This window comes from Miscanthus floridulus, chromosome 17 (genome assembly GCF_019320115.1).
Source record: "Miscanthus floridulus cultivar M001 chromosome 17, ASM1932011v1, whole genome shotgun sequence".
Taxonomy (NCBI): Eukaryota; Viridiplantae; Streptophyta; class Magnoliopsida; order Poales; family Poaceae; genus Miscanthus; species Miscanthus floridulus.
The window spans coordinates 62,632,403-62,704,491 of record NC_089596.1 but is presented as its reverse complement, the minus strand read 5'-3'; the positions used below and the strand labels follow the sequence as shown (position 1 = coordinate 62,704,491).

The 72,089-nt window shown below is 42.4% G+C and overlaps 1 protein-coding gene and 1 long non-coding RNA gene across 5 annotated transcripts; both read right to left on the bottom strand.

Annotated features, from left to right (window-relative positions):
- Window positions 1-5,397: 5,397 nt before the first annotated feature.
- Window positions 5,398-6,089, bottom strand: LOC136516937 (uncharacterized). Its single transcript, XR_010774153.1, has 3 exons — window positions 5,995-6,089; window positions 5,820-5,912; window positions 5,398-5,738 (listed from the first exon to the last, which is right to left on the bottom strand). It is a non-coding gene; the product is annotated as an uncharacterized lncRNA (long non-coding RNA).
- A 20,026-nt stretch (window positions 6,090-26,115) lies between these two features.
- LOC136517788 (nucleoside hydrolase 3-like) lies at window positions 26,116-50,029 on the bottom strand. Of its 4 annotated transcripts, XM_066511431.1 has the most exons (13): window positions 49,691-50,029; window positions 37,070-37,249; window positions 36,783-36,893; window positions 35,993-36,037; window positions 35,702-35,890; window positions 34,821-34,997; window positions 34,451-34,738; window positions 33,912-34,034; window positions 27,947-28,144; window positions 27,625-27,860; window positions 27,335-27,539; window positions 26,918-27,223; window positions 26,116-26,554 (listed from the first exon to the last, which is right to left on the bottom strand). In XM_066511431.1, exons 1-13 carry the CDS (start codon window positions 49,880-49,882, stop codon window positions 26,255-26,257), a joined length of 2,550 nt encoding a protein of 849 aa, XP_066367528.1. In that variant the 5' UTR covers window positions 49,883-50,029; the 3' UTR covers window positions 26,116-26,254. The 4 variants fall into 4 exon arrangements, with proteins under 4 accessions (XP_066367528.1, XP_066367526.1, XP_066367527.1 ...); XM_066511429.1 differs by having other exon boundaries at window positions 35,702-36,037; XM_066511430.1 differs by having other exon boundaries at window positions 27,947-28,096; window positions 35,702-36,037.
- Window positions 50,030-72,089: the final 22,060 nt, after the last annotated feature.

Below are 72,089 nucleotides of genomic sequence, written 5' to 3'. Positions count from 1 at the left end.
GCTTTAAGCGCGAGATGGCGGCTCGTTTTCGAATGAGCGATCTTGGGGCACTCTCCTACTACCTCGGCATCGAGGTGAGACAGGGGAAGGAGGAACTCATGCTCAGTCAGAGCATGTATGCCTCGAAGCTGTTGGAGCGGAGTGGCATGGCTGAGTGCATGCCATGCGTAACTCCGATGGAGGAGCGACTGAAGCTGACGAAGGCCAGCACTGCGGCGAAGGTGGATGCAACACTCTACCAGAGCATCATCGGTGGTCTGTGCTACCTAGTCCACATGAGGCTGGACATTGCGTTCGTCGTGGGCTACGTCAGTCGCTTCATGGAGGATCCCAAAGAGGATCACTGGGATGCAGTGAAGCGACTACTACGCTATGTCAAGGGAACGGTGGATCAGGGGATCATCTTCCCCAAGACCAGCGGGAGTAGGCTGCAGCCCACTGTGTTCAGCGATGCAGACATGGCGGGGGATATCGACGGATAACGGAGCACCTCTAGCGTGCTCATCTTCCTCGGGTCGACTCCAATTTCATGGCTGTCGCTGAAATAGAAGGTGGTAGCACTGTCTACGTGCGAGGTAGAGTACTAGCGGCAGCCACAGTGGCGTGCCAAGTTGTGTGGCTGTGCCGGCTGCTGGGCGAGCTGACCGGTACGGAAGCTCACCCACCAGCACTGATGGTGGACAACCAGCCTGCCATTGCCCTCGTGAAGAATCTGGTTCTCCATGACCGGAGCAAGCATATTGACGTGAAGTTTCACTTCCTCAAGGACTGTGTCGATGAAGGGCAGATCATCATCGAGTTCGTCGAAACTGGTCGGCAACTCGCGGACGTCCTCACCAAGCCACTTGGACGTCTTCAACTCACGGAGCTGAAGGAGATAATTGGCATGGAGGGGGTACAAGGGATAGCGGTAGGATTAGGAGAAGAATTGTTAGATAATCTACTGCTTCCTTGTGTGAACACACAGCAAGGAAAGGCAGCGCCGAAAAGGCTTCCTGTTGTGGCACTATAGCCGCTGTAGAAGGCAGGCGCCGAATGGCTCACCTGCCTCACTGTAGCCACAGCAGGGACAGACGCAGAAGTCAGTCCTGCTGTGTTATCTAATCACTGTAGCAGCATGACAGCTGCACAAGGACTAGATGGATAAAGTTGTATAAATAGTTTGCCACTGCAACTCAGTAAAGAGAGTTCAGATTTGTCATCTCCTATACAGAGCTCCAGCCAACGCTGGTGCCTCTGCTGTGTGTGTATGCTCTGTCCTCCCTTCTTCTACCTCTGACCATAGTGTGTGGCCGGACACTGTCTATCGTGGTCGGCCGTGCTCGACAAGACTGGTGAGTGGTCGACTCACCTGGTCGGTGATCTTTGTGGACTAACAAGCTAGAGCTTAAGTAAGGTGACAAAGCATAAATGTCTGACACTAGTTGAAGCTCTAGAGTAACATGGGGTCCATGAGCTTTGAAGAAATCTCTTGTCTTAGGGCAGAATAATCTGGAGAACTGGGGGTCATCAGGATGTGAAGCATTGCTTGCTAGATTAAGTTGTTAGCAAGCTCTTAAATATGTTGTAACTCTTCTTGGTTAACTAGAGGATCATTTTGCAGCGGTCAGGAAGGCCAACCAGCATTCAAATTTGTTGTTGCTACTGCCGATGCCCCTGGAATTGGCTGTGCTCCCAGTCATCATCAACATTAGCTTGTTCAACATCCTGCACATCTTGTAAATCCTCAAAGAATGGCCGGTGCTTGTTGTCATTCTGATGCCTAGGCAATGGATGTGGATTACCATCCCCAGGAATAGGATCCTCATCTGCTGCCAAACCTTCATTATGCTGGGAGTTGAAAACAAAACAAGGGATAAATTGTCATATTATTATCAACTCCTTAACTTATATTATGAATTTCATCGTTATCCTTGGTCAAAAAAATTTGTCATAGTTCTCATAAAATAAAGTATACCTTTTAAATTTTATAAAAAGAGTAAAATATAAGTAAATGTGCAGCATTCTTGTCATCATTTTTCATAAACGTTTGATAGTTATTTTCTCTCCCTGTACAACGTATAGTAAATGTGATTTTCAATAAAAAAAACTTGGATACTTTCATGTTGTTTGCCAACCAGAGAACCGACAATAGTAGCCCCCTTGAGGAGTTGTAGGAGAAAAGCAAGACGAGGTGGGCCGATATGCACGAACCTCGAATCGGCCATGCTTGCAACACTGAGCCACGATGATCAGTGGTGGTCGCCGGAGCAACGTTATCCCTTGCTCATCCAAAGTGGCAGCGCATAGAATGTTGAGCGGCACGATAGTGTTCGACAACCAAACAAAATAAGCAAGTCGCTAGAGAGGAAAAACATTTTTGACTAAAATCAATTTTTAGAGGTACCATATTTTATTTTAGAGGAGTTGAAAAGGCCAAAAGGGCATCCATCTCTGGAAAATAGTTAAGGGGCCAATGGCCAGAGCCCATCGCGGGAGATTGATATCATCATTTGGGTGTTTTAAGAATGTCTATTTAGGTGGTTTCTTTAAGAGATCCGCCACGAGAAATAGTTGATACACAAATGAATTTATAATTTTTATTTAAAATTGGATGAATACAAAATTTACATCGAAATTGTGTAACTTTACAGTGACCAACCATTTGATTTGAGATCATTTACAAGTCCAAATATTCTAAATTCTCATATTTTGAAGACCAAAATTTGAACTTCTAAATGACCATAGTGGAGACATGATCTATACCACAGTTACAGTTTTTTACGTGATCTATAATTTTGTAGCAGACAACTTTATAATTTGAGACTGTTTAGAGCCAAAATATTCATTTTACATTCTTAAATTTTGATTTTTTTTTTCAAACACATCTTGAATAATCTATATCAAAGTTATAGTTCTCGATACAATTTACAACTTTGTGTTTGATAGCTTTTTTTCATTTGAAATTGTTTAAGGGTCCAAATATCATTTGAAATCCTCACATCTATTTTTAAAATGATTTCTGATTTTTTAATTAGTAGAAGTGAGCCTTAAGAGGCCTAACATTTGAAAACCAATCCTGCTGAAACTACTAAAGAAAAGGTTCTCATGTTGTTGCAACCTTTCCTTTTAATTTCAGTCTTTCTTACCACACAGTTCTCCTCTTGTTGCATATAGTGGTATGATAAGGAAGGCTCGTGCAAGTATGAAGATCTTGGGTTTGAATCCTATTTGGTGTGCCACGCGAAAAATTGTGCTATTGTGATTTGCTATGGGAGATCGTGGTGCTTACCTGCTGGGCTAGTTGGCTTATTGAGATTAATTTTTTCAATATATTTTTACAACTGTTTTTTCAACTCAAAAGATTGATTTATAGAGCCAGTCAGATTAGGTCGCCCGCCTCTAGTAATCATCTCTATGGTTCAATACGAAAAGGAAGATGAGATGGAGGGATTGAAATAAACTCTCATATTTGGTTATTGATCTTGATGGCATTTCAGCTTCTCTTCTCCTTTCAGGGTCGATCCGAAATAGAATCATCCATTATCTCTTAGTCCTGAATATTAGAATAGGACCAACAAACGACCTATCCAGATATCTTTGTTTTGGAACAAAACAACTAGCAAGGGCTATATCACATTGAGATGTTGATTCATTTCCGCCCCAAATGTGAGATGTAGAATTAGTCACCTCTGTCCCTTCATCTTTATAAAAGGGAATCGAGGGGCCTAGCTCGCATCGTCATTCTAACAACTGATGGGAGCACCTCAGTATACGATTGTGTGTAGCAACTGGGAGTTCTATTACATCTAAGGCCTTTCATTCACTAAATCCATGTCAACGATTCATTTTTCAAAGACCTTTAAATATATACCGACAAAAAAACACCTTTAAAATCCATTTTGCTCATGTCCTAAAATTCTTTTCTAGTAGTGTCGGATCAGCTTTACACCTAAATTAACTAAAAAGTTCTAAAAATAATCAGCCTGTTCGTTTCGGCTGGATTGACTTATAAGTCATGGCTGAAAGTACTGCTGGCTGGTTTGGTATGAGAGAAAAATATTGTTCGTTGGCTGATAAGCCAAGGCTTATAAGTCAAATACGAGCTGCCGAACAGGCTGAATATCTTTTGAAAAAATCTATACGGTGTGGTGGCAAGAGCAATGCATAAATTTGCTATGCTTTTTATAAATTAAGAAAATGTGTCACTGCAAGTGCCCCAACGACGCAACGCACCTACATGAGGTGGGAGAGACGACGATACCATGCATGGCATTGACGCTGTGGAGATGGAGGTTGTATGAAGATGAATACTGTAGAAACATTTGAGAGGCGACTTGTTTCTTTCTAGCCGTAGTTGGATAAAAGTCAGTCTCTAAAAATAGTTATAAAGATATGAACCGCAAAAAATCAGTTTTTGAGGCTAACCATCTCTAAAAATCATTTTTTAGTTGTGGTTCGTCTCTTGAACTAATTTTAGAGGTCTTATATCCAAACGCGGTTAGAGTTGATCGGAAATATGGCCGGCCTCTAAACGTCAATTTATAAGGACGATTGTATATCTACCCCTAGAAATATTTACAGAGGCCCTTGGATAAAGTTGGTTGAAATAACTATATGGGTCCATTTGGCATAGCTCTGGCTCCAGCCTTGATAGCAACTTCTGTCAAAGGGGCATAAGAGCCGTACCAAACATTTTACGAGGAGTCATTTTCTATCTAGTGAATAGTAGATGAGCCGGAGCCATCTTAGGGCCAGGAACCGGAGCTACAAAAAGTGGCTTCTTCTGAAGTCTTCCGAACCCTACCAAAAATACCAAAACAGGCCCTACCTCTGTAATTCGTAGCAGTGGACGTCGATGTAAGCTGTGTACCGGGCCGTGATCACAACCGCTGTGTAGTCCGTGTCGGACGGGGAGAGTGGCCACCTCCCCTTATGCATGACCACGTGAATGTGGTGCTAGCTATAGCTAGCAACACCCCGGTGCTTCAGCTGGATTTATGATTCACTACTACAAAAAACATTTTTAGGGGCGGCTGGTAACCCTTTGTAGGGGCGGTTTGGCCAGCCGCCCCTACCGAACCGTCTCTACAAATCATGCATTTGTAGGGGCTGTTCCCAGGCCGCCCCTACAAATCGATTTGTAGGGGCGGCTGGTATTACGAACCGCCCCTACAAATCTATTTGTAGGGGCAGCTCAAGAACCAACCGCCCCTACAAATCTATTTGTAGGGGCGGCTGTAGTGCCAGCCGCCTCTATAATACCTGTTTGTAGGGGCGGTTCAATCTAGAACCGCCCCTACAGTACGTTTTCCCGCCAAAAAAAATTCAAATTCGACCAGAACTGTTTGTTTCTGCGTATTCCATCCAGCATCCGCGTTGCCGAACGCCCCGCGACCAACGTTCCGAACCGCGTTCGCGTTGCCGAACGCCACGCGACCAACATTCCGAACGCGACTACAAGCACAATAGTATTATATAAAGTACAATTACAAGTCCAATTCGTAATGATATATATATACAATCCATCATTAAATATACAAATTTCATACACATTGTTATCAACGTCCTAGAGCTAGCCTTTCAGTCTCACGAAGGTGTTGGTACTAAGGATTTGTACCTAAGTCAGACTCTCGATCATGGTAGGCGCCTCTGACGTGTACAATCTGGTCCAATATGAAGTTGCAAAGGTCGCCGACGAGCTCTAAGAGTTGGTCATCCTTGTATGGGTCTCTTTTCATTCCTTTCTCTTCTCTCCACTACAAGAAAACAAGTTTCAGTTTAGTATTTCATACCATTTATGAAGTTTTTATACTACGGGTGAAGAGGTTCAAACTTACCCTTAAGGGGTGTCTCCTGTAGGCACCGGTGTTACTCATCATAGAACATATATAGTATCCACAATGTACACTCCCAGGCCTCTGCTTGGGGCACTATGTGTTTTGCATATGAAAATATTAGGTAATGCTTTTGACAGCCATGTAACGGAGTACTAAAGAAGTAAGTTACACTTACCGCACATAGTGTTTTTATAGCCAGCTTTTCCTTCCTCGCTGGATCATGCCTTCCGTGATGATGAGAGACATAGAACCTAAATGCCCTGTTCGAATTATTTTAGCAAATACAACTTGTTAGTATGCATAAGTGAACGTTACAAGTATGTATACAGACATATAAGCTAATGAGGATTGCCGATATGTATACGTCTTGAGAATCGATATGAAGTCTTTGTATGTCACCGGGTCCTTATCTATTGAATCAAAGACCCATGCCATGCTCTTCCCGACATCGACGGCTATACAAATCCAGTGGTTGCTGCATGGATTTAATCATAGAACTAGATAAGCTCTTTTACATCGAATAAAATATATCGAACATAGCTTTAAGTTATAGTTGAACTTACTCGAAGTTGTATGGTAGCCATATAATAGAGTGTTGTTGGAGATTTTTGAAAGCCAGAGCAATGTATGCCGCAACCTTAAGGGACTCTTCCCTTAGCTTCGCACTACGAATGCGCTCTTTCTCCCGAAGAGTCTTTGCAGCTGCTAGCTCTTTGGCATCCAGTGTCCACCGTTTAGGGTAATTAAAATTTGTTTGGGCTATAGCTTGAGGGTCTACATACCCAGCTTTCACACTTGGCATTTGTTTGACAATGTGCACTTGCATTCTACAAATCACGGCGTGGGTTAGTTACAACAAAATTCAAAGATTACATTCATATCATATCGGGAGGACAAGGACTTACAGGCACCACGTGCGAATTAGATTCATCTCCATTTCTCCCAGGTGAAAGCATGTGTGCATGTCATTGAAGTCAAAGACAATTTTCCCGGCTGGGCTTCCAAATGTGCCGGTGGGAAAGCATGCTTGTATGATATCTATGCTCGTTGGGAGAACACGCAAGTACCAATCATGGAACCTTCTCATTCCAAGTGGTAGGCGCTGGATGTCCCGGTTTGGTAGGAAGGGCTTGCCTCTTTCATATTTTTTCGAGCAATCCTTTGACCATTCGATGGCATCAACATTTGGATACTGCTTTGCAATTTGGTAAAGTTTGCTACTGACGGCCTCCTCAGAACCCCGTGATGGGACTTTTTTAACTTGGTTTTTAGGCTTGAACTGATCATGGGAATACCACTTGGACACCGACGAGACGTCTTTGATCAGAACATAAACTGGCCTTATATGGATTGGAATCTTCTTTCGGAGTTCCCATTCAGGCACGTCCTCATCTTCTTGTGCATCACCTTCTTCAGGAGGCACTTGTTGTTCATGTATCGGTTGTGCTTGTTGAGAAGACTATGGCATCTCATGATGCACTTGCCTGGTACGAGCTGGAGAAGGTTGTGGCATCTCATCAGGCACATGCTCGATAGGAGGCGGGGAAGAATGTGGCATCTCAGGAATGTGGGGGTCACGAGACGGTGAAAATATCTCCCCGGCCTCAATAACTCGCTCCAAATTTGGGAGAGGGGGAGGCGGCGAAGAAGCAGTCAATATAATGTCCTATTTGTGCCAGAGGATGAACTGCCCCATAACGTCTCCGAGTAACACCAGCCCCTCGGGAGTTGCGTAGTCTATCCTCCACTGCATGAACTCGGGCTTCACTGTATGCACCTCGACCCTAGTGTAGTCCGGCGGTATGTTATTATTGTGGTGTAAGCCACCGGGAGGATGTGCAACACCCGTTGCCACCTCCATCACCGTGTTCTGCCGGCCGCTGAGAAACACCAAGGTGCAACTAGTAGGTTCCTGTATGAGATCGACTGAGGTTGTGGCTGCAGTGGAACCTTGGCTGCTAGGAAACATGTCAATATAAAAAAACGAGAAGTAGCAGTGGTAGAGGCCTCAGAAACATGTCAATCATCATCTGATCTTGAACTTGGAGCATCAAGGCATCATAACAGAGAAGAGAGGAGAAGGTAATGTAGGGGCGGCTGCTAATGATGCCAAGTTCCTCACAAGTTCTTGATCATCAGCTCATATTCCATATAATGTATGGACTTGGACAATTTCATCATCGGCAAAACAAAGGAGAGGAGAGGAGAGGGGAGATTTGGAAAAAAAAGCAACTGCTGCTTAACAAACATAGTGCAGCAGCTGATGGAAAAATACAGGACAACAAGTCCTGGGCGAGTCCTGGGAGATTTGGCAAAAAAAGCAACAGCAGCCAACAGTTAGTAGCTAGAAGTAGCAAGTAGTAGTAGTAAGTAGAAAGTAGTAGAGTAGAGTAAGTGTAGCAGTAGAGTGGTAGTAGTAGAGTAAGAGCAGCAGCCACTTAGGAGTAGCAAGTAGTAAGAGGAGTAGTAGGAGTAGTAAGAGGAGTAGTAGTAGTAGTAGTAGTAAGAGGAGGAGTAGGAGTAGTAAGAGGATTAGTAGTAGGAGTAGTGGTAGGAGTAGTAGTAGCAGTAGCAGCAGCAGCCACTACACACCAGCAGTATATAAGCAAAAAAATAGAGGAGTGGTAGTAGTAGAGTAAGAGCAGCAGCCACTTAGGAGTAGCAAGTAGTAGTAGTAAGTAGAAAGTAGTAGAGTAGAGTAAGTGTAGCAGTAGAGTGGTAGTAGTAGAGTAAGAGAAGTAGCCACTTAGGAGTAGTAGTAGGAGCATCAATGAAAGAAGAGCAGCAGTAGGAGTAGCAAGTAGAGGGAGGAGTAGTAAGAGGAGGAGGAGTAGAAGGAGGAGGAGTAGGAGCAGGAGGAGTACTAGTAGGAGTAGTGGTAGGAGTAGTAGTAGTTAAGTAGTAGTAGTAGCAACAACCACTACACACTAGCATAAGCAAAAAAAAAGAGAAGGAGTGGTAGTAGTAAGAGGAGGAGGAGTAAGAGGAGTAGGAGTAGTAGTAGTAGTAGTAGTAGTAGTAGTAGTAGTAGTAGTAGTAGTAGTAGTAGTAGTAGTAGTAGTAGTAGTAGTAGTAGTAGTAGCAGCAGCAGCCGCCACTACACACCAGCAGTATATAAGCAAAAAAAAACAGAGAAGGAGTGGTAGTAGTAGAGTAAGAGCAGCAGCCACTTAGGAGTAGCAAGTAGTAGTAGTAAGTAGAAAGTAGTAGAGTAGAGTAAGTGTAGTAGTAGAGTGGTAGTAGTAGAGTAAGAGCAGCAGCCACTTAGGAGTAGCGAGTAGTAAGAGGAGTAGTAGGAGTAGTAAGAGGAGGAGTAGTAAGAGGAGTAGTAGTAGGAGTAGTAAGAGGAGTAGTAGGAGGAGGACGAGGAGGAGGAGTAGTAGTGGTAGGAGGAGGAGTAGTAGTAGTAATAGTAGTAACAGCAGCAGCCACTACACACCAGCAGTATATAAGCAAAAAAATAGAGAAGGAGTGGTAGTAGTAGAGTAAGAGCAGCAGCCACTTAGGAGTAGCGAGTAGTAAGAGGAGTAGTAGGAGTAGTAAGAGGAGGAGTAGTAGGAGTAGTAAGAGGAGTAGGAGGAGGAGGAGTAGTAGTAGTGGTAGGAGTAGTAGTAGTAGCAGCAGCAGCAGCAGCCACTACACACCAGCAGTATATAAGCAAAAAAATAGAGAAGGAGTGGTAGTAGTAGAGTAAGAGCAGCAACCACTTAGGAGTAGCAAGTAGCAGCAGCCACATGGTCGAATTATACAAAATCTTAGAACTGTACAACACACCAGCAAAGATAGGATAAAATCATGAAATTTTTAGGACAACAAAGATACTTAAATTATCTACAACTTTTATATTATCTAGGTTCACATAAAAGGTCATTTAAAGCATGAAAACATTTTTCTAACCAAAACTATACCAGCAGGAATTTTTTAAGCACACAAATCAAATGTTCTTTTATGCATTTCAGTACTCTTAAAGACAGGTCATTTAAACTGATGAAGCAATAGTTTAAAGGGTGGGGGCTCAATCTTCAGGGGGAACTTAGAAAGCTTAGGAAAGAACTTCAAGAAGAATTGATTACTCTTGAAAATTTAGAGGAAACAAACTCTCTTTCTACAGACCAGTGGCAAAGGAAAACCTGGATTATCAGTGAAAATCTTAGACTACTTAAACAAGAAGAGCTATATTGGTATAACAGATCCCATGAAACATGGTTGTTGAATGGTGACCTAAACACCAAATATTTTCATAGAGTTGCTAGTGGAAGAAAAAGGAAAAACATGGTTGTTGAATGGTGACCTAAACACCAAATGATCATTCAGACCATCAACTACTAGGTACCACCAGCAGAAATGAGCCAATAGCAGCAGCTAGCTCATAGTTACAAGGACAGATTCAACTTTCATTGAACAACAGACATTTTAAGATAGTGGATAGCTGCAGTTTAGGTAACTAAAAATGTTGGCATGCAACATCCCAAGCAATAAAACAATCAATGTTGCCATAACAGCGACAAGCAGTTCTTTGAAAAAAAAACAGTTCCTAGCTAGATGTCAGTAGCAAATGTCCTAATAATATCATGGTTTAGTTTTGTGTATTGCGGAAGAGAAACCTTTAATAGATACATATCTAGCATACACAGCGGCAGAAATTTCTAGCACAACAATAACCCCTTGGAACCTTAACCCTTTTACCAGAACAGAAAGAGTGCAGGTTAAATCATGATGTACAGCATAAAGAGTTAACAACTGGCACAAAATGGAGGAAATGCTCAACAGATGTATGGCAACCTCAAGAACAAGCCAGCCTACTTCAGAATGACATCTAGCAGGCAAAATTACTAAGAACAGATCATGCAAGATCAAATAGCTTCATGGTTTTCACGAATCATTTTCACCATAGCCTTGAGTGAAGTTGCATCAAACCAGATCTAACAGCTTCATGACCGAGCAGTTCTACTAGATTAACACACAAGCTATTGAGTAGACTCGCAAGGCAAAGCTAGCAAGAATCACCAGGCGGAGGCAGGGGCGGAGATCACCTGCGCGGCTTGTGGCAGGCGGGGTTGAGCTCGCCCGTGCGGCGCGTGGGGCCCAAGGGCGGTGCGGGAGGCGGGCGCCAGAGCCGGCGTCGTCGGCGTGCGGGGGCCGGGCGCGGGGCGCCGAGAGCCTGCGTCGTCGGCGTGCGGGGGCAGGACGTCGGGGGCCGGGCGCGGGGCGCCAGGAGCCTGCGTCGTCGGTGCACGGGGGCGGGCGCCAGGGGCTGAGGGCGGGATGCCGAGCGCCGAGGGCTGGTGTGGGCGGGGCGCGGGACCGGCGGCGGGGCCGGCAGCGTGGGCAGCGGTGGAAACCCTAGGCAGCCTGACGGCGTCGAAGGAAGAAGACAGCGCCCAGACGATGACTCCCGTGCGCTACCCTCCAATTTATACTAGGTATCATTTGTAGGGGCGGTTCCTGATCCAGCCGCCCCTACAAATACATTTTTAGGGGCGGTTCCTGATCCAACCGCCCCTACAAATATTTTTTTTAAATTATAAATTCTATATTTTTTATATCATAAAAACACAATTATAAATTCTACATTTTGTTCAAACTTTCTCAAATGAAAAAATGGACTATATAAGTATTGTAGATCTTGATGAGATGAACAACCTTGTTATTCAGAGTTTTTTCATCTGAGGTCATTTAGTGTCTGATTTGAGCAAGTTTGACCAAGTCAAATTTGGTCAAATGAAAAAACAACACTTTGACTCTAGTATTATGAACTCTAAATAACTTCAAATTGAAAAGTTTTGAATACCAAGTTTGATCATCTCATCAAGATCTACAATTGTTGTTTTGGTCAACTTTTCATTTGAGAAAGTTTGGATGGTTCAAATTTGTGATTTTTAAATTTCGACGCCTACAAACTAGTTTTCGGAACCCTAGGTTATCTCAAATTGAAAAGTTTTGAATACCAAGTTTGTTCATCTCATCAAGATCTACAATCCTTATATAGTCCATTTTCTCATTTGAGAAAGTTTGAACAAAATGTAGATCAAATTTCACAAGTGTGTGACATAGTTTCAGAAAGTCTATATGAGATTCAAGAATTTGTGACTAGTGTTTGATAAAACTTTCTTAAATGGGAAAATAAGCTATGTAAGGATTGTAGATCTTGATGAGATGAACAACCTTGTTATTCAGAGTTTTTTCATCTGAGGTCATTTAGTGTCTCATTTGAGCAAGTTTGACCAAGTCAAATTTGGTCAAATAAAAAAACAACACTTTGACTCTAGTATTATGAACTCTAAATAACTTCAAATTGAAAAGTTTTGAATACCAAGTTTGATCATCTCAGCAAGATCTACAATTGTTGTTTTGGTCAACTTTCCATTTGAGAAAGTTTGGACGGTTCAAATTTGTGATTTTTAAATTTTGACGCCTACAAACTAGTTTTCGGAACCCTAGGTTATCTCAAATTGAAAAGTTTTGAATACCAAGTTTGTTCATCTCATCAAGATCTACAATCCTTATATAGTCCATTTTTTCATTTGAGAAAGTTTGAACAAAATGTAGATCAAATTTCACAAGTGTGTGACATAGTTTCAGAAAGTCTATATGAGATTCAAGAATTTGTGACTAGTGTTTGATAAAACTTTCTCAAATGGGAAAATAAGCTATGTAAGGATTGTAGATCTTGATGAGATGAACAACCTTGTTATTCAGAGTTTTTTCATCTGAGGTCATTTAGTGTCTCATTTGAGCAAGTTTGACCAAGTCAAATTTGGTCAAATGAAAAAACAACACTTTGACTCTAGTATTATGAACTCTAAATAACTTCAAATTGAAAAGTTTTGAATACCAAGTTTGATCATCTCAGCAAGATCTACAATTGTTGTTTTGGTCAACTTTCCATTTGAGAAAGTTTGGACGTTTCAAATTTGTGATTTTTAAATTTCGACGCCTACAAACTAGTTTTCGGAACCCTAGGTTATCTCAAATTGAAAAGTTTTGAATACCAAGTTTGTTCATCTCATCAAGATCTACAATCCTTATATAGTCCATTTTTTCATTTGAGAAAGTTTGAACAAAATGTAGATCAAATTTCACAAGTGTGTGACATAGTTTCAGAAAGTCTATATGAGATTCAAGAATTTATGACTAGTGTTTGATAAAACTTTCTCAAATGGGAAAATAAGATATGTAAGGATTGTAGATCTTGATGAGATGAACAACCTTGTTATTCAGAGTTTTTTCATCTGAGGTCATTTAGTGTCTGATTTGAGCAAGTTTGACCAAGTCAAATTTGGTCAAATGAAAAAATAACACTTTGACTTTAGTATTATGAACTCTAAATAACTTCAAATTGAAAAGTTTTGAATACCAAGTTTGATCATCTCAGCAAGATCTACAATTGTTGTTTTGGTCAACTTTCCATTTGAGAAAGTTTGGACGGTTCAAATTTGTGATTTTTAAAGAACTCTGGCTTTATAGCCCTGATTGCAATAGGTAGAAACACTGTCAGCATCACATGGCAATCGTGAGCCTTGCAGTGTGTTATTGACAAGTCCTTCATCGACACTAGCTTCTTCACATTTGCTGAAAACCCAGTCGGGACTTTGATCCCCCTCAGGAAAGTGCATATAGCTCTCTTCTCGTCTGGTGTTAGGTTGAAGCACGCCGCGGGCAGAGTGTATTTTCCATTAGCCTCAGGTACCGGGTGAAGCTGTGGCATCATGTTTAGCTGCACCATGTCTTTCCGTGCTTTCAGACCATCCTTTGACTTGCCTGTGTCCATCAAGGTAGCAATGAGACTCTCAAAGACATTCTTCTATACGTGCATAGCATCAATGGCATGGGGGACCTCCAAGTCTGGCCAATAAGGCAGATACTGAAAGAAGATCGATTGTTTCTTGAAAGGTACGCCTTCGATAGGAGGTGTGCTTCTATCTCTGTTCGTCCCATCTGGATTCTTCTTTCCATAGATGACGCGTATATTTTTCACCATTCTGTACACATGTTCTCCGTTATGACGTCTCTCCGGAGGGGGTTCAATCTCCAGGGCGTTGTCATAAAATCTAAAGAACAATTTGCTGCGGTACTTGTGACTTGTCTTTAAGAAGCGTCGGTTCCTTAGGTAAACTATCTTCTTGGATGCATCCAGGTACACCCATGTAGTACCATCCAAGCAAACCAAGCATCCCGTCTTCCCTTTGATCTGTCCAGACAAAGCAAACAACGCGGGGTAATCATTGGTAGTAACAAATATTATTGCTCTACATATGAAGTCCTCCTTTCGAAACGCATCGTACATCTGCTCCCCATGCCTCCATAGTCTCTCCATTTCTTGCATCAAGGGCTCGAGGAACACGTCTATATCAATGCCTGGTTGTTTAGGGCCAGAAATAAGAATAGTGAGGAGAAGGTACTTTCTCTTCTGACACAACCATGTTGGGATGTTGTACATGGTCAAGATCACTGGCCATGTGCTGTGGTTGCTCATCCTCTCATTGAAGGGATTCATTCCATCGGTGCTCAGGCCAAACCGTACATTCCTTGGGTCATCGCTGAATTCTTTGTGCTTCTCATCAAACCTTTGCCACTGACTACAATCAGCCGGGTGTGCAATCTTATCATCATCCACCTTGCGCTCATCATCCCACCATGTCATGAGTGCGGCTTCTTTAGGGTTTAGGAACATACGTCTCAAGCGGTCGGTCACTGGCAGGTACCACATTACCAGGGCAGGAATTCTTCTCTGCTTTGCATCGTTGCCTAATGGAGTGTCCTCTGGGGGCTGAGATTCTTGTACCACCTTTTTTGTACCCTTCTTATTCCTCTTTTTCCCCGTGGATGGTTCGTCCCCAGCGTAAAGGTCATTGTTCTTGTACCGGCTGGCCCCACACCGGGGACATTTATCCAATGACTTGAACGTTTCACCACGAAAAAGTATACAGTGGTTGGGGCATGCATGTATTTTTTCAACCCCCATTGTCAATGGACTTATGATCTTCTTCGCTTGGTATGTGTTGGCGGGAACTGAGTTTGGTTGTGGCAGCACCCATGACAGGAGATGCAATAGATCATTGAAACTACAGTCTGACCAGCCGTACTTAGCCTTCAGGATGAGCAGCTCAAGCACGAAACGTAGTAATGTCCAATGTGTCGGACAACCCTTTTCAACACCATACACAGTCTCCTTCGATGCTTTTGTCACTCTTTCCAAATTTTCTAGACCTTTCGGGCTATTTAGTAAAATCTCTGGTCCAAGGGTTCGAATCATGTCATCTAAATCATCTTCAACTCTAACACGTGCTCCACCATCATTATTGGCACCACCTTCGTCGTTACCATCCCAACCACCAGCATCACCACCTTGTTCATTGCCAAACTCGAAATCCATTTGTGCATCAAGCTCGGCTGAATATTGGGACAGGGATTCTATGGTTTCATCGTCGTATTCCTCCTCATCCTCGTCGTTAACAATAACCGTTTCACCATGATAAATCCACACTGTGTAGTCCTCAACAAATCCTCGTATAATCAAATGTGATCTGATGATAGTCACATCTGTCCATGCCATACGGTTCTTGCAATCTTTACAGGGGCAAATAATTGTATCCTTATTCTCTTTCAATGTCGTTGCATGCTTCGTTGCGGCTTCAATAAATTTATCCACCTCTTCACGGAAACCTACCTTGAACCTTAACGAACCATACATCCAAGAGTTCCTGTACTCCATCTTTTACAACAACAACAAAATAAATATTAAAGGACTACTTATTCAGATATATATAAAAATTAATCAAAGTAATAATTATTTGAGAATAATTGTATATACCTCAGATATATATGAATATAAATCTAATATAATTACATGAAGCATACAAACACACCATGGTAGAGGAAAATTAATTAATGGCCCATTTATCCATAAATAATTAAAATACATATTTATTGATTATAATAAATAATTTCAAAGACAACAATTAGCAATAATTATACTTTACACAATATCTTTCGTACAAATCCTAGTCCAATTTTATCAAACATAAATTTACAAAAATGAAATTAATAAAAAAACCAAACCCTAGATCTAGATCACATGCACATGAAACATCCATAAAACTAACTAATGGTTCACTAAAATCAAGAAACATGGACCAAATAAGGGTATGATCTTGTTCCCCTCCCTAATTTACCCTAGTACATTTAAAAGTTGGGTCTAATTTGCTCATAAATAGCTCAAGCACCATAGAAGAGAGAGAAAAACAAAACTCTAATTATTCACTAATCAACCATTAAAACTTCAAAAAAATGTGGAATAGCATTTTCTTACCTTCTACGACCTCTCCACCAAACCTTCCCCCTTTAGTAGAGCAATTTTTGGGAGGTGCCCAAGCCCTCCCTAACTTTCTTTCACGGGTTGGAGTGAATGACCCGAGGAGGAAGAAGGTGCTGCTTCAGTTTTATATGGGGGTCATTTGTAGGGGCGGCTGGTGATTGAGCCGCCCCTATAAATAGAAGCTATAAATACAGGCCATTTTTAGGGGCGGCTCAATCATCAGCCGCCTCTACAAATACCATTTCTAGAGGCGGCTGGTGATTGAGCCGCCCCTAAAAATCATACTCCATTTGTAGGGGTGGCTCGTATCACCAGCCGCCTCTGCTGTTCCATTTGTAGGGGCGGCTGGTGTCTGGGCACCCGAGCATGCCACTGTAGGGGCGGCTCCATCACCAGCCGCCCCTACAAAAAAATTGAACCGTTGCTACAAATCGTTTTCTACGTAGTGATTCGATGTTCTTGCCATAATGGTATGCAAATATTAGGTAACTGGTCGCTGATGTAGTACAGCCCCAATTGGCGAATGCATGCGTTAGTCGTGTTCGTATGCTCGTGTGGGACGCAGCGTAGCTGGTCGACAACTGTGTGCCGGACCGGCTACCGCCCACACCCACACTCGTATGGTCCTGCGGAGCCAAGCTGGGAGAGGCAGGGACCATTGGTGGATGGTTCATGGTTGTCCACTTAGTCCACGTACGTGATGGCCTTGGCCTCATCATCCGATGGATCCATCCCATCGGCGGCACACGAGCGCCACCTTTTCCAGGGGCAAGCAGCCCACCCATGTACCGCTGCCCTGCCTATGACTATGGAGCTAGGAATTGAAGCTCGCTATGAACAAGGACACGGTCGAGGAAAATGACCCGGCAGCCGGCGGTGCAAGGCAAGGGGCTTTCCGGCGAGGATAGCTAGGGACCGTGCGTGCTTTGACTCGATGATCCACAGACAAAACTTTGTGGCAAAACGTTGGAGCTGATGTTACAGCTATAGGAACCCATTTAATGGAAATGCGACTATAGATAGTTAGCTTGGGCAGTGGAGTGGCCGCAACGATTGTGATTGCGATCAATCAGTCCTCCGCTGCTTAGCCCCACGATCACACAGTCCACAGTTGATGGACTCAAAACTTTGGCTGTCACCTCTGTCACTTTCAGAGTAATCTAGCTGCCACCACCGTCATTACATATAGGATAGCTGGATGGATGCCACTCTTGGAAAAATGATCTCAGGCTTAAGAGGGGATAGGCTAATGCCCAGACCCGTTGCACGCCAAGTCAAGGGAAGCGCTACATTCTCACCTCATGCCATGTTTGGAAGCACGGGTCTAACAATCAACGGTTGTGGCTCTAGGTTGAACGGCACTGCGGTATACGAAAGATGGACCTCGTTAAGTTATGGGGCATTGTAAGCATGACTCTAAGTCCATTCATCACTTAAACCCTCAGACACCGATCTTAAGAAGTGTTGGATCAACCTGAAGGCCATTGCCTCTTCTTCCTCATCGCTAATAGCAGGCAGTGCCCATGCCCTGAACAAGTGCACTATCAGTGTCAACTCACAGTTCATCACCGATCTACTTCACCGATGGCAGATTACATGACTTCAAGTTATGGTTAGTGATCCTAATCCACATTAGATTAATTAGTGTTCATATAATTAGATTAGAGATCCTATGGTTAAGCGCCTCTGTTTTCTAATATTGTGGCATCATCATGAAGCTGCTAATTTAGTTCATGAACCACTAATGTGTCATGTGTGGAGGAATGTGCCTCTGTATGTGCGTAATTGTGCATGTTTGGGGTTAGGGTTAAACCTTGATCATGCTTAATCACATATTAGTGCTAATCATGCTCAAATTGAGGCTAATTAGTGTTCAGTCGGCTTTGCCACTCCGAAGCCCAACTAGGCCCCTATTACTATTAATCATGACCAATTTTATGTGCACTAAGGGGCTAGGGATTCAGATCAGAGGACATGAATTTGCAAATCACGATCAAACTCAAACTTCCCCATAATCCCGAAACCCTAGTTCGAGAAATAAAATTTTACCCAAACTCTAAAATAAAAACCCTAACCACCAGTGGTTTGGGGCCACGAGATCTTTTCCTTGGTCCGGATGAAAGGTCCTTGTATGGTTTTGGTAATAGAGTGACAACCCTAGGTGGACTAATTGTGTTTATGTGAGATACACAGGTGATTAGTCCACAAGTACATGTGTGTGAGCAACATATGCCGTGAAGGTGAAAATGGTTTGGAGATATTGCAAAGCTCACACATGTGATGATGAAGGAGCTTATTGCACATGAGACATGACATTGAGTCATGTGATCAAGGTGGAGAAGACAAGACTTGGCTTGATGGACCGGTTGCAAGCGTGAAGGGCAAGTCGGAGATTTTGGAGCGATGGACCGCGTGGTGGTGAAGCTTGAGCAAGACTTGGCGCCGATGGATGAAGGCAACAGTGAAAATCAAGTGAAGTCAAGATCGATGAACCAATATGATCATGTGATGATATGAAGTGGATCATATCATTGTTGATCATGTTGGTGCATGTGTTGCATCGACATTAGAGGAGATGGAATGGAATGCGCAAGGCAAAGGTATAACCTAGGGCATTTCATTTCACCGGTCATAGGTGTGTAGAGAAGTTGATGACCGTGTTTAAGATAGATGGCCGTACTATCAAGAGGGGCAAACTTATTTGCATATCGGTCATCTAGTGCCACTCGAGTGATCTAACTTTGCATCATCGCTAGGATTGAGTGGCGTGGCAAGTTGAGTGACTAATCATTTATAAAATGTTTGTGAAAAGCTAACACACATACACATGGTGGTGTTGGCACATTTGCAAAGGAGAAGAAGTTAGAGTTGTTGTGAATCAACTTAGAGAAGAGAAAAAGGTTTTTCGGTGTACTCCGAACTATAGGATGGTCCTTGGATTAGAATAATGTTTTGATCCATTGTGATTTGGATAAAGTATGCATGTGGGGTGTGTAGCCCTCTGAGTAAGCTTTCCAAAATGTCCAAGATCATCGAAATCGGAGTTCGGAGCTAAGAGTTATAGCTGAAAGGTCTATGACCGGACTCTGCGACCTACGCGTCCGGTCAGCACCTGCGAGTCTGGTCACAGCGTCCGATTAGTGTTTTTAGCGTGTTTAGAAGCGATCGGACGCACGGAGAGTCCGGTCAGTGATGACCGGACGCGTCCGGTCGCTGAAAAATGTCTCTAGAACCTCTTTGTAAATGATCGGACACTGGGAGAGTCGAGTCCGGTCGTAGGAGAAAGGCGAGTCCGGTCAGTTGTGCAGAAATGTGTTGGTAACCGGACTTGGCCTTGGCGCGTCCGGTCGTTGGACCTAGGCACGTTCGGTCAAGAGTATGCACATGCGGGAGCTAGCCATTGAAGCCCAACGGTCGGCTTTGAAAGGAGGGGATGCATGGCGTCATCCTAGCGATCAGACTCTGTGACCTACGCGTCCAGTCGTTATGACCTGCGCGTCCGGTCAGTGCGCGTTTTGCCCAGTGAAGGGGTAATGGCTATTTTAGCCCTTGGGGCTATAAAAGGAGTGTGTGGCCGGCCTTGGGTTGGTTGTTGAGCACCCTCACGCCTATGTGGCTTGTGTAGGAGTGCTTGGATGCCCTCTAATTCACTTTGTGCTTGCAAGAGTGCGAATCAATTGCGAGTGAGTGTGATTCTAGTGTGTTGCATTGTGAGATTGCATCGAGTGGCACTAGGTGATTGAGTTGCAAGCCGGTGGTGCTTGTTACTCTTGGAGGTTGCCACCTCCTAGATGGCTTGGTGGTGGTCTTCGTCGAAGCCCGCAAGAAGCTTGTGCGGTGCTCCAGAGAAGAGCTTTGTGAGGGGCATTGTGCTCGCCCCGCGAGAGCCGCGAAGAGCAACTCTAGTACAGCGTGTCATTGAGCTACCCTCACTTTTGGGGTAGGTTCTTACGGTGCTCGACATGCGGGCTTGACAAGTGATGCCAATTAGCCGCCGAACCACCAAGTGAGCGGTTGACACAACGGGGACTAGCGTGTTGGCAAGCACGTGAACCTCGGGAGAAAAATCACCGTGTCAACTTTGTTCTTCCCGTTGGTTTGCATCCTCGTTACACAAGCTTGTAATTACTTTCATATACATTGTGCTTGTGTAGTTGCTCTTGTAATTAGTTTGCTTGTGTAGCTCACTAGTTACCTTCTTGCTTGTGTAGCATAGAAGTAGCTCCCTTACGTGACTATTTTGGTTTGTGTAACCTTGTTAGTCACATTGCTTAGTTTGTGTAACTAAGTATTTGCGCTCTCTAATTTGGCATTGGTTGTCTTGTTATTGAGCATTGCTAGTGAGCTTAGTTGGCTTTGTGCTTTTACATACTAGCATGTGTAGAAGCTCCCCGTTGCGTAAAGTACTAGTGGCATAGGTTTATGTGACCTTGCTTCTAGAATTGGTTAGGTGAGCTCTAGCTAGCCCGGCACCTTTGTTGCTTAATTAGGATCTTTGCAAGGTGCTAGAGAACATAGATAGAGGGGTATAGTCCTGGCTAGACCGATTGTTATAATTCCGCATTTGTTTCGGTTAGCCGACGTGATTAGATTTTAATAACGACTATTCACCCCCCTCTGGTTGCCATCTCGTCCTTACACCGAAGTCATCATTGCCATCAGCTTGGGCACCGTAGATATATATTGTTGTTGCAATGGTGTTTTCTTGACTGTTGTAACACATGATCTCTGTATATCATTTCTACTAAATGTGGACTTATGATATTAGCCTTTTGATTAGGAGAATGTTGGAATAATGATCTCTGAAAGGGAGGGGTGAAAGGACCTAAATGGCTAGAGGGGGTAGGTGGATGAATAACCTATAAAAAGTTCTCTACAAATAACACAAAAACTAGAGCAAGGTGGTTAGAGAAATAACAACTCCTAATTGCCACTACTTGCACTAGATCTATTTTACCCAAGCAAGCCCCTGTACAATTTTAGTAGCAATTAAATTCTAAACTAATTCACTTCAGCACACAAGAGCTACTAGTTAAACTAACTACACTAAACCTAAACAAGAGAGCAACTAAAACTAGTTACTTCTACAACTACAACTACTCTAATGAGCTATACTACAACTACAAGCACAAGACATGAATGTAAAGCAAGTGTGGAGCAAAATACCAAACCAAATAAGACATGAACACAAGATTTGTCCCCGAGGTTCGGTTGCTTACCGGCAACCTACGTCCTTGTTGTGGCAAGTCTTAATGTGATGATTCACACGCTAACTAGTCGCTCAAGTTGGACCCACAACTTGGGTGCCACAAGAATCAAACACAATAAGCACTCCAACTAGCCATGTGCGTACACTAGAATAGAATTGCTCTTCGTGATCTCTCGCGGGCACAAGAACAAGAGCCCCTTACAACAACTTGATCGGAGGCGACAAACAATCACCACAAGCCCCTCAACGATCTAACAATCTCTAAGCCGGCTAGGTGACGATAATGACAAAGAGTAACAAGAACAACCAATGACGCCATGCTCAACTAGTGCGACAAGATGCAAATCAACGATGCAAATGTACTAGAGCGTCACCAATCTCACCCAAATGTGATCTAATGCAATCAAAATGACTAGATTGTGTTTCTCAAGCTCTCAAGGGTGTGGCATTAGCTAGGGTCTATAGGAGAGTGATAAAGCCTGACCATAAGTCCTATTTATAGCCCCACACCAAGGACAACCGTTACCCTCTTCAAATAGCTACAACGAGCTCACCTGAGGTTTTCACCAGCTTTAAAACTAGCTGTTGCCCTATTTTAGAGCTCTGGTGGCTTGTCCGGTAAGCACCAGACAACATCGATGCGTGCAACACCCAACGAGTCCCATTTACACCCTCTCTGGTAGAACCATCCTGAAAGCCCTAGTTTGGTTTTGGATAATTGATGAAACCTAACACTAACCTTTGTCATGAGCGATGATGTGAGCTAGGTTGGTGCAATCCAAGTGATTGAGCAAGGTGAAGGTCCATGGAGATGAAGATGGACATGTGTTGATGATGATCAAGCTCTAACTTAGAAAAGAAGAAAGAGAAAAACAAAAACTGAGAAGATCAAGGCAAAGGTATAAGATAGGTTTTTGTTTTGCACTCAAGACGCCATAGAGGGTGTGAGTGACTTAGGATCGATAGCCGTACTATAAAGAAGGGAAATCTTTGGCTAAACAGTTTATCGAGTGCCACTAGGTGACATGACTTTTGCACATGTATTTAGGAACCTAGTGTGCTAACCTTGACCCTTGTAAAATTCTTTGAAAAATGCTAACACACGTGCACACAAGTTCTACACTTCATGGTTAGCAAGTTAGAAGCAAGGGTGAAGTGGTTGTGGACTTAGAAAAAGAAAAAGAGAAGAAGGTCCACGACCGGACGCTGGCCGCGGGGTGACCAGACTCACTCTGGGCGCGTCTGGTCATTTTTAGCCGAGCAGCGTAGCAGGGCGAGAGCATGAGGGTTGGACCGAACGCTGGACTTGGTTCCACCTGCTTGTTCGGTCACTTATTGAAGGCTGGCGAGCTGGTGGTGATCGGACGTGACGCTGGTGCGTCAGGTCTCACCTGATGTATGCTGACGTAGGCATCGCGCGCGAGCATAGAGAGGCGGAGTGGCGACCGGACGCCGGGGGGCGTTAGGTCACCTGCGACCGGACGGTCCAAGAAAAACCCCTTAGGGTGCTTACTGGACTCGACCAGACCCTGAGTAGTGTGGCGTCAGGTCATTTTCTCAGGCACGTCCGGTCGTAACTTAACTATTGGGGAATCAGCTGCTAGCCATTGGAGATGAATGGGCAACGTTGAAAGGCATGACACGTGGACGGCATCGGGTGATCGGACTCACCCGACCGGACGCAGGGCCACGTTCGGTCACAGCGTCCGATCAACCCATGAGCAGAGCAACGACTCTATTTTGAGGGGCCATCTATAAATAGTATTTGGCTGGCTTGGGGTTCACCCTCTTGGCACTTTGACATACTTAACATTCTTGTGAGTCTAAGCAAACATCTCCCACTCATCTCCATCATTGATTCATCATCATAGTGAGATTGGGAGTGATTCCAAGTGCATTTGCTTGAGTGATTGCATCTAGTTGCACTTGGGGATCGTTGTGGCTGCGGATTTCTTGTTGCTCTTGGTGGTTGCCGCCACCTAGACGGTTAGAGTAGCAGAGGAGGATTGGCACGAGTTGGTGATTGTTCGTGGCCATCTCCCGGTGATTGTGAGGGGTCTTGTGCCTTTCTGGTGGAGAGCCAAAAGGTAACTCTAGTAGATTGCTTGTGTCATTGAGTTACCTCACTTGTAGGTAGGTTCTTGCGGTGTCCAATTGTGTGGACGAGGTTCGTGCAACACCTCTTAGCCGTCGAACCACCTAGTGTTGGTCGACACAACGGGGACTAGCGTACCAGTAAGCACGTGAACCCCGGGAGAAAAATTGATTGTCTTTTGCCCTTTGGTATTCTCCCAGTGATTGAATTGGTATTCATCTTATGATTGGTTCACTCCTCTACGCGGCGGTATAATCATCCTGCTCACTGATTTATATTCTCACAAACTAGTTGTAGCAAACCGTTTAGTGTAGCTAGAATTAAGAGATTGCTTTGTAGTTTAAGTTCATTTAGTGAAGCTCTTTAGTGTAGCAAGTTTGAGAGCTCTTAGTGAGTAGCAACTTAGCCTCTTGTGTGCCTAGTGATCATAGTAATTAGAATTGTTGGATAGATGGCTTGCAACCCTTGTAGAGTTAGAGCAAGTTTATATTTCGCTATTTGTCATACTAATCAAATTGCTCTAGTGATCTTGTAGATTTTTAAATAGGCTATTCACCCTCCTCTAACCATATTAGGACCTTTCACATCCACATACACCGGACGACTCCGATGGAGTCTTTGAATCTCCCACACACGCACAAAGCCAACACCTAAACCTACCAGTGCACTGCTCCGATGATACATCGGAGACCGGAAGGCAAGGTGCTAGACTGAAATTTCACTCAATTCAGCGCACAGGTTCAACACTTTGGTGAGTGCTAAACAGCACCACCGAGTGCCTTTCACCACCACCCCCCCCCCCCCTTCGCAAGTGTGCCAACTCTAAAATTGTTTGCTAAATATCTAAGCACTGAGTTAGCATTTTACAAAATATTTTCAAATACACTTTCACTTATAACTCACCACATCACTAGGTCTAATGCATATACATGCAAATCAATACACAGTGGCATTAGATAACTGTGTTTGCTTTAGAGTTCCCCTCTTAATAGTATGATTATATATTCCTAACCCGACCATACACTCTATTGCATCTCAGCAAGCAAAAGTGAAGCCTCTATAGCATATACCTTTGCCTTCAGGTTTTTGCTCCTCTCATCTTCTCCAAGTGTGAGCTTGCTCCATTTGAATTGATCGCGCTTCATCCAACTCCTAGCCTTGATCACCGTCTTCGTGTGAACTTCACCTAGCTTGATCAACACTTAGGAAAAAGTTAGTATACTAGTTGTCTCAATTACCAAAATCAAACATGAGGCTTTTAATGGGCTAGCGCCCAGACCCATTGCATGCCAAAGTCAAGGGGAGCGCTACGTTCCCACTTCGCGTCATGATCAGAAGTGCATCTAACAACCGATGGTTGCAAACCAGGGTGACGGACCTCGTTAAGTGGTGCAAGCCAACGCAAGCATGACTCTAAGTCCACTTATCACCTAAATCTTAAGACACTGATCTCGAGAAGTTCCGGATCAACCTGAAGACCACCACCTCTTCTTCCCCCAACAACAACAGCAGGCGGTATCCATGCACTGGGCGTGCACTACTGGCATCAACTCAGTTCATCGCTGATCTATTTCACCAGTGGCAGATTACCTAGCTTCAAGTTATGATCACTGATCCTTTTTTGTGAGAATTATGATCAGTGATCCTAATCCACATTAGATTAACTAGTATCCATATAATTAGATTGTAGACCCATTGGTGAACTTTAAGGTGTATGAAATCTCATAGTAAACTCTTGCAGCAGAACGATAGAGACTCCATTTCACTTAGGTTTTGATTTAATTTAGGCTGGAGGCAGACCTAATAAGTCAAGTAATCCTCCTTTGAAGCACTTTGGTATTGTTCCTAGACAGATCATAAGGCAAATAATCAATCAGAGCACAGGGAGCCATCTTATTATCTTCCCCTAAAGAAAAACTATGGCAAACAAACTGATCTTCATATCACTTGATGAAAGAGCCCAATGCAAATCGTTTGAACTCTCAGCTATGTACCATCCTTAGATGGTAGAGGCTGGAACTTTGTTCCATTATCTAAAAAATAAAGCAACACACTCAAACACCGCAAAGGAGCCCACCCAGGCATGTCTGCTAACCCATTCCTCTGTCTCGTCTCTGTTTCGCTGCTCCATATGACACGCTAGAGTCTTGCCGCACCAATGTCTGCCCCCCCCCCCCCCCCCCCCCCCCCCCCCCCATAGGCCGTTTCGGGTTATTAGTTTTGGAGTCTCTCCTAGCAAAAATCCTTTAGAAAGATGTGTAGCCTAGTGTCTTTTAGGGGCTCTTGCCCCTTCTTGTACATATGTTTATCTTAATTGATAGGTGGAGCTCCTGTCATTTACGTTTTAAAAAAGCAGCGTCCACTTGGAGCAACCTGCAATTAGGCATTGCATAAAAATCAATGGATTTTGCGTCGGCGGTAGCGGAAGCGCAAGCCCTCTTCCTAGGCTGCATCGCTGCCCTTACACCGATTGTCTATCTTTTGTGTAATATCGAACTTTGTTTTTTATTTGCTAGGATGGTCCAGCCCACGGCTATAATCTTGTAGACCTCCTAGGGCGGTCGTCAGAAGCGCGTTATCTGTATCAAACATTTCTACCTTAATTACAAAGATGCGCAAATCTTTTGTGTATTTGAGAAAAAAGAATCAATGGATTTTTGGATCTCAGTTGACATGGAAATGAAAGAGTGGAGTAACAACTAGCAAACCCATGTATACGTGCCGATGGGTCTCCATGGTACATAAAAGTTTTCATTTGGGTTTATGCCATCAATTTATCAGGCTGCTTTATCTAATCCTTTGTGTTTATGCCTTCAATTTCTCAGAATCTCAGGTGGCCTGCTCCCGATGGTATTCTGTTCTGCGAAACTACCAACAACAGCATATTGCTCCTTGTTGCGTAAAGATTTGCCAACTCGGCTGTAGTATTTTCCACTACTGAAATCAACCAAAACCTTTACAGAATTTGCACTCTGCTTGTTGACCACAATCTGCCCGTTCGTGCTTCTTGAGCTGTTGGCAACCACGCTTATTGGCATTGATTGTACGAACGGTCTCATACTAAATCCTTCCACCAAGTAGACAGCACCAAGAACTTCTCCCAGAAATATATCCTGTGATTAAGAGGATCACCCCCCACAAAAAAAAAAAAAACAATAAGTACTGCATCAACTATAAATATTTGTGTATATTTTGGCCTGTAGTAATTTTAGGTTCCATATCCTTATCATTGGTTTGAATGCATAACATGACTCTTAGGGCTAGTTGACCATTGAATTGGAAACTGGAAGAGGAATAAATCTAAGCAATCGTAAGCTATGCTATTTCCTCTGGAGAAATGATAAAGTTCAACTGCTTCAAAATCTTGTGAAGTTAAAACTACCGTGATGTGATCACAAAATCAGAGGTGTTGCAGGTATTTTTTTCCTTGACAACATGCCGTTATAGCAGACAAGTAGAATGAACTGGGCATTTACCATATGGTGATACAGCCGATGCTTCTGCTGAAGTTCATGTAGCAAAAACAGCAAGCGGTGGACAAAACTTGATTCTGGAGTGTGATCAGTATGCTTCAAAGCTTGAAGGATAGACTTAAAGGAAGCAGCTTTTCTTTGAGACCTCAGAGGAATCAGTGTGATATCCAGAGAGGACTCCAGGACTGTTTTCGCAGCTAGTGGATCAAGAAACATATTAAACTCTGCATCTCTATTTGATGAAACAGTAAACACATTTCCCTTGGAATCATTTTCACCTCTGATATGACCTCCAACAACATAAACCTTCTGCATATAAGGAACATTTACATATCAATACTGACAGTGAAAATACTGAAATTAGCATAGATCAAAATACAGTTGGAACTGCCCTGAACCAAAAGGTTTCAAAGACCTGACCTCTATTACAGAACTTGTGTTCCTGTCAGAGAGCATTATATTGGCCAAATTTGTAAGAGGTCCACTGGTAAGAATAGTGATCTTCTCACTTGGAGGAAGCTGCTCTTTGATAGACTGCCAAACTTCAAAAGCCAATGGCTGCCGAAGTTCTGGATGGTCAGTGTTTCTAGGAGCACCATATTTTACTGAATTTTCAGCAGTATACCTGACAAAGGAAAGCATAGAGTTGTAAGTATCCAGGTCATTTGCACTATCTATATGCATGTCGTCAGGTAGCTATATAAAGATACCTTCTAGGACTTCTTGGCAATGACCGAGCTAGCCCATAGAGAGTGTCCGAGTCAATAAGTCCCCCACTACCTTGGGGAATAATACTGGCATAGTTGCAACCAAGAATTGGAGTTCCTAATGCATTGGTATTACCACGACCGACAGGAATGTCATCGCGGCCCATCATATGTAATATATCATAAATGATATCAATGCTTGCAATGTGGGCCCAACCATTGCCACTGACCAAAATCCCCTATAACATTATAGTAAAATTGCATTCATAAAAAAGGAATGAAATCTTTATTGCAGTGGAGCAGAACACTGTTCCATTAATCATACCTTTAAATCTATTACTTCAATAGGTGCCTTCAAGAGATATATAAGTGAGATAAAATCTCCAGGACTCATGTCCATGTCAAAAATAACAGGTGGCCCAATTTTTTTGTTTTTGAAGTCTGGCTTGTAAAGAATCTCCCTGTAAAATGGAAACTGTGCCATAAAGTTCAAACTACCCGAGTTCTCACGAAGATTTAGTGCCTGCAGATCATAGTTTAGTCATAAGAGCAGGCCAATTCACATACATCATTTCTGAGAGAACCTTTTCTATTTTCATAGATTAACACTTCATGTGAGTGCAATCTGCTCCTTCATGTAAAACCGTGACAGAATATCAATGACCCAAAGAGAAGCTGATGACCAAATATTAGTGTGGCAGGATTTGAGAGCATCAGGGCATGTCAATTAAGATTCCATTATTAGTGGTGTATACTGAAAGCGAATATGGATCGGGAAAATAGTATATCGATTAGTGACTGCATATATATATATATATATATATATATATATATATATATATATATATATATATATATATATATATATATATATATATATATGGAGAGTATATTCAGTAGCCAGCTACAAAATAAGTTATTCTGTAGCCACCTCCATTTACGATAATTTTATATACTAATTTACGATAATATCAATACATATTTACAATAGTTGGGTTACTATAACACATGGGGATATTTACCATAACGTTATAGTAAATCACTTAGTAAGGAGTTACTATAATCTCGTAAATTAACATAGTAATTATCGTAACTCAAAGTGACTACAAAATAAGTTATTTTGTAGCCAGCTACAGGGTAGTAGTTATATATATATATGTGTGTGTGTGCGCGCGCGCGCGCAAGAGTAATCCTAGAGTGGTTTATAGAAGTATGACCACCGTGGAATATTTGCCTATAAATAGATATAACCAATCTACAAAGACTACACAGGCTCTAGGCCCAGCAGAAGGCAAAACCCGAAGGCCCAAGGAGGGCTAGCCTAATCATCCACCTAACACACTCCCGCAGTTAGAAGCATCGCCACCATGAACGTTTAGGCTAGATCGAAACTCCGAGAAGGCTGAAAACAATAGCCCTCTAGTGAAAATATGGCATACTGTGATGTAGTAGGAATATGCAGATGTCACCAAGAGCAACATGCTCTCGAATGAAGTGAAGATCGATCTCAATATGCTACGAGCGCTGATGCTAAACATGATTGGTCGATAAGTAGATGGTGCTCATGTTATCACAGTGGACCAATGTGGCACGATGAAAAGGAGAACGAAGCTCAAGAAGTTGGCATGGCTAGATAGGCGACAACATTAGCCAAGGTGCAAAACTCAACCTCTGCACTAGATCGCGAGACTAGCACTTAGATGACCAAAACAAAATTGTCCCCAAAGAACACCGCATAGCTCGAGGTGAACTTCCATGTCTCAAGACAGCCAGCCCAGTTAGTATCTGAGTACACCACGAAGCACATTGGAGCTGATTCTTTCTACATGAGATAGTAGGTGCGTGATCAGGTTGTGAGTTCTCATCATGTGTCTTCAGAGGTATAGTTAGCATATTTCTTGATGCGAACAGACCACTGTGAGTGATGAGTGATTGTCCAGGTGATCAAAGCTTTTCTTAAGTGTGCTTGAGACTAACCATGGCATGAGTTATGTGTGCAACATGTCTCTTGGCTTTGTGATGTGCAAGTGTTGAGCGTGAGATGGTCGATGGCAATGGAGAAGGTCAAGCGAGGAGTCCGTGCGTGATGGACCACCGGAAGTGGTGAAGAGCGGATGCGGAGGCTTGGACCGAGGGATCGAGGGCTAAAGGATGGACCGTGGATGGCTACCATTTAGACACATCGACAACCAAGTGTACACACGAGGATCGTGATGGCGACAGTGTTGACCAAAGTCAAGACGATGATTGGACCAAGTCAAGGCGGGCATGTGAGCACTTGGTGATCCGCCGTTCAAGGACGAGTGGGACACACGTCGACATCGTGGAGAAGGCTAAGCTTCTACGCTACTCCAAGTGGGTTTGGTGGTTTGGGCCTCAAAACCACGTGCGACAGGTTTGCCGGGTTTGGGCCTCAAAATCCCGGGGAGGATCTCGAGGTAGCACGTGGCATCATCAGAGAGCTTGCGTCGAGGCGAAATGACTTCATGAAGGGCATGTGGCCATCAGATATATGTAAACCAATTTAGACCATTTCACCCCTGTTGCTAAGTGGTTCAAGCCTAAACCTAGGAGAACTCTTGGAATTGTGTAATAGCCCTATAAATAAGGATAGTGGTTGCCCAAGACATCCATCTCTTTCACCCCGATGCTTGTTTCCTTAGGCTAGCCAAGTGCATCTTGTTTAGGGAGATTAGAAGTAGAGAGAGTGAGATCCTCTTGCTCTAATTTTCCCTCTTTAGTGGGAGGATGAAGGGAGGAGGCTTTACCTGATTTGTAATAATGAATTCATAAGTTGCTAATCGAAGTGTGTACTGAAATCTCGAGTTCATCCTTTCCCTCCTCCGGTTTTTCCTCTTTCGGTGATTTTCATCATCATTTTTTGAGCTGCAACTTTGGCTGATTGTTTGGCATGTTTTTTGAGTTGCAGCATTTCTAAACCATGGCTTGAGCCCATCACCTACCTATCTTGTTCCAAGCCCCAAAATCCCTCTTTATGCCTCTTTGAGTGAAATTCATGAGGATCTTTGAGCTGAGGTTTTTGGGTTGATTTCTTGTGATTACTAGGTGCTATGAGGTCTTGGAAACATGTCTAAGCTTTGCCTTAACCAGATTTCCCACAAGCACCCCCGTCTCCTCCGTTTCAAGAAAATCACGAAAAATACCCAATTTGAGACTTTTTTTTCAATTTTCCATCCCCGATTTGATCTTTTGGAGGTGAAATTTTGTGGACACCTTCAAAACATCCTAAGGAACGTGTTTGCAAAATTTCAGGTCATTTGGACTTCGTTTGATCGAGTTTTAACCCTTTTCTTTCTTGCTTCAGCCTGCTGAAATCTGCCTACGCGGAACTTCCACGAAAAAAGCAGAACTTTTGCAAAACACAAAAGCTGCGCACTTTTTGGGCTGAATTTGTCTTGGGAGGTTTCTAAGTGTTTCCCTGACTTGTTCTTGTTTCTGCTTGATCAGGCTCCAACATCGTTGTTTCTTAGTCCATTTGTCTATCTATGGTTTTGGGTACTTGATTTTGCATTTTGAGAGGTGTGTTGGGTTGTATTCAGAACATAGGCCAAGTTCTTGCATAAAAGAATTAAATGGCTCCCTTTTATCCCCCTCTGGTCACCTGCTCGGTCCTTCACTTCATGAAGGCATAGACGGCACACCACAGCTATTTACTCTATCTCCAAACTCATTGTTGTTGAACCTTTGCACTACAAAACTCACAAACTTTGCCAACAGTTTCTCTCTTTATACAGCTAACGGTTTGTAGTTCTTAAGTCAGTTACTTAGCACAACTATGGGCAATATGTTTATTGGGAGTGATGTTTTGTTGGTCATCTATTCAAACAGTTGCTCCTATACCAGAAAAAGTCCCTTCACCCTGCTTCAGAGATATATGTGGCTTTCAGGTAGAGCTGGCAGTGGGCCGAGTAAGTGGTGCATTGAGTAAACACCCCTTCACAATGAATTGCCTAACACCCACATTGCCCGTAGAGTAAACACCCCTTCTCAATGAATTGTCTAACACCTAAGTTGCCCATAGTGTAAACACCCCTTCGCAACGAATTGCCTAACACCCACACCTGTCGGGTGTGCAATACCCGCGAGTACCCACACCGCGCATAGGATTGCTATCCCTACCTGCAGAGATGTCTTGCGCAGATGACCCTTGTGTGCTAACATATCGAAGGAATTCTTTCCCTAGGGCTGAGTTTTTTTTAGCCAATGGAAAGAAAGTTCAGCTCTATGTTGTAAAGATACAGGCTTAGGGTAAAAGATGAGGAAAAAGTCTACATAACCCCCAAACTATTCAGACTGGACTACTTCACCCAAAAACTATAAAACCGGATTTTGTACCCCCTGAACTTTCCAAAACCAGACAAATAATCCCCCAAACGGTTTTGGATGGTGGTTTTGTCTTTTTATTTATTTATTTATTTTCGCTAAATCTTTGAAAAATCATAGTAAATCACAGAAAAATCATAAAATAGAAAATCCAATTTTGTTGGACTCCATATGAGTAGATCTATAGAGTGAACATATAATATGGTATGCTTTAGTACAAAGTTTTTGCTGTAGCTTTAGATTTATACTTTTCTATAATTAATTGGAATAATTCATCAGCTTCTATTGTCCAATTGTGGTGAATTTTTTATGGTGGGCTAATTATTGTATGATTTGTTATTGTAATTATTGTATGCTTGAGCTGTAGTAAAAATTTCATACTCATTAGATCATGCATAACTTAGTTATAGATTTATTTAGATTTATGCTTGTTAAGTCTATGTTTTATCTAAAACTAAGTTATACATGATCCCATGAGTATGAAAATTTTACTATAATTCAATCATACAATAATTAGCCCACCACAAAAACTTCGCCGCAATTGGACCATAGAAGCTGCAACTATGAATTATTTTATGTAATTATAGAAAAGTATAGATCTAAAGCTATAACAAAAACTTTGTACTAAAGCATACCATATTATATGCTCACTGTGTAGATCTACTCATGTGGAGTCCAACAAAATTGGACTTTTCATTTTATGATTTTTCTGTGATTTACTATGATTTTTCAAAGATTTAGCGAAAATAAATAAAAAAGAAAAGGACAAAGCCACCATTACTGTAGCAAACCACCGTCCAAAACCGCTTGGGGGTTATTTGACCGGTTTTGAAAAGTTCAGGGGGTATTAAATCCGGTTTTATAATTTCGAGGGTGAAGTAGTCTACCCTGAACGGTTACGGGGTTATATAGACTTTTTCCTAAAAGTTGATATATAGCCAAGTGCTAATTAAAGTAACATAGGAAAAAGTAACTCCAAAATGAACTTTGTTAGAGATTTAGAGCTGACGATTAGGGATGAAAACGGTGGGAATATATTCCATATCGTCCCTCATCGTTTTCTACACATTTGACACGCTCGAATTCGCATTTTCAAACAAATTCGAATTCGGTACGAAATATAGAATATCAAATTCTAAAACAGAACGGAAACAGTTTAGACGTTTTTTGACCGTTTTCTATTTTTCTGCTTTTTATTCAGAATATCCCGTTTTTGAAATTCGGTTTATACCGTTTTTTCCCCACTAGAAGTCTAGCCTTAGAAAAATTGCATCTTTTTTTTATAGGATCTCGGATGAAGATAATTTTTATATAAAAGTTGTAGCTCTTGACGTAGTTTATAGTTTTTTTTATCTGAGGTTGTTAAGATGTTCAAAAAATTTAACAAAGTTTCAGTAGTATATTAATCGCGTACAAGCGCTTGTTGCCTTAGAAAAATCATATCTTTCTTATATAGTGTCAAATGGAGATACTTTTTATATGAAAGTTATAGCACTTGTTAATTGTTATGCACTTGGTCATGCATTTGTTAATTGTTATGCACTTGGTCCTATGGGTTAATATTCCGTATTGATTTTTCGTATACCGACCATGTTCAACATAGTTCCGTTCGAATTAGTTCGTTTTCAAAATTCTCGATATTTCATAAGTTTGTGTTCGTTTTCGTATCGGCTTTATCGCTTTCGCTCTCGTTTTCGTAAGGTTGAGGGTTTTCTGACCGTTTTCATCCCTACTGACGATATATATGTAAAAACAACAAAGGCATCTAACTAGCATGTTTTAATGCATACATAAACAAGCTTATTAGATCATTACAACTTGACATAGACTGAGTTTGATCAGATAGAATAGGAATAATGCAACAAAATTGGGTTGCGAGTCTTCTGACAAGAGTTAGTCGCAAAAAAAAAGTCTTCTGACAAGAGTTAAGAGACAGAAGGGCTTACCTCTAGGAAGCTTTTGAAAAACTCCCTGTCAAGAGGGCTATACTTATCCACATTTGGTTTAGCCCCCGTAGCAACACGAATGTGGACTGCTTCTGGACCGGAGACTTTCTTAGTGTATCCATCCTAGGAAAAATAATTAGTAAAAAGGTTGAGTTCCCTAAAAAGCAAATTTTGTTCATTTTTCTTATTCGTTTGAAAAATGGAAGAGTTGTTGAACACGCATAGTTGTGTAGCATTATATTAAGAAAAAATAACAACATAGTGGATAATGGACTTGCCAGTACCAAATAACATATGCATAGTGTTTTCTTCATTAGGTTTTATATGTTTATTCAAACAAAAGTTGAGTTTTCGTCGAATATTGTGCATTACAAGTTGTCATTGGCCGTCCAGAGACATCATAACATGATAGTGAAGGCATGCATAGAGGCAAGTCAATGAAAATTCTTTAGATTTCTCCATATTAGCAACAACTTTTGTTTCATAAAAATAAAGATGTGCAACTGTCCCTAAAGAAATTTGTTCATACTGTACTATACCTCACATCTTCCTTTATTACTTCCCTTGAGGCTGCAAAAGCTATCGGTAATTCCAGTTTGAACATGACCGCTATGAACTCCATCTCTTTTAAGACCAAACTTGGGGGTTCCACGACCTTTGAATAATGGATTTGAGCCATCATGCACACCATATGGTTTATTAGAAGTTATAACTGTAACGTTCATATATTCAAGCTGAGCAAAATCATTTCCAAATTTGCCATTCTTATCATTGCGCATGCTGGAGATGGCAACACCAGCAGTAAAGGAGTCCCACATAAAATAGCTCTGGACAAGAAATAATAATAAGGAACAGTGGGGGGGGGGGGACTGTGTGCCAAATGAACTGGAGTAAATGACTTTAACTTACTGTATAGAATTGATCATTGAACCAAGTGTCTCGAGCCATCTTTAAAGCTTTAAACAAGTATTGTGCCTCATAAGTACTCTGATGGCGTTGGAATTCATAGAAGAATTCTTTGTTGATTGGAATAGTATTGGTCGCATCAAGAGGAACAAGTGTCATTGAAATTCCAGAATGAAAAACCTGATGTGTTTAATATGTTAGCTAATTTAAGAAGTTACTTTTGTGCCATTGATTAACTCAGTACACAATCTGCCACCAAATAATTTAGTGCCATAACTGATTTAGCCATCAACTAAAGCATGAAAAGATTGTTTGGCCCTCATCATACAGAGCGAGAAACAACATTCTAATGTCATAGCGAGGCCATATTCAGGGAAATGATTGCATAAAAATGTCTTTTATGTCTGGGCAGCAGCTAAACTAACAGTGGTGTCATAACGCAATGGCATTGATGAGGGGATGGATTTTACAAATTAGTGGGACAGAAGGGAGTGCGAATTATTCGGCGGCAGGGAATTATCCCAGAGGCATAGGAGTTCTCTTTATCTGATTACCTGGTATGTTAACTAAAGTGAAATAACAATTAACTAAACACAGCTATGTGAGAATTAAGAGGCACACTTAATTAACAAGTACGCAATTTATAATTCTACAAAAAAAAATGCTGTGGAGAATAGACAATCTAAAAAGGAAGAGACATGGGACACGATTTTGTATTTTTCTCTTGATATTAGGGGAAGTGCTACAGGTCAGATAGTGGATGAGGACATGATGAGCAAGTGCAAATGAAATAAAAGTCCTTTTTCAAAATTCAACGAGAAGGGTGCAATAACTTTTCTTTGACGAAATGAGTACAATAACTTGCTAATCTGAGATTTATATACCTGGTATGCAGAGAAAGGATCTCCAAATATGTTAAATTCTGCATTCGGGTTGGTAGCGTAACAAGTAAACAAGTTACCATGGTCACCACACTGCTGTGGTGTGCAGGATTTGGTTGCATTTTTTGGACAGCAACCTGTAGGGTTCTTTGATCTCACTCCACCACCCATAATGTATATGTGCTCCACGTTCTTTTTCAGGTGTGGATATGTCATGAGAAAAATGGCAAAGTTTGTATGTGATCCTGTGAGAATGACAGTTGTAGAACCAGCAGATATTGTTTCTATCATTACTTGTTGTGCTGTAGGTTGCTGAAGAGGCGTATATTTTCTGCGACCCTGTTTTGCAGATTTAAATATGGTAACTCAGAGATGGTAATAAATACTAAATTAATCAAAGTAAACATGAATGCCTTCCACAAAAACACTAAAGAGATCACTGAATATAGCTAGCGCTATCCTAAATTTTGTTTTTATTTCACCTCAGGCCCGGTTAATGCAGACTGAAAATGCAAGTGTCCAGCTGTTCCTAAATGCAAATATATTTCCCCTAGCCATCTTCTTATCTTCGAAGTTCATACCAATCAGAAGCCATCTGAAATATGACTAGTTTCTAGAGACATGTACACATTGGAAGGTTCTAATGGCCATGCTCCTGTAATTTTAGTCTTTACAACATGTCCTGTTTCAAATCTTTAAAAGGATAATTAGAGGTCCACCAAGTAACCCCATGGAGGACCCAAGCAAATATACAAGCAGAACTCAGGGAAAACTGTCAAGGTAAATAACTCATGTTCAAAGTTTTATCTTAAAAAATTCAAGCTGATAATTTATGCAATTTTAACTTATGTAGTTATATTGAAAATTTATGCATTTTCAACTGCAGGAGCTGAGGATTTAAGAGGGAAAATAAGGAACAAAAACAGAGGACCAAAGTATCAGACATGTTTCTATCGATAAGAATCTTTTATCGAGTCATAGGAGCTTGTAAGTTGCTAAAACTTAACATGCTTCATTAAAAAAAAAAACTGGCAGATAATACAGTGATGAACTAATAGAACTATTTTATGACAATTGGCATTACCTGTGGAAGGAATCCCCTTCTCAATCCAAAGTTTGTGTCCTTGTCTAACCGCCCACCGCCTCCTTGTGGAATAGCTTGCCTGTACCGGCAGCCTCCTACTGTTGTCATGCCCTAAGTGTTAATTAACCTACGCATTAGTATTAGGTACTGATTACTGAACAATAAACCAAGGGGAAAAAATATATTCCCTTTCTTGAGCAATAGATGATCTTCTAGATAATAACAGAGTCAGATAGACTTGTCTAGAGTAATACTATTATGGTGGAAGCTAAGACAAAATTTTGTACCTGATCAATCAGTGGTAAATAACCACCGACATTTGGATATATGGTGCCAGAGTCTGAGATACCACCATCACCACCAATACCAACCAGAATGTCATCACGGCCCATCATATAGAGTATATCATACAGATGATTCACAGCATGTCCGGCATTACTCCATGCGTTGACACTGATGGAAACTGCCTGAATATGTTGGCAAGAAAAGTAACGGGTATGTACCATAGTTTTTTTTATATTTTTTATGGCAATGTTGTTAATTACTTTGGATCATCTAGGTGCGGATCCAGTGGGTGATTTCTTTATCAGTTGAATCAAATACACCTAGAGCTTCCTTTGGGAGTAGGAGACAGAGAGAGAGTAGGAGCATCTGACCGTCGGAGGAGCTCCCTGCCTTCGCTGGTTCGTCGATGAAGATCTGCACACGGCAGCGACGGTCGGAGTAGCGGTGAAGACCGTGGTGGCGCAGTGCAGTGGCGGCGGCGGCGCTTCCCGTCACTGGCTGCGCCCCTCTGTTAGGTCGGAGTAGGGTTTCTAGGTGGGGCGTACGGCTCAGGCGAACCTCGTACTGAGAGCCGACGGCCCCACCTCTATTTAATGCGCAGTGTGACGGGGGCCCGCCAGCCATAGATGGACTGGGCGCCCCCGATCAGGGCGCGAGGTCAAGGCCCAAGTGGCCGTTGGGCCACTGTGGTTGGGAGATCAAACCAACATTCTCCCCCTTGATCTCAACTCATACTTTAACTTTAAACTTTGACTTTAATTATTTTCACTTTTATTTTTTCCATCACAGATTAGTGCATAGAGCATGCTTCATCGTCACGGTCAATCGCCGATAGACTTAACAGCTACAATACACATCTCTGTTCTGAAACAGATTCTTTAACTTTGGGCCCTTTGTTATCTGGAAATCATAGGCTATACCATAAACCCATGTCGACTGTGTGTTCTCCAAACACACTGGGTGGTAAGCCTTTTGTACGCGGATCCGCAAGCACTTGCTTGTTACTTATATGTTCAATACTTTTAGTATGATTCCGGACTTTCTCCTTCACAACGTACAACTTTAACGTCAATGTGTTTGGCAGCACACTTGACCCGTTGTTATAGGAGCGAACTACTTAAATGGTTATTGCTGTTGTATACCATTATCCATTCCGGGTGTAAGTTCTTTTAACCACTCCGCCTGTCCTTAAGCCTCATAACAAGCTATACCATGGGTATGCATCTTTGATAACACCACAACTGTTTCTTTGGAGCTTTTCCACAATAAAACTCCAACTACGAGTGTTAGCTACTATGTGGGTTTCACTAAACATCTCGCCAAAATTTAACATTTGTACCCACAACTATTTGAGAGTACTTATTCTTTCTTACTTACCATGAGGCCTATAAATATTTGCACAATTGTAAAACATTCTCAACTCCATTCCAGTGATCTATATCTGGACTGGACTTCTGCCAAAAATATACCGGATACATAAACTATGTCAGGGTAAGTTCTTGCTTATACGCATTCAGTAAGCTTTCAACAGCTGAAGCATATAGGACGTCCATTTGATCGATCTCACATTTATTCTTGGAACACTGAAAGTTCCGAAAACTATTATCCTTGACTATAGGAACAGGCGCAGGTTTATTCACATATATACTTTATTTCTTTAGAATCTTCTCTAAGTATACACTTGAGATAGTTCTAATACCCCTTTTCCTTTTATCTTGATAAGTTCCAATTCCTATAACGAATGATGCTTTATCAAGACCATTCTCATTGAAACTTGAGGACAAGAACTGCTTCTTCTTCAACAGTAGATTAACACCACTACTAGCGAGTAAGGTGCTACCCACATGCAGGATTAGGAAAATAAATTTCTCATGTTTAAACTTTGCATAAATACAATTATCCTCTATATTCTCTTTAAAACCCAAACTTTCTTATTGTACTGGCAAACTTCAAGAACCACTGTCTTGAAGCTTATTTTAATCCATAAATGGATTTCTTTAGACAACATCCCTTTACGTTCTTTTCCTTCCATGACAAAATCTTTTGAGTTATGCCATGTAAACTTTTCCATACAAATCCCCGTTGAGGAATGTGTCTTTACATCCTTCTGATGTAACTGTAAATTGTAATGTGCCACTAATACCATTATGATTCTAAAAAAATCCTTGTATGCTCATTATAATCTATTCCTTCTCTTTATGTAAATCATTTCACCACAAGTGGCGCTTTATAGCTTTCCATATTCCCTTTGGATATCTTTCTATATTCCTTTTGGAGTCACCTTTGTCTTGTAGACCCATTACAGCCTACTATTTTGGCTCCATTGGGAATTTCTTCTAAGTCCCAAACATCGTTGGTATTTATCGATTTTATTTCATCTTCCTTTACTTCTTGCCATTTAGACGAGTGAACGCCCTCTCATGGCTTTTCAAATGAGGTGGAATTATCCTCCATTTGAATTTCTTTCTTATTCTTTAAGACCTTCTGGGGCCTAGTGGCACTTCTTTCGTATGGGGCTATTGTTGCTCTTTATTGCCAAAAGGCAAATGTTCTATAGCCTCCCGTACCATAAGATCCTTGTTTACTTATTCATCTTCTTTAAGAGCTAACATCAGACGTTGTATATGTCATACAACATCAACATGTATTAAGCAATTTGTTGCTCTAAACACTGTAGTGGATATGTAATCCCACTTCTATTCAAGCTTTAGGTATCTACATACCATGCTCCCTCAGATTACTCCATCTTCTGTAAAGATGGTGTATCTTCAAATTTCTTATTTTGGGTTTAATCTGCTAAAAACTCATATGGCGTCATCTAGTATAAATACTGACTGACTATGCTATCTTCCTATCGAAACTGTAAAAAGGTCTAGGAATTTAGCTATTTCTTTACTTTAGGGGTATCATTATTATGACCGTCTTACTCCCTCAACGATCACATTCATCTTTTATAGATCACTTTTACCTTCAATGCATAGTATGCATTGTATTATTTGAAGTATGGAGAAAGTATCTTTCTTAATTGTCTTTTTTAATTAATCTTACATTTCTTCCCCTCGAAATGTGGTATGAACTTTTCTACCACAATTTCGAAACATTCAGAACTCTTGTGAATGAGGAAACTTTGATTACTTACTTCATCCACATGATTACATCATGCAAACAAAATTCATATAGGAGTACATTTTCCTCATTACACTTCAAAACTCAACATAGTCTATTATTATCAATACTTCTGCAAGTCACACTTGCATATCATTCTTATCTTTTGGTTCACATGCAACTTTCTTTTGTTCTCAAACTCATTGAGTACTTATGACCATGACACAATCAGAGTGTACGGTAAATACTAGAATAGCATAAGAGCTATCCCAAACTTCTCTCCATGTACGGGATATTTCTTTAGAGCACATGAATCATCACATCCTCCTCCCGCCATGCCGGATAAGTACTATGCCAAACTCTCCCGCCATACAGGATTGGTTAACATATGTACTATGCCAACTTTACCCCGCCATACGGGTATTTTCTCAAACTTTTCCCGCCATGCGGGTACTATCACAAACTTTTTCCCGCCATGCGAGATAATTCCCTTGAACAAACATAATTGCCAGGATTGTCTCGTGTTCAATCATCAAATTCAGAAATAAATCCGAATATTCTTTAACACACATGTGTAATCCAATGTTAGTCAAATTAAACATGTATATGACTTTTACAACTCTCATAAGTGAAACTGAAAATAAATTCTTCTTCACAGAGAGTACATAAAAGACATTTCTCAATGAAGACTCTCATTAATCTATCTCTTTTCTTGGATCAATATCCTAGAATTCTTTTCTTTTGAAGTCATTCTTTAAAGAGAACACAGTCCCTTAAACAATGGTATTCTTTCATATATAACTTGCCCTTAGGCATTTCATTATCTGAGTCACAAGTACCCAGCTCATTTCTCTTACTGCCTTCAAGAATAAAAGCACGGAGGTCTTTTGTCTGAAAAATATTCAACAATAATGCTCATTAAACTTTAAAAACTTTATGTTCTATTCTATATCACCGTTGGGTAGAAATAGAATAAAACATCATTCTTCTACATTAATTCCACATCAGTTGGGCAGAAATGGAATAAAATATAGAACTGCTCCTCAAAATTAAATTCTCCCGTTGGTTCAAATTTAATTAGAAGACAATCAACTTCATTGCAGCGGAAACATAAAAATACATTTCTCTAGTTTAAGAGCATTCCTTGATCTTTATCTTTTCTCTGAAAAATTGATCACTTTGATGCAAAATTCATCAGAGATTTAAACTTTAAACATGACTCATAGAATTATAATATTGTTATTATCAATGTTGGTCAGAAAATAACAATACCATAATTTAACTTTAAACTATCAACTCATAAATAAACTTATAATATTGTTATCATCAACGTTGGTCAGAAAATAACAATATTATAATTTATCTTAACTATCAACCGACTATTCCTCCAATTAAAAAATTTTCCAGTTGGTTCCAATTTTAACTGGAGGATAAACTTTTCATCATTTACTGAATAACTATAACTGCTCTTCAAATTAAATTCTCCCGTTGGTTCGAATTTAATAAGAAGACAACATCTTTAACTTTGCAGCGGAAACTTGACAAAATTTCTTTATATACTTTTCAGAAGCATTTTACTATACTTTTCTACTCTCTGGAAAATCTAAGACGTTGGTGCAATTTTACCAGAAATTTACATCTTCAAATTGATCAAAATTCATTCAAATATGCTTCTGAAAATAAATACACTTCAAAACATCATTTACTATTCATTCTGGCCCGGCCTGCAGCAGCAGTAATCCGGCCTGCCTGAAGCCTACTCGGCCCGAAGGCTTGCCCGCGCGTGCGGCCCAGCAGCAGCAGTAGCGTGTGGCGCTCGCGGCGCCTCTCCCCCGCGCCCAGGCCGCAACCTGGGCCTGGGCCGGGATTCCTCTTGCCCGCCTGGGCTCTATTCGGCCTGAAACAATGCTAGTCATCAATCAGGATCCGACGGTCGAGCTCCATTTTCGGGAGGCTAAAAAACCCGACGCCGCGTGCCCCTGGGGAAACCCTAACCTCATTCTCTTCGGCCCTCTCTCTCTCTTCGCAGCGCAGCGGAGCCAGCCACCGAGTGAGGAGTAGGCGAAACAATGGAGCAACGGCGCCGTCGCCGGCCCTCTCGTCGGTGTGCGCGTTCCCCAGCGGGTAAGCGCGCCGCCGTCGAGTGGCCTGGCCGCAGCGCCCCTTTGGCCGGAACCCGGCAAGGAGAGCCCCCGGCCCGGCCCTCTTTTCCCCGCGCGTCGTTCTTCACAACGGTGAGGTAGTCCCTCTGGGTTTCCCTCTTCCCCTTTTCCCCTTCTGTATTTGTCCTTTTCTACTCGGATCTGATTCGATTTGGGGACGGGGATTGGAATTAGGGTTAGGGTTTCGGCAAGTTAGGGTTAGGGCCGATTCGATTCATTGTTCTTCTTTCTTTCCTTAACCCAGTTAGGGTTAGAGTTCAGAAAACCTTCTTTCTTTGTCTAGATCCGAACGGATCTAAAACGTTCTTATCTTTTCTGCTCTTTTGATTCTCTTCCCGCGCGTCAGCAAGCCGACGGCGGGCGCTCCATCCCGCGTGAGGCGATAGTGACGGCGGCGGGGAAGCCCTGGTAAGACTTCCCCCGGACCGTCCAATTTCTTTAGGGTTAGGGTTCTTTAGAGTAATCCGAATCGAATTCGAATCCCCTTCTTCCTTTTCTTTCTATCACCCGATTAGGGTTTAGGGTTCGATGAACCCTCTGTATTTCTTTTCTTTCGATCCAAACCGGATCTAACTCATCTCCTTCTACACTGCTACCCCTAACACAATCCACACACTAGATCGACGGCTTTGATACCATTGTTAATTACTTTGGATCATCTAGGTGCGGATCCAGTGGGTGATTTCTTTATTAGTTGAATCAAATACACCTAGAGCTTCCTTTGGGAGTAGGAGACAGAGAGAGTAGGAGCATCTGACCGTCGGAGGAGCTCCCTGCCTTCGCTGGTTCGTCGATGAAGATCTGCACACGGCAGCGACGGTCGGAGTAGCGGTGAAGACCGTGGTGGCGCAGTGCAGTGGCGGCGGCGGTGCTTCCCGTCACTGGCTGCGCCCCTCTGTTAGATCGGAGTAGGGTTTCTAGGTGGGGCGTACGGCTCAGGCGAACCTCGTACTGAGAGCTGCCGACCCCACCTCTATTTAATGCGCAGTGTGACGGGGGCCCGCCAGCCATAGATGGACTGGGCGCCCCCGATCAGGACGCGAGGTCAAGGCCCAAGTGGCCGTTGGGCCACTGTGGTTGGGAGATCAAACCAACATTCTCCCCCTTGATCTCAACTCATACTTTAACTTTAAACTTTGACTTTAATCATTTTCACTTTTATTTTTTCCATCACAGATTAGTGCATAGAGCATGCTTCATCATCACGGTCAATCGCCGATAGACTTAACAGCTACAATACACATCTCTGTTCTAAAACAGATTCTTTAACTTTGGGCCCTTTGTTATCCGGAAATCATGAGATTTTAGAGCTCTTCTACGCCACCAACAGTTGCAACAGATTTTTAGTTTATCTTGTAAGAAGAAGAAAAAAACAAAGCAGAGTTGGTGACACAAAACCCTGTCTAGGGTCTGATAATATCAACGCACACCTACAGGCTGCAGCCAAAACATTCAGCTCACATTACCACTTCCTAGCAACCTCCTGATTACATACAACCTGCAGATATCAGAACACCACAAAAAGCATTGAAGCTCAAGACTACTGCAATTCAGAACTAATACACTTGCATTGCCCTTGAATCAATCTCTCGGAATTATCATCCGAAGCTGAAGCTCCTTACCAATATGTATCAGACATGTGCGGAATCGGGAAGTAGGTACCTAGTGGCTAGTTAGTCCAATATCCTATCATGAGAGTATCCCATTATGACTACGAATCGCCAAATTTTGATTTCAACTGATGTCGGTGGGGGTGGGGGGTGGGAGGTGGACGGTGAAGAAAGAAGAAACTTTACCATTCTGCCACTTCAGGGCCTGGTTTCATAAGTCAGGTGACTGAAAACCAGTGACTTATAAGTCATGCTTGTTTGGTCGTAGATGACTTATAAGCTCATTATAGGTGTGGGCCCCACGTGGAAAAGGGTGACTTATAAGTTTTAAGTAGGGGTGAACCAACTTAAAACTTATAAGCAGGGGTAACTTATAAGTTGGTGGTGTTTGGCAAAATAAATTATTTATTTTACTTTTTAACTTATAAATAGATTATTTGGAACCAAACGGGCCCTCAACCGATCCGCATCTGCCGAAGGCACGCAGCCCACTCTGCTCAATTGCTCATTGGCGGTTGTCCACTTCCATCCGCGGCCGCCACTGGCTTCCTGGACAAAATGCAGAGGGCACGAGCACGATAGCGATCCCACTTGGATTTGCCTGCTGCCGAGGCCGAGAAGGCACATGTGGTTCTGCCCACCCTCAAGGCTCTCTCTCGAGCGAGAGCCTTTTCAGTTCCCAGTAATCCAGTCTTGAGAGCTCATGGGGAAAAATGATTTGTCTCAAAAAAAAATCTAATAAAAATGCTATGGTTTTCCTCTAAAGACAATCCAGCTACAATGCTAGCTAGATCTAATCCTGCAGCTCGTAGTTTCAAAATAAAAATAATCACACGGCTCATATGTACGATTTTTTCATCGTAGAGTCCAACATTTAATTATTGATCGTCATGTTGCAAGATTTATTTAGAGACTTGTTGAAGTAGCTTTTTGTTGGTTAGGTTTACTCTCACATCGGTAATTGATGAAGAGGGAGCGCAATATATAAGGCTGGAGCAGTTCTCACATATCAGATTAGTCTTTTGAATTGAGTTAGGCCTAAGACCTTAGTGCGTTGTGAACTCGGATCCAATGACAAGTGGTACTAGAGCCATGGTTGAAAACCTAGAAAATCGAGTCACATGGTTACTCGGGACCTAGAAAACGTCTTCCGGAGATCGCACGAGGTTGTGCGATATGAAGAGTTGGGCCCGATGTGTAACCGGAGAAATTGTTAGGTTTAGGTGACTCAGGGCCTGAAAAACGTCTTCCGGAGATCGCACGAGATTGTATTATATGAAGAGTTGGACCCGATGTGTAACAGGGAAAATTGATAGGTTTAGTCTCACATCGGTAATTGATGGTGGGGAATCGAACATATAAGGTAGGGGCAGGCTAGTCTTTTGCATTGAGTTAGACCCAAGGCCTTAGTAGGTTGTGGGCTCCAGTAGACCTAGGCCTGAGAGGGTGTCGCCTCGTGTGTATAATGAGCTAGGCCGGATCCGTTGCGCACTCTAGCATGGTTTACGTTCATAACGTCCTCAGGAGATCGCACGAGATCGTGTGATATGATAAAGAGTTTGGGCCCGATGGGTAGCAGGAGAGATTGTTAGGTTTTTAGTCACATTTCGGTAATTAATGGTGCGGGAGCGCAACATATAAGTGGGGGCAGGCTAGCCATTTGGGTTGAGTTAGACTCAAGGCCTTGATATGTTGTAGGCTCCGTGGGACCTGGACCTGAGAGGGTCTGAGAGGGTGTCGGCTCGTGTGTATAGTGAGCTGGGCCGAATCCGCTGTGCACTCTATAGCCCGGTTTACGTTCAACGACTAGGATGTCAGTGCAACTGTTTAGTATATCTGATGCGCAAAAATGACATATGTTAAAGACGATGGCTTTAATTTGGATTGCCGTGCAATTGTTTAGTATATCTGATGAGCAAATATGACATATGTTAAAGACGGTGGCTTTAATTTGGATTGCTAATAGAATTGTAGTTTGAACTACACCTCGTTTGTTAGTTGTGCTTTTGGGAGCATGCTTATTATAGCCGGAGGCTAAAACCGTAATGATTAATAAAGTTTGGTTGTGTGCATCATCGTACTTCCTTTTTTCTTTAAAAAAACACATATTTTTAGAGACGGTCAAAAGTGATCTTTAGAGACGGTTTTAAAACCTCTACTATGCCAACGATTGTAATAACCAGTGATCGCCTCTGAAAATCGATTTTCAGAGGCGGACCACCCAGAGGCGGTTGTCTTAAGTCAACCGCCCATAAAACTAATTTTTAATTTTTTTAAAAATTATTTAGAGTCTAATAAAAAATATCTCTAAGGTAGCCTGAAGGGATGAGAAGGTTGAGGAGCGGCTACAACTCACGAGATTTATTTTTCATTTGTTTTGAATAAGTGCCAGCACCCGGGATTCAAACCCACAACCTCTCTCTTACGTGATCCATCCCCTACCACAACACCACACAATCACCTGTGTTTAGTTCTATGATGCTGTCTATTTGTATTAATATATATAAATCTTGTAATCAATATTTTAACTCATAAATAATCTTAAATGAAAAAACTTTCAACTACAAAGTTTTAGATCTTGTCAAGCACTACAACTTTGATATAGAATATTTCTCCATTCAAGATCATTTGAAAAATTCAAAAATTTGAAATTCAAAATCTAAGACTTAATTTATATATTTGGAACCCTAAATGGTCTCAAACAAAAAATTTATCAATCGCAAAGTTTTAGATCTCGTCGAGCTCTACAATTTTGATATAAAGTTTGTCTTCATCCAACTTCATTTAAAAAAATGAATTTATTTGTGCTGAAGCTATGTTTAAAGCCGTCTCTGAAAATCACTCATTTTCAGAGACAGTTGACATTAGCAACTGTCCTTAAAAATAGTATTTTCAGAAGCGGTTCTCTTAACAGAACTGTCCTAAAAAATAAATACATTTTTAGATGCGGATTTCTTAATGGAATCGTCTCTAAAAACTGATTTCTAGCAACGGTTGTATAGCTACAGTGCCTCCGCGAAGGTTAGTGGCAGCGTGCTAAGACAACCGCTTCTGTTAAAAAAGGATGCGCCTCTGAAAATCATTTCTGTACCGGTGAAATATACAACTTTTCAGTGCAGGAAAAATCAAATTATAGGAATGGCATTAGATTTTTCACCTGAGCATTATTTTGTCTTTATTATTAATGGTACTAGTCAGTTATTTCCTTCTATTAGTAGAATGAACAATAAGTCTATTTTGTTTTTATTATTATTAATTACCATGTCAATAATGTTGATTATGGACAATTAATCTATTTTGTTTTTCACCTTCAGCAGGCTATCACCTGAGCATTATTACATCATATATAATCACGTTAGGTTAGTCACTTGCTAAACACATGGTTATCTTGGCACCAAGGATGATTTTGATTGATGGACAAGTATGGAGCAAAGAATATTAGTGAAGACTAACGAATTGGTGCTCGGGACGTAGAGTATAAGGAAAAGCCGCCCCCTCTCTCCTGTCTATTACTTTAAAGATATTTGACAATTTGTTTGGAGAGAATAAGGAAAAGCTGCACTACTAATAATAGAAGATTACCTATATAGACTTTTAGAAGATGTGGGATAAATATAATCTGTTGGGGATGCTCTTAGCTTCGAATCCTCACTTAACAAGATGGGTCAAGCTTTGCTAGGGGATCAAACAACCCTTTAAATCATGTGAAATTTGTCATTTAGCAAAGTGACGTTGATTGAACATATGAAACCAATATTCTACATGAATGAAAAAGAGAGAGAAATAATACTACCTTCGTTTAATATATTATGTTTAGAACAAGCTAATTAGTCTTCTAAAATAACCATTTTATCATAAACATTATATATTTGCAAATAAAAGGAGTACAGGTTTGTGACCAAGATGCGTGTGGATCCATCAATATACGAAAGAATCGTTGACATGCATGGTAGATATTTTTACAGAAAAAGTTGGCATTGGCATAGTAGGATGATAGTACATATACACACTTCCAACTGACAGGCTACAGGAAACGCTCTTTAATCTGTTCCTTTTTCAGGGCACTTTTTTAAAAGATACGTTTCATCTTCATGTAACACTGTACATATATATGGTGAGAGGCTCAGAGCTAACCTCAAAGCCAAGGGGAGATGCCCAGTCACTGTCTTATCCACGGCTTTGCGTGCTTTGACTGTGCTTGACAAATGACAATGCATGCCATCAAATAAGAACAAAGTTCTATCAACTTTATGTTGTTATAAGAACAAGTTCTGTCTACTGCTTTAGTTTATTTCTTGCAGATTCTGCTTGTTGCCATCACCGATCCATCACACACGGAGGATGCTATTTGCTTCTCGAATGTATATTTTATTTATTGAGCTAAAATACGATTAATTCATCTACAAAAATACTTTGAATGCAGAAGTGCCTTTCTAAGACTGTCTCCAACAACGAAATGCAAACCCAAAATACATCCTCCACAGTGGCTTTGCGTACCAAAAACGCTCTCCAACGGAGAACCCAGACATACGACTCATTTTGGCTGCCGAACGAATCGCTACCCAAAAAAGCATCCCCTCTCTCCTCCAGAGGCAAATCTCCGATGGTGGCCCGCCCGTCCGCACCGGCCCCGCCCGTCCGCGCTCGCTCGCGTCGGCACCGCTCGCCAACGGCGGCAGCGCCGCCGCGCCCGCGCTCGCGGCTGCTCCTCCACCTTCGAGCGTGGTCAGGCGGACCACAGCGGGGAGGACTCCTCCTTCGAGCCGGCGATGAGGAAGGGCACCGCGGTTGGCACCGGACCGGCTCTCAAGCGGCGGCCGTCCTCGGATCCGCGGTCTCCCGGGGCCACCCTTCTCCCCGCCCCGCCGCGCCGCGTCGGATTGCGGACGCTTGTGCTGGCGACGGTGCTGCGGCGGCGGGGGCTGGCGTCGGGGACCGTGGGGGTGGGGTCCGCGGCGGGTTCTGGTCGCGGACTCGAGGGCATGGTCGTCCTACGCGGGATCTGAGTCGCCATTGATGGGTTTCTTTGGAGCATTTGGTGGCGGATGTTTTGTTTTGGTATGCTCTCTGCCTCCTCCTGCTCGTCCTTCTCCTCAGCTCCTCGCCGCGAGGACTTTTGCATACGCCGTTGGAGAAGACCGGTTATAGGTGTCGGACTCGCACTACTGTGCGTGACCTAAACCAGTGAATGGGTCTCAGTTTGGGTACTTGTTGTTGGAGACAGTCTAATATGGCACAGAAAATAATCTCAACCGGCTTGTCCAGAGAGGATGAAGTAGGATCCCGGTTATGTGTGTAAACAAAGTGCTGTAAGTTGGCTGGCACGGAGGCCCAATCCACCAGCTCACGACGAAACGTGGGATGCGTGAGTATACTTCGAGATGTGCGTTAACAGAATCACGTTGACTTCTCGTTAAGCAGAGGGTACACTGTACATTGCAGTGCTCAAGCTAGCTAGTCAGCAATGAACACCCAACACAGCAGGCTGCTGCGTCTGCAGCCGCAGCCATGACTACCGATCAGAGCCTTAGGGTACTAAACGAACAGAACTGTTACACTTAACACTAGAATTCTTCAACTTAGTTTCAAGTTTCAGCAGAAAGTAGGGTCTGATATGATTCCTGCTCAAGGCAAACTAGCTATAGCTGCACTACAGCAATCCAAGCCAGCTAGACCTAGCCCCTGCAGATGCAAAACCACTAGCAGTCTAACACAGCATGTAAGGAGATGATGAACCAGAACGTACCTTGAGGTCGAACTCGGACCGGTTCTGCTTGGGGATGTAGAGCAGCGCGAACAAGTCGTCGGTGTCCATGTCCGTGTCCAGCAGAATCCGCTGCGGTCCCGCCTCCGCCTCTGCGCCACCGGCGACGACGACGAAAGCCACGAGGACCATCAGAACCGCCGCAGCCGTCATCCTCCATAGGGGCAACATCATCGTCTATCTCCACTTCTCAAAGTACTAGCAGCATACCACCAGAGAGCTGGTTAGTGAAAGAAGCCGTCCGCCGAAGAAGCACGGAGCGCTAGGCCACAACGCCACGCTATTTAAATACAAAGCAAATGGCCTCTAAAAGAATGCACACACGAGTGCGCTAGCTTCTGCGCACACAATTGGGTTGGGGCATGTGTTATCTATTGCGAGCGCTTGCCTCAGATCGTAAGTGCTGCCTTTATTCCCCCCACACTACAAGAGAAAGGGAAGTTCCTGTCCGGCTTAGAGAAGTCCTCACGGTTTATTAGGAACCGACGAGTAGGCCAGAATATTCCTGTCGGTTATGTAAAATCTACAGGAACTTATGGAAACAGATAGTAATCGTAAATCACTCCTGACGGTTGGTGGTAACTGACAGGAGTTCCTTTCCGAAGGCCTTCCCTCGGCTCGGCCGAAAAAATTAGGCTTCATCTGCGTGTGCCAGTCGGAGGCACACCGAAAAATTGGTGCCTCGTACGCTACTGTTCTATGGGTCTCCCACCAAAAATTCCACACGTGTACTATACACTACCCCAGATTTGGACATCACTACGTCGGCCTCATCACTGTCAGATTTGTGACAACTGGCAGTGAACATCACTGCCGGTTATGAGCTTGAAAATGAAAAAAATGATTAGAGCTGGACTAAAACCGGCAGTCAAAGACCACGTCACTGGTTTGAACCGACAGTGTTTTGGTGGCCACTCATCACTGCCGGTTTAAGTCAAGAGCCGACAGTGATTTGGATCTATCACTGTCGGTTCTAGCTAACAACCGACGGTGATAAGCCTACAGCACAAAATGTTGCAGTCGTCCTCTTCTTCCTCCTCTCTTCTATCCCGAGAACAGAGGTGCATGCTCCATTGTTGCGTCTGCTCTTCACCATGAAGCTAGGACTTGGATTTTTAAGAATGACTTGATCTTTTTGCTTTAAGGTTAGTACCAAACATCCACTCCTTTGATTTTGTTGCTTAATTAGCCTCGTTCTGATGGCTATAATTCTTGATTCTCATTCTAGTTCTTTCTCCATTCTAGAGAACACTTTTCCAATTGGACATTTGTACAAGGCTTAAATTGTGGTGCATCCATCATCCAAAATGTTGGTGTCTATAAACATATTTAAATTCCTAGCTAATTATTCCATGGTAGTCAAGATCATCATTGTTAGTATGTGATGCTATAGTTAGTTCTTAGAAGTAGAGTAGAATAGATGTTCTTCATTATTGTGTAATAATTGTTTTTTACTATGATTTTTAATTTACAAGGCCGGGGCTACCAATTTTAATTTTCTAATAATTAGTGTACAATAATATTTTTCAAAAATGGTACTTTTGAGTTACAATTGTTGTTCATGAAGCTCGATTTCTTATTAATTCTTTGTAATTACTGTCTCGTACTTTTTTATGTAGAGATGGATCGAGAGTGGATGCATCTGTCCCGAACGGACAAGCGGTACATACATGTCATCAGCCAGTTTATCACCGATGCCAAGGCCCATGCTGGGAATGGAAACCCTGTCTTCTACCCATGCAAAGATTGCAAGAATCAAAGGAACTTTCATCAAATTAAGTCTATACGATCGCACTTGATTACCAGGGGGTTCATGACAAACTATACGATATGGACTATGCATGACGAGGTTGGTGTGAATGATCTGCAGGAAAACGATGATGATGTGGACATGCCTGACGTAGCCATCCACGATGACGACAAGGAACTCGGTGTCAACACGAAACCTATTGCCACAGTTAATAATATGTTTAGGAACACGCTAGCTGACGATACCGAGGATAACAATAGCATTTCTCAGCTGCTACGTAATGTAGAGATCGGATGTCTTAGTGAAAGACAGCTGAGAAAGCTAGAAAAAATGAGACAAGATGATAAAACACCATTGTATAGGAATTGTCCAATGAGCAAACTGAAAGCCGACATCATGCTGTTAGAGTTCAAATCGACAAACAGATTGAGCGATAAATGCTTCGATTAGTTGTTAGGTATAATAAAGAAAATGCTCCTAGGAAAAAATGAGTTGCCAGAAAAGACATACTTGGCCAAGCAAATGATCTGCTCTATCTGCCTCGAGGTTGAAAAAATCCACACGTGTTCCATTGATTGCATATTGTACCATGAAGAAAAATACAAAGATTTGGACAAGTGCCCCAAGTGTGAAGCTCCACGATACAAGGAAGGGCCGTTAGATGAGGGTACCAAGACCAAATGAAGTCCCGTAAAGGTCGTTTGGTATTTTCCTATAGCTCACCGGGTGCATACGCTGTTTGCATATGCAAAGTCAGCAAAGCTGTTGCGCTGGCATGGCGAAGAGCGTAAGAAAGATACAATGATGAGGCACCCTGCCGATGGGCATGACTGGAGGACTGTCAATACTATGTTCTATAAGGACATCGGTGGAGAGGTAAGGCACCTTTGGTTTGCTTTGAGCACAGATGAGATGAATTATTTCGACCAGGTTAGAAGCAATCATAGCACCTGGCTAGTGACCCTCTGTATATACAATCTTTCACCTTGGGTCTGTATGAAGCGGTCGTACATCCAGATGCCACTACTAATCCAAGGGCCAATACAACCTGGGAATGACATCGATGTGTTTCTGGAACTAGTGATCGATGAACTAGTGGAGATGTTTGAAAAGGGTGTGCCGGATGTTTAGGACAAGTAAAAAAGGAACATGTCACGATCAAGGGAGTACTTATTGCTACAATCACTGACCTGCCAGGTCGAGGTTCGTTGTACAGCGAGAAGACAAAAGGCTATACTAGATGTGTCGAGTGCTTGGACGACACCGATGCGATAAATCTACCAAATAACTCAAAGATAGTTTATATGGGACATCATAGGTTCCTACCTAAGGATCACCCTTACCACAGGAACATAAAAGATTTCAATGGTACTATTGAGAAACGTTTAGCTCTAAAATATCGAGATGGGCCTGCGATACTTTGAGAACTCAACAAACTGGAGGTTGTCCTTGGAAAGGGGGACAATGCTGTAGCAGCGCCTGATGGGAGCGTTTGGAAGAAAAAATCGATTTTCTGGAAACTACCTTACTGGTTATTTCTGAGTATATGCCACTGTCTTGATCCCATGCACATCACTAAAAATGTGTGCGCTAACACTCTTAACACCTTGATGGACACCGGGGGGACATCGAAGGATTCACTAGCCACATACCTGGACATGCAACACTTAGGAATCAGGAAGGAGTTGCATCCCGTGGAGCTAGAGAATGGCCAGTTCAAACTTCTAGTTGTGTCATGGGCATTGAAGAAGGAAGAAAAGCATGTGCTTATTTCTTTCTTCAATGAACTCAAAGTCTCGACGGGCTACTGTGTGAACCCAAAGAGGCTAGTGAACATGAGAGAACTCAAGTTCAACTATGGCCCTATGAAGGCCCATGACGGTCATGTCATTATGAATCAGCTACTCCCTGTTGCCCTGCGTGGTATCCTCCCCCCAAAGGTCCACGCCCCAATCATAAAGCTTTGCTCGTTCTTCAACGCGATCTCACAAAAGGTCATTGATGTGTCCACGCTAGAGCAGATGCAGCGAGACATAGCTGAACTCTCGTTAGGCTTGAGATACATTTCCCGCCGACTTACTATCGGTGTAGGACCCACAGGATACCCCATAAGGAAGGGAGAAGACCTAGTCTAATTAGGATTCTTCCCCTGTAATCTTAGTCGCAGTGTTACTCTGTAATTCTACTAGGAATTCTCATTGTAAACCGACTAGGACTCTGACCTTCTGACTATATAAAGGAGGGTAGGGCTCCTTAGATAGGGGGTTCGACAGAACAATTATACAACACGACACTTCATAATCAATCCAACGCAAAAGCTAACACCGACTGGATGTAGGGCTATTACTCGGTCTACAATCGAGGGCCTGAACCAGGATAAATCGACTGTCTCTTACGTTAACCATCGAGTTCTGCATACGCTGAAGCCTGAACATACTGCCCCGGGTATCCCCGTAGCAGGCTATCGGTGGTCAAACACCGACAGCTGGTGCGCCAGGTAGGGGCTTTCGGCGACTTTGCATCCGAGAGCTTGATGGACCTCGACAACATGATCTTCTCGAAGGGAATGACCTTCATCTTCGGTTCATGGATCTACGAGGCAGGCGACGATGGCAAGCTCCAAGGCCGTCTTCTCGAAGATTCAGATCATCATCAAGACCATCCTATTTCGACGATAACGACATATCAGCTTGTTGGAAGATTCGCACAGCTCGTAATGTCCAATCTGACTCAGTTTTCACAAATTCATGCATCCGATTCAAACTCAAGTTCCGCTTCCGAAATGAAGTCTTATCCGAGTTCTTTCGGAAAGCCGAGTTCTTTTCTGACAAAACTCCAGAACCTGACGTCAACCTGTCAAGAATACTACTCGGAGTACACCCTGAATACTTCAAAGAAGTCGGGTCCTTTTCCATTCGGGCTCCACAACATGGCAACATCTTATCAAATATGGCACGAAGGATCCACTTATCCCATGCTTAGAATGCTGTTGAAGGGAGCCCAGGAAGGTCTCGTTTTAATCATAACATCTCAAGACTGCATCATTCACTGGCCAGGTACCATTCCTGAGGATGATGACACCCAACTAGTCGACGACATGACAACAGCAATTCTACCCTACCAAGAAGAAGATTCCATCTATGACTTTGAGACCTCTACTGAAGTTATCAATAGCTCTGGCAGTACGGAAATCAACGACGATGACAGAACAACTCACGCTAGAGAAGTACTCATGATTCGCCATCCTCGATCACCATTGATCCCCCTAGAAGCACCCAACGTAAGGACCTTAGATGAATCCGAGTCCAACATATCACCATTTATCTAGGGGCACGATGGTGAGACTGAGAGTCAGAGGCAAGCGAGAGAAAGAAAGAACAAATTGAAACAAGGACGACAACACCGTGCGAAACAACGAAAAGACACTTAGATCAAATATAAATCAGACCTAGCTGAGTATAATAGAAGAAAATCAGAATGAGAGATCGAAGAAGGACGAGCAGCGAATACACCCTACAATAAGATCTGAGAAGCACTAGAAGAACTCAGGGCGACCTCACATCCCAATGAGAAACAAGAACAGCTCTGAGATTTCCACCGATCAATAGTCTTTAGAACGAATGACGGAAAGACAACATCTCATGAACAGGAAGATCAAAATCAAAGGAAGTCTGCTTTCGAAAGACTAGGACCAAGTGGAAGTCACAACAGAGAGAGCCGAAGAAATCATAGTCAAAATAATTGAGTCGAGCAACCAAGAAAGCCCAGAAGCAGAGCACCTACTCGAACAGCCACACAAAACTACTCTCACCAAGACGATAGTTGGCAAGAAGGGGGCATAGAATCAGAATATACAGAAGCCAGAACGCACGATAGATTCCCTTATTTTGCAAACAGACTTGCTTCGATACGACTACCTCACAAGTTCAAACCATCCAACCACTCCAAGTACGATGGCAAGACTGAACCAAAACAATGGCTTAGGATTTACTCACAATCGATTGAATTAGCCCGGGGAAACGATGACATCAAAACCTTGTTCCTTCCCATGGCCCTAGAAACCATGCTACTTCAATGGTTTGACAAATTGAATCCAGGATCAATCAGAAACTGGGAAGACTTGCAAAGAGCTTTCTGTGAAAATTTTGTAGGAATTATTACACATCCAATCACCCACGCAGAATTAAAAGGACTCAAGCAGAAAGGAGGTGAAAGTCTTAGAAATTACTATCGAAGATTTGGCGAACTTCGAGCTCAAGTACATGACATCACACAACGAGAAGTAATCGAAGCTTTCTCTCACGGAATCATGGCTAGGTGGCAATTTCAAGACTTCTGCAAAGAAAACCCAAGAAACAATGAAGAATTTAGAAGAACAGTGGAAAAGATGATTACTGCAGAGGAAAAAACAAGAGAAAGATTCTCGGATAGAAACAACAGAGACAACTCGGACAGGCAAAATCCTCGAAGCAACAGAAATCAGGAGAGAAAGCGAGGTCTAGACAACACAGTAGCAATGGCTGACAAATCAAAGAAATTTACCAAGCCCAGAAGATATGACAACATTGAGAACATATGTTGCCCCTTGCACCCCAATGGAAAACACACTATCAGAAATTGCTACACCTTCAACGAAAGATACACTAGAAAAGATAGCAAGGGAAACAATAAAGAAGACAATCAGAAAAAAGAAGGAGATAACCATGAGGACAAGGGATTCCAAAAATCCAGAGGGACAGTGGCAGTAATCTTTGCAGGGATTCTAGACTCCAGAAGCAAACATCAAGAAAAACTAGCGTTAAGAACAATCATGGCAGTAGAACCTGCTACACCAAGATATCTCAACTAGTCAGAGTACCCAATCCAATTCTCAAGAGAAGACCAGTGGACCAGCGTAGGAAATGCAGGCCATTACCCATTGGTTCTAGATCCAACCATTGCCGGAATGACTGTTATGAAAGTACTAATCGACGGAGGAGCCGGACTCAATATCATTTTTTCAGAAACTTTAAGAAAGATGGGACTACAACTCACCGAGATGATCACACCAACAAGAACACCTTTTTATGGCATAGTACCCGGCAAGGCAGCAATGCCACTTGGACAAATCACTCTACCGGTTACCTTTGGGACTCCCTCGAACTACCGCACAGAGTTAATCAAATTTGAAGTCATAGATTTCGATTCATCATATCACGCAATCCTTGGGCGCCTAGCACTAGCAAAATTCATGGCAATACCACATTATCCGTACCTGTTGCTTAAAATGCCAGGGCCTAACAGAGTTCTTTCTCTTCGGAGTGATTTAAAACGCGCATTTGACTATGACGTACAGGCAATCCAAATTGCAGCAAAGGCATAGGCAAACGATGGATGAAAAGAAATAGCCACTATCGCTGCAAAAATAAGCCAAGAAGAACTAGAGATACCGGCTAAAAAACCAAGCATCCTAGCACCACTAAAAGAAGCCGACATCAGGCAAATCGACCTAGGCACCGGTGATCCCGCAAAAACAGCAACCATCAGTGCCCACCTATCAGCAAAATAGGAACTTGTGCTCACCAACTTTCTTCAGGACAACAAGGATATCTTCGCTTGGAAGCCGGCCGACATGCCAGGGGTCCCAGGAGAGTTGGCTGAGCACGGAATTGATGTCAATGAAGGCTCCAAGCCTGTAAAGCAACGACTACGATGATTCTCTCCTGACAAGAAGGCAGCAATAAAAAAGGAAATTACAAAACTAATGGCAGCTGAATTCATCAGGGAAATCCTCCATCCAGATTGGCTAGCAAATCTAGTTCTGGTACAGAAAAAGAACACGGATGAGTGGTGCATGTGTGTTGACTACACAGATCTCAACAAACACTATCCAAAGGATCCGTTTGGACTACCATGCATTGATCAGATAGTCGATTCAACAGCAGGATCTGCCTTATTATCCTTTCTTGATTGCTATTCCGGATATCACCAGATCGCATTAAAAGAACAGGACCAAAGCAAGACATCTTTCATCACTCTGTTCGGTGCCTACTGCTACAGGACCATGTCGTTTGGACTTAAGAATGCTAGAACCACTTACCAAAGAGCCATCCAAACATGCCTCAGTGATCAGATCGGCAAAAATGTAGAAGCATACGTGGATGACGTGGTTGTAAAAACAAAGAACCCGGATACACTAATTGAAGACTTAAAACAAACCTTCAAGAATCTGAAGAGGTGGAGGTGGAAATTGAACCCAAACAAATGTGTATTCGGAGTTCCATCAGGACAACTACTCGGATTCTTGGTCAGTCATCGCGGAATCGAAGCAAGTGCTAAGCAAATTTGAGCAATAACAGAGATAGGCCCTCCTTGAAACATCAAAGATGTACAAAAACTAACAAGCTGCATGGTGGCACTCAACCGTTTCATATCAAGACTCAGCGAAAAAGGGTTGCCTTTCTTTAAACTGTTAAAGAAGGCAGACAAGTTCGAGTGGACGGAAGAAGCCAATGAAGCTTTCAAGAAACTTAAAGCATACCTCACCTCCTCACCAGTCCTCACACCTCCAAAGAAAGATGAAGACATGATGCTATACATTACAGCAACTACTACTGTAGTCAGCACGGCGATAGTAGTGGAAAGGGAAGAAGAAGGGCGCATGTATAAAGTACAACGCCTAGTATACTACATCAGCGAAGTACTGTCAGAATCAAAAATCCGGTACCCGCATGTGCAAAAACTACTCTACGCCCTACTGATCACTTCACGCAAGCTTCGTCACTATTTTGAAAGCCACAAGATTACCGTGGTGATAGATTTCCCACTGGGAGACATCTTACACAACAAAGACGCAACATGACACATATCCAAGTGGGCGGTTGAACTCGGTGCTCTCAACATCGATTTCACCCCACGGAAAGTAATTAAATCTCAAGCCCTTGCTGATTTTGTTGCCGAATGGACATAGATTCAACAACCCGTGTCAAGCGACATCCTTGATCATTGGAAAATGTACTTTGATGGATCACTCAAGCTAGGTGGAGCCAGTGCAGGCGTCCTCCTAATTTCTCCAAATGGAAGACAACTAAAGTATGTCCTTCAGATATTATGGCAAGACACCAACAATGAAGCAGAATATGAAGCTCTCATACACGGGCTAAGAGTGGCTATTACCCTCAAAATCAAGTGACTACTCGTATACGGCGATTCGGCAGTAGTCATCAACCAAGTCAACAAAGATTGGGATTGCACCAAAGAAAACATGGGTGCTTACTGTGCTGAAATCCGAAAACTCAAAAAACATTTTCAAGGATTAGAAATTCTACATGTCCTGCGGGATTCCAACATTGCAGCAGATGTTCTTGCCAAGCTCAGATCTGATAGGGCAAAGGTCCCACCCGGCGTATTCATAGAGGAGTTATTAGATCCTTCTATCAAACAACCCGGTGAGACAACCACAGAACTCACAGCCAAAGGCAACCAAATTCTAGTGATCAACACTTCATGGACATAGGTTTTTATTAACTACATCAAAGAGAATAAGTTGCCAGCGGAAAAATAGGAAGCCACATGAGTCATCCGCAGAAGCAAGAATTACGTCCTAGTAGGAGACAAGCTATACAGAAGAGCCGCATCATCAGGAGTACTTCTAAAATGCATCTCATTCGAAGAAGGCAAACAAATCCTAGACAAAATACACTCAGGTTGCTGTGGAAATCATGCCACTTCAAGAACACTAGTCAGCAAAGCATTTCGCACTGGTTTCTACTGGCCAACCGCTTTGAAAGACATAGAAGAACTCATCAGAAGATGCAAAAGTTGTCAGATGTTCGCAAGACAGACTCATGTACCAGCCCACAACCTCATCTGCATCCCACCCGCTTGGCCTTTTTCCTACTAGGGGCTGGATCAAGTAGGATCTCTCAAGAAAGCAAAGGGCGGTTTCGAGTACGTCTTTGTAGCAATTGATAAGTTCACCAAGTGGATCGAATACAAACCACTAGCAAAATACAGCGTAGCCAAAGCAGTCGAGTTCATCCAAGACATCATGCATCGCTTTGGCATGCCCAATCGAATAATCATAGATTTGGGTTCTCCCTTCACAGCTACAGAATTCAAAAGTTGGGCACAGGATTGTGGCTTCAGCATAGATTACGCGTCAGTCGCACATCCAGAAGCCAATGGACAGGTAGAAAGGGCTAATGGACTCATACTAGCCGGATTGAAACCAAGACTGTACGAAGAACTAGTAGACTATGGATCAAAATGGATTGAAGAATTACCCAAGGTTGTATGGGGGCTATGGACTCAAATAAGCAGAGCCACCGGTTACTCACCTTTCTTCCTAGTGTACGGATCAGAAGCCGTACTACCCGCAGACTTGATCTGGACGTCACCAAGGATAGAGCAATACGACGAAGGAGAAGCAGAACACACCCGAAGATTAGAACTTGACAGTACAGAAGAAGTCAGAGTAAACGCTACCCTGCAATTAGCAAGATACCTACAAGGACTAAGACGCCACTACAACAAGAACACCCAGTCTCGATCATTACAAGTCGAAGACCTAGTACTAAGAAGAATACAAAAAACCGACAGACGCCACAAACTACTCAGTCCATGGGAAGGTCCTTTTATCATCACAAAAGTCATCGGACCAGGCACATACAAGCTCATGGCTGAAGACAGGAAAGAAGTCAACAATACATGGCACATCAGCTAGCTACGAAGATTCTACACGTAAAAACAACTCAAGGGAAAATATGTATACAAGAGACAGGAGATCAACGTTCATGATCAACAAAAATAGCGCTATGTATCACTGTAACACATCAATATTCATGATCAATAAAGATGATTATCTCTTGACAAGCATTTGTCTCATGGCTCTCTCCGAGTTGTTTCTAAAATGCAAAATGGCTGAAAATATGCCTGAGCATCCTGGCCGAGAGCAAAATAGCTGAAAAGACGCTTGAGCCCACCGATGAGGGTAGCTAACAAGCTAACACCTGAAATAAAATGCAAAATGGCTGAAAATACGACTGAGCATCCCGGCCGAGAGCAAAATAGCAGAAAAGACGCTTGAGCCCACCGATGAGGGTAGCTAACAAGCTAACACCCGAAATAAAATGCAAAATGGCTAAAAATATGCCTGAGCATCCTGGCTAAGAGCAAAATAGCTGAAAAGACGCTTGAGCTTGCCGATGAGGGTAGCTAACAAGCTAACACCCAAAATAAAACGCAAAATGGCTGAAAATATGCCTGAGCATCCTGGCCGAGAGCAAAATAGCTGAAAAGACGCTTGAGCCCACCGATGAGGGTAGCCAACAAGCTAACACCCGAAATAAAATGCAAAATGGCTGAAAATACACCTGAGCATCCCGGCCAAGAGAAAAATAGCTGAAAAGACGCTTGAGCCTGCCGATGAGGGTAGCTAACAAGCTAAAACCCGAAATAAAAGCAATACGACTTAAACTAAGCATGGGCTTAGACCAGAGAAACTTCAAGACAAGACCCTCTAGCTACTTGTTCCAAATAGCAAGAGGCTCGGAGGCTACACTAGAGATACCCAAGAACGCAAAGACTTACGTATAACGAGTTGTTTACATGGCACAAAAGAAGGCTAGACAAGCACTCGACAGATCAGGAAAGGTTGTCAGCACAAAGATCTATATATATAACGAATTGTTTATATGAGACAGAAAAGTACTCGACAAATCAAGAAAGTTTGTCAAAATAGCGCGTAGAGTTGTTTACAAGGCTAAGACGAAAGCAAGACAAAGTACTCGGCAAGTTAAATAACTCTAGCCAATTGGACAAATCATCCAAGGAATAAACAAGGCATCCGGGCAGAGAAGACCCTCAACAAAAATCTTCATTCAAAAGAAGCATAATGTCATATTACAAGGCACAGGCCTAAAGGTCAAATACATCAAGCCTCATCATCAAGAGAAGAGAGAACAATGTTGAGATTATCTACTATTCTGCTAGCTAAGTCTTCAACCTCAGGCTCCATCCTCTCAACGGCATCAATGTACTCTTGACTATTAGCTTCCTCTGCTATCTTGGACAAAGGAGCCGCTGGAGAAAGAACCCGGACCAGGGCCAGAACATTCTTGGTACACAGTTGAGCGCACCTCTTCACAAACTCTTGGAAACGAGTCAGAATTCGAGGAATCAACTGAGCCCAAGATTGCCCGTCATCCGCTGGAGTTCGAAGAACGTTGGCTACTGAATGAAAGGATTTCCACAAAGCCTTCCAGTTTTCAGTAGCCATCGCCAACTTGCTAGACAAGTCTTCAATAGTTTTTTGGGCCTGCACAAGATCTCTATCAGCTCCACGCCTAATCAACTTAGCAAGCATGAGTTCCTCTTCAGCATGAGTAATTACCTCCTTGGCCTTGTTATGACTTGTACGAACAAGAGTCTTCATTTCTTCAATGCCCTCCGAGAGCTTCTGCTTTTCAACCCAGAGAGCTGGACGAAACAGCAGACAATAAGTCAGTAGAAAGGAGAGTTTGAATACAGAAAGAAACAAAAAGAACCCTCAATACCATTGCACTCCTTCTTCACGGCCTCCAAGTTTTTCACGGCCTCCAAGTTCTTTTGAGCCTCCTGAAGAGCGGCATCCCTCTGCTTCTTGATCTCAACAGCCCGGGCACAAAGAGATTTTTCTTCGTCCTAATGCATTTGACGCTCAGCCTCCATCTTGGCCCGGAGGAGGTCAAGATCAGCTTTCAGGGTGCTCACTTCTGAAGACAACTTTTTCTCATTTTTAGACGAGAAAAAGAAGCCAGTATGATCATGAGAGAAGGACTGAGCAAAAAGATACAAAGAAAAACAAAGAATGAGGACCAAAGAAAAGCGAACATCCAAAGAAGGAACGATGAAAAAACTTACCTAGAGCTTTTCTCCAAAAGAAGTCACAAGGGATGACAAGCTTCCCTAGGCAGCAGTTAACTTCGATAGCCGATGTGTAGCATCAAACTGCTGCACCACATCATCGGCAAAAGGCGGACCACCGGAGGCAAGAGAGGGAGAAGGAGAAGCCGGCCAAGGCAAAGAAGGAATGACCAGAGCAATCTCTTAGGAAGAAGAGGCCAATCCTTTAGAAGGACCCACCGCAATGGCCATGGTCACCTCTGGGGCAACCAAGTCAGCAGCAGCATCACCACCAGAAAGACTTGTCGCCCCCACAACCACTTCACTAGTGGTGTGCTGCGAGTCCTGAGGTTCAGTACTCGATGGCACAACGGAGGGCTGAGAAGAAGCCAACGGAGGGACGGGAGATGACAAAGGCCTGCAAGTTAATAAAAGAACTCACCGATGAGAACAAGAGAAAAGGAGAACAGAAGCAAAAAGGTGAAGCTAGAACCCACTCACCCAGCCACCTTCTTCTTTGCAAAATAGAAAGAGGACCTCGTAGGAGGGACCACGGCGGCAAAGGCGTCCCCACCACTTGGTGGCAGGGGCGGTATAGCCGATACCGGAGCCCCAGAAGAAGTCGAGGCTAGAGCCTCAGAAGAACTCGGCACCGGAGCTACAGAAGAACTCGGTACCAAAGCTACCAAAGAACTCAACACCGAAGCTTCAGAAGAAGCCGGCGCAGGAGCCTCAGAAGAACCCATACCCGACGTCCGGTTACTTCAAAAAGATCAAGACTAAAAGTCAAGACAAAGAGGAGAAATTCAATGGCAGGGGAATATGAAAACAACTCACCGCCACATGATAAGGGGTACTTCATCATCCTCTTCCCCCTCGGTCTCAACCAAGGTCACCAGGGCACCTGCTAAAAAAGAACAAAAGTACTCGGTTCAAGATAAAAACAAGAAAACAAAGGGACAGAGAGTATTAAATATGCTCACCTAAGAGCATGCTAGCTACAACTAGAGTACCTGGACGAGTACTTGGCTTGCGAGACTTCTTGGAAGCAGGCAGACCAGATGAAGACCCATCCGTTCGCCCCCTCTTCGAAACACTACGAGGACCTCGAGGGACTAGACGAGGAACATATTCTTCATATACATCAACAAATCCAGAAGAAACCCTAGGAAACTCTATGAAGATTGGGAACTTACTAGTTGCAGAAGCCCCAACAAGTTTTTCCCCAGTGTTCGCCACGGTAGGAAGAACATCAAGAGGGATCAGGTCAACAAAGTTGCGCCCAAATTCCTACAAAAAAGAATGAAACAACAAAACAAGGAAAAGTTAAGCAAAAAATGGATACAATAGAAATACAGGAAGTACCCGAACGAAGAGAAAACGACTTATAGTTGGAGATGGGTTGTTGGTAGAGAACTCGGAGATGATAAGCGGGACAACGCTTGCTCCTTTCAGCATCTTCTAGAGACGCTCGAGTACCTCTTCATCGGTCAACTCAAGGGCTAGGACCATGCATGAAGGATCCTCAGCCCCAGAGTACTCAAAGCCAAGGTGCTCTTGCTCCTTCAAAGGCTAAACTTGGCGATGAAGGAAGCTCGAGACTATGCCAAAACCGATCAAGCCCTGCTGTTTCAGCATACTAATCCTATCAAGGAATGGCTGGATTGCCTGAACCTCAGCATATGTCATAGGGTTCTTATCCCATCCGTCATTGACTAAGGGACCAGATCCAAAGTGGACAGCAAGAGAGGGGATCAGATTGGTGGCATAAAACTAGTCGGCACACCAATCTCTTATAGAATCAACCAGGTCAAAGTCAAAGAACTTGCTCTTAAGACCCTGGCGAAATTGAATCCCACAACCACCAAGAACACTGGTTTCTTCACGGTGGGGTTGGGGTTTCAGGCGAAAGAAGCAACAAAATAGAGAAAGAGAAGGGGGAATTCCAAGGAAAGCTTCACAAAGATGAACAAAGATAGAAAGGTGAAGAACTGCATTAGGAGCAAGATGATTCAGGCAAATTCCAAAATAGTTGAGAAATTGATAAAGAAAGGCAGAGGCAGGAAGACAAAGTCCAGCGTGAATGAAAGAGATGAAAAGAACGATCTCACCAGGACCTGGGGTAGGGACCCGATGCTCACTTGGAACTCTCCATTCAGCAAAGGCCTTGCTCTGAATCAAGCTGTCGCCAACAAGCTCACGAAGCTACTCTTCGGTTGTTGTCAGAGCTAGCCAAGACTTCTGAGCAGCCCTCATGGCCACGAACTCCTGATTCTCAATCACGGAGAGTGAGGACTCCTCGTCCACGAAGGTTGACTGGGACTTGCTTGCGGCTTTCTTCTTACCCATGTACTAATGGAGGCAAAAAAGGAACTAGGGGAAGAGAAAGCTTGGACGGCGGCGCTAAGACGGCGGCGGCAATGGCGACGGCGGATGTCTAAGAGCTAGGGTTTCAAGGCAAAAGAAAGGCAGTAAAGAAAAAGAAGATGAAGGGTCTTTAAATAGATTTTTTTACAGAGATAAAAATGGCCCACCAGGCCCGTTAAAGCACTGTGTGAAAACACAATGGTCCATTTATCGACACAGCTAAAATGACGGAGGGCACAAATCCACACAACGGTACAATTCAACGGGCAGATTTCAGACTTATCTATCCAGCACTACGGTAGAGTTATCAGATTACTGCAAAAAACAACCCGTCAACCATGAAGAAAAGAAGGGTTGCCTCACAAAGAACATAAGAAGTCGGTAATTATGAAAAGAACTCGATAATCTCATGTACGACAGGGATTACAGCACAAAAGTAAAGGACAACTTAGAAGACAAGATTTGTTCCATTACAAGCGACTTCAAAAATAGAAGATTACAAATCTTACAAGACCCAACGAACTCGGTACCACGAAAAGCAAAGTAGCAAAGAGGAACACAGACATGGCTAGGCTATGGAACGACTATGTGTCCCAAATTGCTACTCGGAAGGACAAACCGCCGTCGGCTACACTGTTTTCTTCAAAGGACGGACGTAGTGCATCCAAGGTGGAAATCAGCAGCATGGTAGGACAACATGGAGCAGAGAAGGCAGGCAGGCATCTGTCTACCCAAGACTGATGTGATGCTGGATATGGTGTTGATATGCACCGGACAGTCTCAAGATAGGCGACGAGGATCAACCCAGAACTGCTAGATGAAGGAACGAAGTCCACATCACAAGACTTCCTCCAACTACCACCATGTACATCCTGGTACATTGTTGCTGCAGGATTAGCCTACCTCTAATCCCTATCACAAGACTTCCTTCAGCTATGACAAGACACACAGGAACTACAAAACACGCCTGGGTGCTGCTCTACTTCACAAACTACCATGTTAATGATCACAAAGGTTTCAATAGAATGTTCAATGGATGAAAACAAGCACTCTGAGAGGGTATTTATAGATCAAAGGAGTGGTGCACATGGACTAGGAGTACCAACAAAATAAGCCTAACAAAGGACACAGTGAAAAGACAGGACTCAATAATGGAAGACTCAGGCGAGAGGGAACAGTACTCGAAGATGGGCATATTTGAAAGAATATACCGACACAGTACAACCCGTGAACGAAAGGTATTTACACTCAACCACCACCATACAACTACATCTGACAACAGCAGACTACCAGAGGATATGCCAAAACTCTGCTTCCAAATTCCTCCTAAACAAAACAACCCAGATATATGCTCGGGGGCTATAAAAGGAGAGGTATACAGTTCTATCGAACAACTCAGATTCAAGACCCTCCAACTTTTTGTTCTAAATAGCAAGAGGCTCGGGGGCTACACTCAGTGAGTGCACTTTTTTCTCCAAAAAAGCGCACGTCACTCAAAATGCTTCTTCAAGATAGACGACTTCAGGGCCACAAGATAAAAAGAGCTCGGGCATAGCTATATCCGAGCTCTTCCCAACAAAAAGAACCCAAACACAGCTAAATCAGAGCTCTTCTCAACAAAGAAGTCGGGGAACCCTTCAACGAAGAATTAGGAAGATTTCAAGAAAAGACCCTCAAGCTCCTTGTGCCAAACAGCAAGAGGCTCGGGGGCTACATCCAAATGGGAGTACTTTTTTCTTCAAAAAGGTACACACCACGCAAAGATCTCACGAAGTGCTACACGGTTTCGATCAAGAAAGCACTCAAACGACGCTTGTTCCTGCTCAACAAGACTTGAAGGAACAAGATGAGGCTTCCAGAACTCAACCATGAAGTGCTTGGGGGCTTGTCGGTGCAGGACCCATGGGATACCCCGCAAGGAAGGGAGAAGACCTAGTCTAATTAGGATTCTTCCCCTGTAATCTTAGTCGCAGTGTTACTCTATAATCCTACTAGGAATTCTCATTGTAAACCGACTAGGACTCTGACCTCCTGACTATATAAAGGAGGGCAGGGCTCCTTAGATAGGGGGGGTCGACAGAACAATTGTACAACACGACACTTCATAATCAATCCAACATAAAAGCTAACATCAACTAGATGTAGGGCTATTACTCGGTCTACGATCGAGGGCCTGAACCAGGATAAATCGACTGTCTCTTGCGTTAACCATCGAGTTCTGCATACGCTGAAGCCCAAACATACTGCCCCAAGTACCCCCATGGCAGGCTATCGGTGGTCAAACACCGACACTTACTTTGATATCTCATTGCATCTACTCATTCATCTTGTTGACCAAATTAGAGCCATTGACCCAATGTACCTGCATCAGATGTTCCCTTTCGAAAGATTGATGAAAATTTTTAGGATGTATGTTAGGAACAGATTTAGGCCAGAAGGAGGCATGGTTGAAGGATGGTCAATGGAGGATGCCATTGAGTTCTGCACATATTATCTGGACATCAAAAGGGACGGAGTTCCAGAATCTCGTCACGAGGGAAGACTATGTGGTAAAGGAATTTGTTAATTGGTTGTGACGTCGCTTGCTTAGAATAAAGTTGGGTAATCAACTGAATGCCTTAGCCAAGGGACCTTCAAGTACATATCTTAAATACAAAGGGTATGAGATCAATGGATTCACATTTTACACAAAAAAGCAAGATGGAAAGAGTACATACCAAAATTGTGGTGTTTGTTTTGATGCTCATGATGAAAACGGCAACGTGTAGGCGACATACTATGGTTTCATAGAGGAGATATGAGACCTAGCCTTTGGTCCGTTGAAGAAAGCTCTTTTTCGCTGCCAGTGGGTCTGGCTCGAGGAAATCAACATTGACAGCGAAGGGTTCACTACCATTGATCTCACTAAAACCGCATACAGAGACGACCCCTTCGTTCTTGCAAGAGATGTTATGCAATCTTCTATGCAAGGGACAACAAGACAAAAGGAAGGCTAAAAGTAGTTCTAGAAGGGAAAAGGAAGATTGTCGGTGTCGATGGAGTGACGGACGAAGAAGATTACAAGGGCTATCAAGAAATGACTCCATTCAGGGCGAACGTACCCCTACCTATCCTTCAAGAGGGTGACGAACCTGCTTATGTACGGCTTGATCACAATGAGGCCCTCATTGTTGATGCACCTAAAGATAGTTAGATTATTGTTAACTATATAATCATTATTCGGACGTTGTTCACCAACTATGTAATCTAATTTATATTTTGTGCGCTTCTCTAAAATTAAATAATTGACTATGTAATCAAATATATAGATGATGTTCAGAAACACTATTATTTGATAATTATAGACCATTAATTAATTATCATGGAATTAAATAATCAAGACACAAATATTTGTATTATTTTACAATAAATTATATGTATTTACATGCACTAAACGGATAAAAGAAAAAACATAACCTAAACTAACGTAATCCTTAATGCTAGCTCAGCGGTTAAGACCCTATAATCTGGACCTCAAATTAATTAACTCCCGTTCAGAGGATAAAATGAAAAAGAAAACGTACCTTGATGTACTCCCTATCATAGCGCAGCGGTAAAAGCCAGCTATAGTAAAGCCCGTGTCCTTGGTTCGAATCCTAGGTGTAGCAAACTTTTTTTTATATTTTTACATAATTAAATGAACCTCAACTTAAACTATAAAAATGATAATAAAATGTTTCCTAACGTAAATCCTCCTTTAACGCAGCGGTTAAGCCACTAATCCATCTTTCTCGCTCCCTCGGTTCGAAACCCAGGTGGGACAAAATTATTTTATTTTTTTTATCCAGAGCCTGCAGTAGTGGCTCTGATTTCAAAAAAATAAAAGCTATTGGTTTGTCAGGCCTATCACTATTGGTTTTTTCTTAAAAACTGACAATGATACGTGGAATCACTGTCGGTTCTAAAAACTAACACTAATGACCCCTATCACTACCAGTTTTTTAACAAAACCGACAGTGATACGACAGTGGCTTTGATTTCAAAAAAATAAAAGTTGTCGGTTTGTCAGGCCTATCGCGACAGTGATACATGGAATCACCGTCGGTTCTAAAAACCGGCACTAATGACCCCTATCACTGCTGATTTTTAACAAAACCGACAGTGAATATTCCCTCATAGGCTAGCAGTGCTCCCACTGATCACTATAGTAGGAGCACTGCTCCCACCTACCACGACAGCTAGCCTATAAAATGGCACCCTGCTAGGGAGCCTCTCCATGCATGTTGATTTCAGCCAGGACTTATCAGTCATGATATAGTGTTTTCCTCTCACAACAAACCACATATATCGTTATGCATTATAATCCACCAAAATGGTGCACACAAGAGGTACTAGAAAAATGCTACTGAAGATAGAGCAATGCCGAAGATTAGAGATGCCACGAGGTTCACAGAGCCATCTGCTGTGGTGCACATCTGGACTGCACCAAGAAAAAGGCCATGTACAACAGAGGCATGGATTCATCGATGCCACCTTGTCATCTCCAACCGGTATAGCTTGTAGACCACCTTGGTGCTGTTGTTTGATCATAGTTGGTGCTAGAAGAATGCTACTGAGGTGGTTAAATTATAATGTGTTAATACACATTGATTGTAACATTAACCTGTATGCAAATAGGTCTTTGTTATCGTATATGAAATTTTAGTGTAAGGTCTTTGTTATCGTATATGTAATTTATTTCTAATATTTTTGTTATTTTTTATATATTTCTGTACTATCTAAATAAATATATCATTGTTGTTAAAACTTTCCCACTGTACTATCTAAATAAATATATTGTTGTTGTTAAAACTATTCCACTGTACTATCTAAATAAATATATCATTTACATATATGCACCTTCACTGTCGGTTCTATTTACAAACCGACAGTGATATTCACTTTCACTGTCGGTTCTATATAAAAATCGATAGTGATATTAACTTTCACTGTCGGTTCTATAAACAAATCGACAGTGATGTCCATGCCCCCTATATAAAACAAACCGCCGACCACATACATCGATCCCACCCACCCATGAACTCTCATAGTCTCATTTCTCATGTTTCACTCTCACTTCTTAAAAAATCCACTCTCTCTACGTGATTTGGTCATGGCTCCTGCATTTTTCAATGGTATTGATATATTGTCTTCTCCAATATTCTATCTATATTCATTTGATCTATATTTATATCCATGTTTCTTTGCATTCTACATTTATATATATTCTTATTCCTTGCATTCGATCTATATTTAATTATGTTGTCACATTTTACTTGGAAGAATTTTTTGTGCATATATTTTATGTTCATATTTTTTTGTATTTTATCGATCAGGTGGTATGAAAAACGGACCTCCCCCACCATAAGAACTAGGTTTTCACTCTGGCGATGAGCCATTCGCTCCTAATGTGGCCATTTCATGATTCTCTCTTCCATCTATTGTATGAAATATTTTCCAACATCTTTTGTTTTTTGATGCTAACAAATAAGTGTAATTAGTTTAATATCATTGTTGCATACATATATGTCGCAGACTATATCCCTAATAGATTGGTTGTGAACAACACTTAGCTAGTTCTTTATCTCGGACATCGTCGAGAACACGATATCTAATGCAAGTGGTCGGCTATGGACGTGTGAACTCAATTTTTTCATCCCTTTGAGGGGGTACAAATCATCAGAACCATATCCACGAGACGGGAAGACAGAGCCTGAACGTGATAAGCGCCCAATTCAGTGCCATGAGCATATGTTTCGAGACACTTCAATGTGTTTGTTATGATGCGCCTGATTTCTCATACTTCAAGGCACTTGCTTTGAATGCTAGTGATATCCCCGTCCCGCAAGCAAGCGAATGGTTTGCGAGGTACAACCATACGGATGTGGTACAATGGTCACTTATACTTGAGTCGTGGTTATTTGTAGTTTATTATAGTAATAACATTCTCTAATTTTTTTTCTTTTTCTCTGCATGCAGATTGTGCTCCAGGACCTTATCTATGCTGCATGTGGCTTGTGGGCCGTTCTAGACCAAGCTACAGAGTAACTCGGGTACGATTAGGACTTCTGCAATAGAAACCTCGGCCAGCTCACTATAGAAGGATGCCAATACTGTATAAAGATTACTAATATGGGCAGTGGTCATTCAGTAGGTTACATCTATGACCGACCGTTCTTTCGGTATTGTGAGGCACGAGACAGTGCACTCATACGGGCATTGACCTTCATCGATACAAGCGGATACATAATCCGTGACATCAATTACCATATATGGCTACAGAGGCATGTTAGTGTGCGTGGCTCGATCGATCCCGGCAGTGATTCCGATAGTAATTAATGTTTATTTAGCTAGGATTTCAAGGTCATAGTTTAATTGGGTTCTAATTTTAATTTATACGTCTTGTGTGTTTAATTATTGTCATGCATGTAATTCGTGTAACATTTGTTGAGCAACTATAAATATACATTCTGGTGTCACATTGGTCTCAAAATTATTCTCAGGCTTGCACGTGACATAGGTGAAGGAAACACTAAGTTTGGGATTTTCCAAAGATGGTTTGCTACTTTCTGAGGTTTAATTGAATTTTCGCGCGACGACACCGATTAATATAGATTGAACTGAGTCTACCCACGAAAAGATCCAAAATGGTGCCAAACTTTTAAATAGGCTCTAATGGGCCCTAGGGATAAGAATTTTGTGGAGGTCGATGAAAAAATCTATTGAGTCCAAGATGTAATTCACCTTCTTTTGTCTTATTCAGCACAAAAAAATATATTAATAAAAAAATGATCAGAAAAACCTTAGATCTTATTTGGAGCCTTAATTTGGGTATACATGCTTGCCAAAAAAAAATTTAAGCCATTTCGACATAGATGGAGTATACATGCTTCACAGAGGTACATGGACCCTATCATCGAACCATGAGTATACACATAGGTTATCAAGGGTTTTATGGTTCATACGCATTCCGATGTCGTATTGGTCTTAAACTTTTTCTTAGGCTTGCACGTGCCATATATGAAGGAAACACGTAGTTTGGGATTTTCCAGAGATGGATTGCTACTTTCTAAAGTTTAATTGAATTTTCGCGCGACGACACCGATTAATTATAGGTTGAACTGAGTCTATCCACGAAAAGATCCGAAATTGTGCCAAACTTTTACACAGGTTCTAATGTGCCCTAGGGATAAGAATTTTGTGGAGGTCGATGAAAAAATCTATTGGGTCCAAGATGAAATTCACCCTCTTTTGTCTCATTCATCACACAAAAAAATATATTAAATAGGAAAAACTCATCAGAAAAACCTAAGATCCTATGTGGGGTCTTAATTTAGATGTACATGCTTGCCAAAAAAATTTCAAGCCATTTCGACATAGGAA

What these genes read in the sequence shown, in the direction of transcription:
- LOC136517788 (XM_066511429.1), bottom strand. Translation starts at nt 49,882, where the DNA reads ATGATGTTGCCCCTATGGAGGATGACGGCTGCGGCGGTTCTGATGGTC. An exon ending in ATTTACCACTGATTGATCAG is followed by an intron (nt 36,894 to 37,069) that starts GTACAAAATTTT and finishes ATTAACACTTAG; the next exon opens with GGCATGACAACAGTAGGAGG. An exon ending in ATCCTTTCTCTGCATACCAG is followed by an intron (nt 34,998 to 35,701) that starts GTATATAAATCT and finishes TAAACACATCAG; the next exon opens with GTTTTTCATTCTGGAATTTC.